We start from the raw sequence: 72,089 nt of genomic DNA on the forward strand, positions 1-72,089 counted from the left end.
CTAATGCTAAGAAATCCACTAACCTTGCCAATACAATTCCCACTGGGAAGCAGGAGGCAGAAGCTGGTGCCGAGTGAAATTAAAGCTTCACTACATTGCACAGGGTAAAAGGAAGAACATTAATTTTCTTGTAGGTACTGATTTTCTTTAGATTAGGGAAATGCTTACACATACTCATCAGTTAAAACTGAGCAGAAGAGAGAGTAGATAACCTTTATGAGGAAAATGATCACTCAGCCCCAAAAAGGAATTTAAACCAGGAAAAAAATGTCTGAGTAAAGACATTTAAAATTACTTTCTACTCCAAACTAGAATGGAAAGCTGGGCTGCTGAGGTCTCTCATGAACTGAAAAATGAGACATTAAGGAGCCCCAGATGAGAGAGGTTGGAATTGAAGGTTTCTTTTCAATAGAATCACAGTATTTTGCTAAATACTAACACCCTTTGGCTTCAGGTGAAGAAAAGTTTTAAAAAGCTCTTGTCTCCATAAGTATTTACCATGAAAAATATCAGTGGAACCACATTTTTTTATTTACAGAAGTTTCTTTACTTTAACATTACTAATTTCTTTTATTATGGGGCTTTGGAGAAGGTATATGAATTGATGATTAACTCAGCAGGAGGGCTCTGAGCTGTGAAATCTCAGAGCCAGAAAGCAGCACTTGAACAGGGCGGTTGTGTGATCTTTACATCATCTGTAGGTAGGAATTACAACAAGAAGACAAGCTGAGATGTGTGGACTGCTCTGCTTAAGGGATTTAGGTGTAACCACAGGAAGGATTTCAGGCTGAGGGAATATCAACAGCACAGTTGGTAGCAGAGAGTTGGTAAGTCAACACTAGTGGGACAAGTACTGATCTTTGTGAAGTCAAAGTCTTATTAAGTACACTTTTGGCTCATCAACGTTTTGGCTCTTTTTTAGCCAACTTTACTGGAAAGAGATGACAAAAAGAGAGATACCTCTGTGCAGGCGCTGCCAGGCAAACAGGAGAGAAGTTGAACAACATGCTGACAGCCAAGCACCCATTATGTTCCCCTCGTGGACAGTGTGTTACTCCCCATCTATAAATAATGCAACAGAACTGTCTGCAAAGAATTCGCCCGTGGTTATTCTGTTACTCGGCGCACACAGGACTGAGACCAGGGCTCGTTAACCCCAGCAATGTGGGAAGGGGAAGCACTGCCCAGCCACTGCCACGTCATGACTAAAGGAGAGGTGGCAGGAGGATTTGGGCAAATTATGCTTCCAGCAGCTGGGAGCTTGGGCTGATAAACAGCATCAGAGCAGAGCAATGCTGAGCTGCAGGTCAAAGGGGCAGGGCAGCTACTAATTTATGATGCATGAGCTGTTATTGCCAAAGTATCACATTGTTCAGCCTGTCTATTTTTTCCCCCATGGGAAGCCTGCCCATCGCAGCAGCACAGCTCCAGGTGCCGAGCAGCTCCGGGGCAGTGCTGGGACACATCCACCCTGTCCCAGTCTGCTGCTGTGTTGTTTCATCACTCCACACTGCATCAAATCCAACAGCTCCTCACCCCAAGGGACTGCTCCAAGGGGGTCTTTTCCTTTCAATCTCCCCTCTCCTGCAGTTCCCCTCTTGTTTCTTTACATAAAGCCCCCAGACCCCTCTTTGCTCAGTGCTCTGCAGCCCCATGGAACCACTGCAATGCCACACTGAGCACATGAGCCTGCTCAGAGACCAGAAGCAGCATAATCACATCAGTGCAGGCCTGCACCCAAATTAACTGGTTGCAAGGAGCTGCAGGGCTAATTGGCACCACACAGCACTGGTGTTCCTGTCCTGCTTCAGGGACTGGAGCCTGGCACAGTCAGTGCAAACACCAGTTTGCTCAGAGCTCCCTCCTGCTGCTCATCACTAAATGGAGCCATGCCAAGGGGCAGAGGTGCATCTGACAGACACCTCTGTAAGAAATAACACAAGATTCCCCTTCCACCCACCATCAGGAACAGCCCAGGACACACCCACAGGTCCAGCTGGTTCAGACATGGTTTTTTCTCCTTCCCTTGGTTCTCAGTCTAGAAGCACAAGGTGGGGCTATGCAAACATGTAACCCCAACACCAGCTCCAAGGTCCCACACTAAACCTGTGTCTGTACAGCTTATAGTCAGCCACAGGAGCAGCACCACTTCAAGGTTTCACCAGTGTCTAGGAGGGCTTTAGTAACCATTAAAGATGCCAATAAACATTTGAGCAACTTCAGTAACCTTCAGAGAAGCCAGTAGACATTTGAGCAACTTTCTGAACTGGAGCAATCCAAAGAACCCACCAGATTTTCTCCTTCCCCTGTCACTCCTCACTCTGTAACTTCATGGTTCTTATTCACTCTCATCTCTTACCATGCTCTTCTATAAGCCACTGGGTGCTATGTGCCATCTGCCAAGGCACCAGATTTTTGCTGCTACTGCAGATGTCACAGACATGGGGACCATTAGATTGGCAGAGGGACAGGAACAGCAGTTCCTGGCAAGGTTAAGTCTCAAAGCAGTCCACAAAAATTCAGAAAGCTCCCCAAAGATGCACACAAAGGAGAGGCCTTGGTGGCTCAGACAGTGTGCTGCCCAGTTACTACATACCCACCCATCCCAGAGCACTTAGAATTTGCTCACCAGGAGCACAGGGAATGTGGACACAGGCAGAAAAGGAGCAGTGACAGAGATGAAGAGGTCTGGCACAAAGCAAGGGTTGTGCAAGATGAGAGATAAACAGGTGAGGTGGGAATCTGACACATGAGAGAGGAAACAGTGATACAGATGAAAGCTTTTGAGAAATGCTGCCTGCCAGGTGCTAGCACACACCAGCAGAAACCACATCAAAACTCATCAAGTGTTGACAAGAGGCTTTGCCAAGGAGTGCTGACCAGGGACAGCAGAGATATTTTCGTACAACAGGCTGCCAGTTTGGAGAGTGAAGGCAGAAGCTCTTGTCAGAATGGGAGAAAACCTGTTACCTTACACTCCTCCCCCAATGTATTTTGAAGTCTTGAAAACTTATCCTGATGGAAAAGGTCTGTGTTTTTCAGCAGTGAGTTACAGCTCCAGAGAACATCCAGTGCAGCTCTTGGGAAAGGTTCCCAGAGTGGAATTTCTGAAAGTTTACTAGTTACTTTGGCAAATTATTCACATAGGATGCTCTTGAAGGAAAAAGACACAAGTCTATCCACAGTTCTTGTTCCAACCTCATCTGGCTGGAAGGAGGGGAGAGCATTAGCTCCAGTTTAGGAGGGGATGGGTTTTCACCAAGCTCTTTCACCCACTCTACTCAGGAGGAGTCACAGGAGCCTTCCCCATCTCACACCTTGCAGACTTGGAGGAAGCTGACCCAGCAGTGGCACAGCAGATTTGCTGTCAGACCAAGTGCATGAACAGTGTGCCAGCTTTAAATCCCAAAGCTCAGGCACTCCTGACACAACCAACATCACCTGCATTTTGATCTGCTTCATCACAGTCTGAGCCATGACATCAGGAGATGAAGTAGATCAGATTTTACACCATTACTGCCTGTACCCTCTAGTAGTTCAAACACCAATCCCAGTTTTAATTTATTATAGGAATAAGGCTCTTCTGTTACTTCTGCTCCCCCAAACCTGACTGCCACGGGTACAAATATGAAACACAGCAAGATCTCTCATCAGGAATAACAAAACTTACAGCTTTTTCATGATCATGCTCCTTTTTTATGCCTCCAGGACCTGCCAGGTTTCAGCAGCCCCTCAAGCCACAGCCACCCCCCACCTGGCTTGCCCAGCTAAAGCTGATGCCACTCCTCCATAGCCCAACCCTCTGATTACAGCTGCATCCTGCATCCCACCTCCCCTTGCAGCTGACAGGCATTAGCCCCTCAGGATCCCTGAGCTTAAACACACCAAACTGCATTAACAGACCCTAGGGGGATTTATTTTCTAGACTCGTGTGAAAAATTTACAGAAAAAGCTTCTAAGGATGTGAGAGACACAGAAACACTCAGATTGATGACAAGATCTACAATCACATGGAGCTGTGAAACAAGCAGCTTGGAACAGCAAGAGCCTGGCCACAACCAGCCCTTGCAGGGGAGAATATGTTCTGTACAATTGAAAGATTATTATTATTATTTTTCTTCCTATTCATTGTTCCTTTTCTTTCTAAAACCCTCCAGACAACACCAGGGCTGATGTATTAAGAAGTGCAGATGTCAAAGAATGCTCCCTGGTACATTTAACAGCTCCTTTATTCCTTCTGAAAAGGACCTGGGATCAGCAGTCCAGGCTTGATATCCTCAAATGGTTTTTAAAAGCAACATTTCCAGTCCAAGTACTCTTAACTCACTGCAATGCACCAAGTCTTAAAACATACATTTCTTTCTATAGTGACTTAAAGGCCAGAAAATCAGTGAAATAAAAGAAATACCCCAGACTCTGATCTCTCCTCCTGTATGAGCTTATTTCAAGGATGTCAGAACTGTATTCACACAAAAGCTATATAGAAGTCCAGGGATGAAATAGCTTCAGCATTAACTATGAAGTGGTGTCTCCTGCTTAAAGCTCTCTGTGTAGTGAATGACTAGAAAGTAGTGAATGTTCTGCCAGTTTTTCAAAGAAGGTTTCAGTGATGAGCTGAGGGACTACAGAGCAGTGAGGATGATGAATTAGGAGAAACTGGAGTAAGGAAGAGAATGAACAGACACTTGAACAACCATACTGGGGAAAAGGCAGCTCAGGATTTCAAAAGAGAAGCTCTGCCTCAGGAAGAGATTGGAGCTGTCTAAAGGAGCCCAAGGATGTGTGGAAAGGGTGCAGCTTGCTTGGATTATCAGAAAGCAGTCAAGCAAGGCCCTTCAACAAGAGCAGGGGTCATCATACAAATAAGTAATTGGTTAACAGATAAGAAACAAAGTGGGAATAAATGGTCAGTTTTCAGGGAAGATGATCACCTGTGGTGTCCAGCCATCCAGTGCCTTCATAAATGAGCAGGGGAAAAAAGGAGTGAAGGGGAAAATTACAAAGTTTGTTGATAACGTGAAGTGATTCTGGGGAGTAACTATGAAGTTGGACTGAAAAATTAGACTTGTTTGCTTCTTGATCCCGATATTATCTCAGCCTCCCCCTTAGGTCTGCACAGGCAACAGGGCGCCAGCAGTAAATGCTCCTCTGTGCTTACAGAGCCCATGATGGCCTTTTGAAATGTAACTAAAGTGAGGTGAAGTAATTAAAGCAGCCAAGTGGGTCCCTGCACTGTGTGCCCTGGGCTGGCTGTGGGGCTGCCGAGGCACAGACATGGCAAGGAGCAGCTCATGAGAAAGTCTAGCAGTGAGGCAAATGAGTTTGAAGGGGAAATGCTTGATACTGATGGCCAGAGGTGGCGCAGGTAGCAAAGATCTGCCCTTCCCTTCTGCCCAAGTGAAGTGCTGTCAGCTCCTATTGCTTTCAGTGCACAGCTGAGTGATTTCTATTTGCCACGCTGCAAGGAGAAGGCTCTGCCAGATGCTGCACTGGCACAGAGTCCTGGACCAACATTCCCATTAGGTAATGTCCCAAGGGGACAGGAGCTCAGACACAGCCACCAAGAGCCTCTTTGCTAAAAGCTGTGGGGTATCTAACTGCAGTCATTACCTAACTGAGTCACGCACTGCTAATTCAGGCTGGCAAAAGTAGCTTCAAGCCACTAAGATCCTTGAATGTTTTGCTTGCAGTTAACACTGGAGGTGTTTAAAGGCTCACAGCAATGATGGGCTGTGCAAACAAACATCATCTCATATAGTAGGTGCCCAGCCTCTCCCATTTGTGTTGGACACAGACGACTTGCAAAGTGGTAACTGTTTAAAGGCCCCCTGGCAGCCCCAGCCCCGAGAGCCCGTCTCTGTTCCTCACCTTCAGCACTCTAGCCTGGAGAACCATATTATTTCAAAACAGCCTGCTAAAGACAGTGCTGGCTTTTTAGCCCTGCTAAAAATAGTGCTGGCAACACGGGAATAGCTAGAGCGTGGGCTACCAAGGAATCGTGGGGATTTGGGTAGCAGGGGTGGGACAGGCTCCCCTCAGCCAGGTGCTCAGGCAGGGACCGTGACCAGTCTGAAGCTCTCAGAGCCCAGAAGGTGAGTGGGAAACCTGCCTGCAGCTCCAAGCATACACTTCAGAGGCAATGTTCCCACCCTGTTCACACGTGGAGCAGCCTTACAGTGAAGGCAGAGTGGCTTTAAGCACAGCTGTGGCGTGTAAGCATGTGAAATGAAGCACAAGCACGTGGCCAAAAACTGCATCCACATCCTCATGGGAATCCAGAGGTGACATGCTCAGGGTCTGGAGACACAGAAGAAGAGAACTTCAAACTACTGCTGATTTCTGCAGTGAGTGGGTGGTTTTTTTATCTTTTGGAGTGTGTTTTCATTGATACAGGTGTCTCTATATTTTGACACAGTCTGGAAAGCAGGGGGTGCTGCTCCCTTTGGCTCTCCAATAAAACAGCCTTACTTTTGACACCTCTTCCAAAAAGTGAACTCACCTCCTCTTCAGCAGTATGCAGCATCCAAAGGCCATGGCACACTGCAAAGGCAGTTCCCAGCCCACTGGGAACAGTCTGTTTCAAACATAAAGATTTTACAAGACCTCCAAGTGCGCAGCACTGGTACAATAAGAATGTGGTATTTTACACTGCAGCTTCACTGTGACTTTTTTATGCAGCATCTTTTTGTGGCTGCTGCCATAAGCTTTTCAGCTGCTGCTGGGAAATCAGCAGAGATAACAAAATATTTGTAGTCAGTTTGATCCAGGCAAGATGCTGTGTCCACATGCAGAGTTTAGGTGAGGTGAGGGTATTTTTGAAGAGTACTAAGTACTCCAGAAATAAGAGGGAGATGATCTCATCGTGCCTGAGGGCACTGTCACAGCAGTTCAGTGTGGTTGAGTGCAGGAAGGGAGAGGGGTGGGAGCAGCACAGCTGGGCCAGGACAGGCGTTTCCCTTGGTGCAACCAGCAGCCTCAGCCACCACAGTGATGCAAACACATGATAAACTGAGTTCCAGCAGACCAGTCAGTCTGACAGAGGCAGAAAGACATTGCTTGAGCTGCAAATGGGCAGCTTACCTCCCATCATGGGCTTCCCTGCACACCTCTCAGAGCACCCCCTTCTCTCACCAGCGATGGGGTGCAGCCCTCAGCAACCACAACCCCGTCTCGGTCCCCACCGTGTGCTGTGTGTGCAGCCCTTTCCCATGGAGTGGGACAGCACTCAGCTACAAAAAAGCTTCCATTAACCTAAGTGTTACTTAGGATCAAACCAAGCCAAAGCAAAGCATTTTGAGACAATCAAACATATTTTCCAACTGTGGAACCAGGCATCTGCTCAGTCTTCCTACTGCTTTCGGCCAGGGAATTAAGCCCCTTATTCTACATTTGAGCCATTTCCAGGAAAATTTCCCTCTGACACAAAATGCCAACGGCCACATCCTTTGGAAGCAGAGTTTATGATATGCAGGAGAGAGCAATGGTGAGAGGGGACCAGAGGACTGCTGAACCCAGGGACAAGAGAAATGAAAGAAGGGAAGAAACCACTGCCTGAGAGGAACAGGTGAAGTGCCACATCCACTGCTCATTTTACCCAACATCCTCCAGCCCATTCTTAGATAAAAAAAAGCCAATAGAGGAACAAACACCACACAACCATCTCCCCTGTGCCCTGCAGGGCCCATCACTGCTGCCCAGACCTTGTCCTGGTGACACAGGTTCCTGCAAAGAGGGACTGTCTCACCGGCACAGGTGACACATCTGCTCCCTTTTCCTCATCCAAGGAAACAACTCATGGAGTGCTTTATTTAAAAACTGGCACATGTTTTTGAGTCTTTTAACTACCACCTGTCATTTCTGGCAGTGCTTTTAGCTCCAAGTCTTTCTTTTGCAAGTACCCTGCACAGAGTTGTTCCCACCTGCCTCGGCAGGGACCTCACAGCAGTGTGGGCACAGGGTACAGAGCTGAGGAGGTACATGTACAAATCCCTGAGAGATACTCGGCTGCTGGACTTTGAGGAGAAGCTAGAGTTCATCTCACTCAGATCATCCAGCCAGTGGGTAACCCAGCCTGTCCTGCAGGCCTCTCAAACCACAGGTTTGTCCTCAGTGCCACCACTGCAACCATTACTGGATGGCAGGAACACCTCCATCTACTCGGCCTTGAGAAGAGAAGAATGAGAGGGGACCTCATCCATGTGTGTCAGCATCTGCAGGGAGGGGGCAGAGGTTGGACCAGGCTCTGCTTGGGGGGCCCAGCAATGGGACAAGAGGAATGGGCAGGAACTGATGCCCAGGAAGTTCCACCTGGACATGAGGAAGAACTTTCCTGTGCAGTGACCCAGCACTGAACAGATTGACCAGAGAGGGTGTAGAGACTCCCTCACTGGAGATATTCCTGAACTGTCTGGACACAATCCTGTGCCATGTGCTCTGGGATGCCCCTGCTTGAACAGGGAGGTGGGACCAGATGCCCCACTGAGGTCCCTTCCAGCCTCACTCATTCTGTGATTCTGTGTGACTGTGGTGGCCCTGCACACCACAGACTTGAACCACTGGGACAAATCCCTTGGGCCAGGGGACAGGCAGCAGGTTCAGCTGGGGCTGCCCTATAGCCCAGAGCACCCACACTGTACTCCCTATGCCAGACTGGGAATGGCTTACAGAGAGGAGCACAGCCTCTGCCCCTGCTTGGTGACCCCCAAAATTCTGCTCTGCTCCCACACTGCTGGGAGGGGCTGAGTGCTTCTGGTCAAGAGATACCCTGAAAGACTCAAGGGAAAACAGTGCAGAGGAAAAAGGGGCTGACACAGCATCATGAGGACCCTGGCTCAGAGTTTGGTGACACTGCCACAAGGGGGGAAAAAGCACTTTGCTATCTCCTTTACTGTGTTCTCAGCAAAGTGAAGACAGGCACTAGAAGTCAGCACTGAGCTATCACCAGTAAGAATGGAAGTTACTCATCAGAATAAGCAAGAAAATGTATTATGTGGGAGTATAATGTATTACAGAAAAGCAGCTTTTTAAAGGAGAATTTGAATTATCATTTGATGCTTCAGAGAGGTGACCCACACCAGCACCAGCTGTCACCATCCCCAGGTCCTTCCAGCTCTACTCCAACATGTACAGGATGGCAAATGCCACCACGGAGTCCACAGTGGCATAAACTCTGTGCAATGACATTTCCTGCTCTTTACATGCTGCCAGACAACCTTTCCCACTTCATCTTGTGTCTCTTGTGAGAGTGTTTTGAAAGCTCCAGTAGAAATCCTCACTGCCAGGCAGAGGCAGCAAGAGCTGGGGCTGTGTGCTGCCCTCTGTGCTGAGAGAACACACATCGGCAGCAGGAGCTTTAGCTGGAAATGCTGGGACACTGATTTGTTCCCTACAAGTCTTCTGGCCCCAGAACACTTCTGTAAATCTTCTAATTCCCAGCTATCAGGAATCAGGCTGAGAGATATGAAATAATCTCCCAGGAGGGAAGAGGGCAGCTGGAGAGGAGGAGAGGATGGCTGAGGACATTGAACCAAAGTGAAAAGCAGCAGCGTGGTCAACACCAGGCAGATTAGAGCATGGACATGCTGCACAGGGTATATGGGATAGAAAACGATGGCAAAGAAGCTTTTGCCTCTAGTCTAGCAACAGGTTTTGGTCTATGGAAGTTGTGAGTTTCAGTTTGGCTGTACTCCCAATGGCTTTTCTAATGATGATTTGCAGGATTTCCAGGAAAACACTGCTGTGACTTTATTTTGCTAATCTTTAATGCTTTTCAATAAAGAGAATTCAAATGATCATCTGTCTGTGACCCCTACCCCATTACTCACAAGATACTGACAAAAAGATGATCAGGTTTTAACTGACACAGAGGAAAATGTGACATAGTACCCAGGCCAAATCCTCCTCCATGCCAAAGAGGTTCTCCCAAAAGGGAGAGGGATCATTTGTGAGAAGGAAGCTCTTCTCACACTGGGAGGGAAGGGATGACCTATTCTGCCTCCCACAGCCTGCCTGCCTTCCCCTGAGTAATCACAGTCTCTGCAGCTCTTCCAGAAACTGAAAAGGAGGTCGGGAGGTCAGAGGATAAAGAAGCTCAAATAGCACATCTCAGACGTTGCTAATAAAAATGTAAATAGGGCTTTGCACACTGAGGGGGTAACTGTCTTCACAAAACTGTGGAGGATCTGGCAAGATGGTTTGATTTAAAAGTTTTAATGAGGCACCTGTGCAAATGACATCTTGGCTGCACTCTATTAGTGCAAAAGGCTGCCAGCAAAGTCACCAGCTTATGTGAATTAGCAGCACCCAGCTATAAGCACTGCCAAAAGAGCTTTAGCCCTGCCCAAACCTCTCCAAAAAGCACCTGAGGCTAAGACAGGGTTACAGCAGCACAGGCCATCACAGGCAGGATCCACTCTGCCACCACAGACAACAGCCCCTGGCTGGGGGAATGACTGTGACAAACCCACAAGCAGACATATTGCTCACTGATGGGAGATATAAAACCACTCACAGCTAATCGTGATTTTCTATACTTGTACAAAGCACAGGCTCATTAGCAAAGGTTTCCAGCATCCTTATTTCTGGCCTCTGCAGTTTTCTGTACCCCAAAAAACACAGGGTTTTACCTGTAAATCCCAGGGAGTCAGAGCATGAGTCCTCTGCCCTTTCCCACCCAAACTCCCGGGCAGCAGTGGGGAACAGCTGGGTTGCTTCCCCTGCCCTGGACAGTGACATTAGTAGGACCAGAAACATCACAGACATGGTAGCTGACAACCTGAGACAGACCATCTCCGTGCCCTTTCAGCATCACCCCTTGAATTGTCCATGCAATTCCTACTGGCAGGGGGAAAGCAGAGCAGCTCTAAATCCCAGACCTGTGTAAGGGATCCTGGATGAGGGAAAACAAACTGGAGATTTCAGCCCCCAGAGTCTCCCTTTCACACAAAGCAGCCAAGAGCAAAGCCATACAGACTCCAGAAGGACAACTGAAGTCTCATATTGCAAAGGAAAAAAACCCAAAAAACAGGAAGAAAGGAGACCAAAATGCCAAAAAACCCTCAGTGAAGTCTCCAAATGCGTTGGCCGTGTATGGTGGCTCTTTCACCACTGGGGACAGACAGCAGGAAGAGTGAAGAAAGCAACTGGGGACCAGCTGGGAATTCGGATATCACATCTGCATGTGTCCAAGACTGAGTGCTGAAACAGAGGGACTTAAATTCAACTTTCCTAGGAACAAGAGGCAACCAACAAGAGACAGCCATGTCCTGCACAGTGAGTCACAGGCACCTCACCAGTGCTCTTCCTCAGGAGCTGCTGCCATTTGAGTGTGTTCCTGGCTGCCTGTGCAGCTCTGGGAGAACCTGAGCTCACCGTGATGCTGCAAATGTTTGGTCCTCTCTGGGCTGATCCCAGATTCAGAGCAGCTTCTCATAATCTCATTTGAATTTCTGTGTGACCACGGTAACATGTGCATGGATGCTATACCGTGACTACTTGTGGGTATTAAAGGGGCCCTGCTATGGAGGTGAGTAAACCAAGACAGGCAAATGGGAATCACATCTTCTCCTGAGCCTGCACATGTTTCTAGACCTGATCCAGACCAGGAATGCAGACACATTCATGAGATTTTTTTCCTTTTATCAATTTTGGCTGCATTTGTACGTGCTTTTCCCTACATAGAGGGAGAAGCATTTATTAGTTTTTTTTTTAAATGTGATACCTAGACAAACATACATCCAGCTTGGAGTAGAAGGGAGCCCATGGCTGCTGGCAAACCTGGACTCAAAACTGCCCCAGCAAAGGTGGAACATGCCAAAGGGCCCTGAACAGACCTGGGAAGGCAGCAGGCTGGTGGGGTGCACAGCTGGCAGCACACACAGCTCCATTCAAGATACACAAGAAATTTTACAGTTTCCCTGAGGTTTGAATCAGTTACCAAACACAATCAAATTCACATAGCACTGGCATAAATCCTCACATCAAAAGGGAGAAGGGGTCTCTTTTGCCCTGTTTTTAATAGAATAATTATGGTTATTGCCTTTGCAGTAACCTCAGAAGGCCCCTATGCAGAACTCAAGCCCTGTAGCAGTGGATGTTGTTTGAATGATTAAACAGACCTGTTTCATATCTCAGAGGGCTCCTATCTTCATCCAATATTGACTGTGCTGTTCCTAGTCCTGTTACAAGCTGCCAGTCCTGTCTGTAGCTCTAATATCATCAGACAAACGTGGAAAACCCTGAAACTCAGAGCACTGGGAGACGAGTGAGCACAACTCTCTGTTTTACAGATGAGGAAAATAAGGGGAACAGAAGCAGCAAAACTACAACCACCAACAGCCCTCTGAGCCAGGGCTGTGAACCTGACACTGTCCACACTGCTCCAGACACCTCCTCTAATGATCCAGCAGGACACAGACCATATAGGAGTCCAGCTTCCCCCAACAGTAGCCTCATGGGCACCGAGATTTCCTGATAAATCAAATCACTAGTTTAATGTTTTTCAAAAGGTTTTAATGCCACAAAAGGAAGTATCAAGTTGGGATCAACTAGTCCAGAAAACTGATGGATTGAGCAGAAGCCTTCCCCCATCCCACTACTCCTTCCTTTCCCTGGGGTGAGTCAACACCAACCCAAATGGCACTTTAGTGACAGAGGAGTGACAGGAGTGTGGCAGTTCCAGCGTGAGTGCCTGGAGAGAGACCTGCACACACCTACCACATGCTGGAGATGCTGAGCAGAGGCACCCACATCCCCAGTCAGCATCACTGCACCCACCCATGGCCTGTGCCCGTGTGCCATTTGAGCCACATGCAGGCAGTAGCAAAGGGATTCAAGGACCAGCACCAGGTTGTCCCTGCTCTGCCTGGGAGGAGGACACTGCCACATCAGTGACCTTCCCACTGGGAACAAATAAAGCACTTTGCCAATGGCTTTGCTCTTGGTGCTTACCCAGGGACTGCTCCTGCTCTCTGGAGTCACTGACAATGGGAAGCTCAGATCTGCTCACAAAGCAGCCCAAGGAGCAGCTCCCATCTCATGCTTTTCTAAGGATTTCTAGGGGCCAAGCACAAAAGGAAGATTTAGAGCAAATCTTCAGAGCAAAACACATGTATGTGAGGGTGTTTGGGCTGGGGTTTCCTCAGCCAGCCCTTGTTAGAGCTGCTAACGTAAAATCCATTTTCATTGCAAAATCAAGCCTCTACATGAGGATTTGCTCCTAAGCCAAGCCCTCACCCCACTCAAAAGCCTGTTACTGAGCAGGGCCCTGCTTTACCCTCCAGCTGCCCCTCTGTGGAGACAGCCACAGCTTGAGCTCACCAAGCTGTCCAGGTGCTACCACAGCCACCCCAAGCAGCTTGAGCAAAACTGGGGGCCCACTCAGGAGGACAAGATGTACCTGAGAGCATACAGCCAGCAAAGTGTAAGAGTTTGAAAACATGGAAGAAATCAGACAAGTATCCAGGGAAAAAGTTAGAGGAGCAAACAGTTTTTAGGAAGAGCGATGCAGGATGGATGTGCCAGGGCCAGCTGGCATGCCAGGTGCTGTTGCCTCCCTGGAGCCCCATGCTGGGAAGCATCACTAATCCAGTGGGTGCCCAGTGCAAACCAGTGAAGCAAGTAAGAGGCCTGACAGGCATCTCCCACACACCTGTGTCCAGCAGGACATATCTGGGAGAGGTTGGTGCTCCTCACTTCCCACTGGCATAAATCAGGACAGTTCCCTGCAGTCCATAGAGGTAAAGCAGGGAACTAGAGAAAGAACAATCCCATCAAGTGCAAGCAACCAGCACAACGTTCAGCTGCTCACAAAATAATCCAGAGCTGAGCTTCAGCATTTCCAAGCACCAGCCCCTTCCTCACACGGTGTTGTTTTGAGGTGCTGGGTTGATCTCGCTCTGTCTTTACCCTCCTTGAGTATCCCTGGGGAAGGGCAACCAACCAAACCCCAAACAAGCCGGGCAACATCTCGTTACTGCCAGCCTGAAATATCTCAGATGCTGCCATGCGCGATCCCACCGCTCAGATTCGTCCCTTAATACGCCATCCAACCCAAATAAACTTTGGCTTCACTTCGGAATTGATCTCCAAATCAAGGAGCTCTGCCGTTTCCCTGGGCAGCCGACCCTCCCGCAGGAATTTAACCCTCCCCAGCCCACTCGCCTTCCTTCCCCAGACTCGATGGTTTTGCCCGGGCAGCGTTGGGAATTTGCCCTTTCCGGAGCGATGTAAGGAGGAGTGGGATGGCTTTTCGTATCCCCGGTCCCGGGATGAAACAACCTGCACGTCTCTCCCCCCCCAGCTGGCTCCCAGCCAGGCACGGGGGAACCGGCTGAACAAGCCCCGGCTGTCAAAATGCTGCTGCTTTAAACAAGCTCTCCACTGGCTGCAGCCAAAGCCACGCTATGCCGAACGTCACCGAGGAACAGAAATAGCCGGCACGAGTGGAGGGAGGGGAATGTGAGTATTAAGAGCGCACAGATTTCAAACATACTTGGCTGGGCAGCACACGCTCCCTTCCTGCCGCTGCCTCTCCAGCTGCGACGGAGCGCCGGGATCTCTCGCTGTCTGCCCAGGAAGAAGGATTCTCTTCTTTCCCTTTTTCTTTCCTGAAGTTTCAGCTTTGATACTACTAGATTGATTTTTTTTTTTTCCCCTCGTAGGAAACTTCATCTGCTGGATTTAAAAGCAAGGTTTGAGCAGGAGGAATTCATTTCTGTTTACAGCTGTAAATGTGCATGGTACTCCTGTGTGATGATATGGTAGAGGGAAAGGCAGGACTGGCTGGGAGAATTGCTTAGACCATAAGATGCTTGAATGGCTGCTTGGAATAACAAGCTCTCTATTGTGTGTACATGTGTGTGTGCGTGTTTATGTACGAGTGCAGCAACGGCAGCAACTATGAAACAATGCAAGGTTTCCCCATTTGGCTGAATGTTCCTCCTCTAAGAGTGAGGACTTGCCTAGCTGTGGGCTCTGCCTGGAGAGGGGTGAAGGTCTGAATTGCATTAACGCTGTAGGAATTTTATGAATGAAGCAAAAGGCAGGTTCAGCAGGAGAGGAGCAGAGCAGGGAGATGCACTGGGCTCAGCTCTCTCCAGCAGGAGCTGTCACAGCACCAGCATGGCACAAATGTGCTGCAAGTGCCCAGAACTCAGCAAGCAGACAGCACTGAGCCATGGAAACATGCTCCTGAAAACGAGCTATCACCAACACAGAGCCCACAGAGCCTGTGACCAGCTCCAGGCTCAGCTGGAGCATCCCATGCAGAGCCATTTGTTTCTGACCGAGTGTGCTGGTGATCTTGTGGCAGAGGAGCAGGCAGAGCTCCTGGAGCATCCACGTCTCCATGCATGAGGCTTTTGCTGCCAGCACAGCTCCTACATGAACACTGATAAAGTGAACGAGTTGCTGCATGGACAGACTGGCTACACATCCCCAACACCAAGCAGGAGGGGATTGCACAGCACAGCAGGGGAGGGACGAGGCAGATTTGGGTTTGCAAGATCCAAGAAAGCTGAGATGCTGGTGAAACTGCTGGGGACAGCCCAGAAGAGCCCTGTCCTGAAGGAGCACTAACCACTGCAGAGCCACTCTTCATCTCTCCCCCTTGGATGTGTGTACTCAAGGGACTGGGGTGGGAGATGGGCTCTGTGTATTTCTCTTTTTTTTTTGCAGCTCTATCCCAATTGCTAAGTGAGGAAAAACCTCCATCTGTACTGGGTTGTCCTTTTTTATACAGAGTTTTTGCATGACATCCCCGTAGCTCCCATCATCCTCAGCAGGTGGTAACAGGGAGAAGGTGAGGGCAAGTCAAAGAGGATGAAAATTGTCCATCCTCAAGTGCCACAGAGGTCACTGTCCGGGTGACACAAGGGCAGCAGAGGAGGGCCTGGAACTGTCATTCTCCTACCAAGGAGCTACTGAGGGGAAAAAGGCAAAGGAGTCAGAGCTGGTGTAGAGACAAAGGGACACAAAACTTACTGGGAAAAGCTGCAAATTCCCAGGATACAAGCAACCCAACCTGCCCAGTGGAATGAGGCAGAGGGAAGTCTTTGTATGTGGAGCCCTACAGGAACAAGGCAGTCCAGCACTCCTTCCTCAGCATTTTCTATAAAAAGAGATAGTCTGAGCACCATACAACACACAGTGCAAACACACCTGTGTGTCCAGTGATGCTTAGGATGGCACAAGCTTTTGGTATGCCTTAAAATCTGGGCATTGTAGCTACTTCAGCATTTCTTTCAGGTAGGTTTGATGTCCCTTTGCCTACCCCCAGAGCAGTATGAATCCAAAGCAACACCGTCATGATTTGCACAGTGTTGAGCTTGATCTCACCAAGAGCTCCACGTACAAAGAGTGACTGCCTGCCTAGCACACTGCAGAGCAATCTCACACCTCCCTGCTCAAGGCTGTTTAGGCAGGTTCACAGACAGGTCTCTCTGAAATAGGTGTGTGACAGCATGAAAAACCCTGTGTTTACAGCCATATAAAACCCACAGTGAAACCTGCACCTTGCTTTATAGATAGAAAATGCCTTTCTCTCCATCACTCAAATACCATTTGAAGCTGCAGGTCAGGACAGAGGAGGAGCTTCTCATTCAAGGGAAGTTGCTCTCTGGAAACACTGCAGGAATGCTGGACAGGGCTTTGAGTGCATCACTAACACAGAACAGACAACTGGACTGCAAATGGTAAATCCAAAGTTTGTTTTCCCTTTTTTGGGGATCTTTCACTCCTTCAGAGTTAAAAATGTAGCAAAGAGGTTTAAGCAATCATGCTCTCTACGTCATTGTTAGGAATTTAGGAAGGATGCTTTTTTTCCTCCAATCTCAAGCTGAATTTAAGGATTGCAGTAAGCAGTTCCAGTGATACACACAACCTCTGAGATGTCACACCTCACATCTGGGCTCCTATAATGACAGAATAAGCCTTACACAAGTGGCCTCAGTGCCAAAGACAGGTACAGGCAGGCAGTGCAGATATGTACTCAGGGGACAGGTAACTCTAAGGGATCATTTGTGTTGCTCTGGCAGATTTCTGATATGTTGGTTTTGATGTCTTTCCTCTAGAGCAGAATGCAGGTTGTCCTCAGATGGCACCCCACTAAGAAATGGTTTACCATCTCCCAGCAGCCACGTTTCTCAGAACAAGAAGAACCCCTTCAGATCCCTGTGGCATGAGAAAAGCCTCTGGCTTTTAAACCCCGGGAGGATGTCTCTAACTGACGAGCTGGAGAGCCACTTTTCTGCCACCCCCTACATGGTGACAGACACAGGTGAGGACAGCCTGTTCAGAATCCGGTCCAACACCTCTGGCAATGCCACCAGGGATGGGATGTCAGCCACCGGTTCCATGGAGGACATGATTGCCATCTGCACCATCGGGACAATCCTCTCCCTCATGTGTGTGATTGGGGTGACAGGCAACGTCTACACCTTGCTGGTGATGTGCCATTACCTGCGATCTTCCGCCTCCATGTACATTTACATCATCAACCTCGCGCTGGCGGACCTGCTCTACCTTCTCACCATCCCCTTCATCGTCGGGACCTACTTCATTCAGAAATGGTACTTTGGGGACATTGGCTGTCGCATCCTGTTCAGTCTGGACTTCCTCACCATGCATGCCAGCATCTTCACCCTCACAGTCATGAGCACAGAGCGCTACTTTGCTGTGCTGAAGCCCCTGGACACGGTGAAGAGGTCCAAGAGTTACCGCAAGGCCATCGCTGTTGTGATCTGGCTGGTGTCACTGCTGCTCACTCTCCCGATGCTCATCATGATCCAGCTGGTGCAAAGGGACAACAAAAGCATCTGCCTGCCCACCTGGAGCAAGCTGTCCTACAAAGTCTATCTCACCATCCTTTTTGGTACCAGCATCGTGGGCCCAGGGGTGATCATTGGCTACCTTTACATCAGACTGGCTAAAATATACTGGGTGTCACAAACAGCCTCCTTCAAACAGACCAAGAGGCTGCCCAACCAGAAGGTGCTCTATTTAATCTTCACCATAGTGCTGGTGTTCTGGGCTTGCTTCTTGCCCTTCTGGATATGGCAGCTCCTCTTCCAGTATTACGAATCCTTCCCTTTATCTCCCAAGGTGATGAAGAACATTAATTACTTGACAACCTGCCTGACCTACAGCAACAGCTGCATCAACCCCTTCCTCTACACCCTGCTCACCAAAAACTACCGGGAGTACCTGAAGAACAGGCAGCGGTCCCTCAGCAGCAACAGCGGGTACTTCCAGAGGAGGAATCGGTTCCAGAGGATTTCAGGGAGATCCCTGTCCACGAGCAGCCAGCACTGCACAGAGACATATGTCCTTGCTCACGCCCCTTTGGGAAACAGCAGTGCCTGAAGGTAAAAAATCTATCTCCAAGAACAACCAATATTGATTCCAATGTTGCTTTGATTTAAAGTGTACACCATAAAGGTGAAGCCTTGGCAGACCCGTGATGTGCACACATTTAGTCCAGAGGCTGTGCCGTATGTCTGTTCTCATTTTCTCCAGTGCCACTGATTTGATGCCAGCAGCATTCAGCTGAACATCTATCTAAATAGCCTTTCACTTTTTATCTTTATATTTTATAGTGTACGTCTCCTCAAGTAGCCATCAGTAATGAAAGCCTATAACAGGGCCATGATTTTTAATGGTATCAGCTGTCTCACAGCGATTGAAATTATGTTATCCTATGAATGGCTGTATTTTCCTCTTTTTTTTTTTTTCCTCTCTAGCAATGATGCTAAATTTGTAGTTGTATGAGGACTGAAAACAATGAAATAAAGAGAAAACAGCTGATGTTTGTGACACACAATCCGGTTTGCATTTGAGGTAGAATTTGGACAACGTAGATGGGGCATAACCAGGAGTGCTTGTCCTGGTTTTGGTCATACTCACATTTATTCTGCACTCCTGTGTGTGCACTGGTGATTCTCCATTCACCCAGGTGTCTGCAGTGGAGTTACACCACAGTTCATGTCAGCAAGACAGGCTTTCCATGACAGTGCCACAGTCAGGAAACACTCAGCATCCCATAACAGGCTGACCTCAAACACATGAGCACCAGTGTGAGGCAGCACCATCTGCCCCAGACAAGGACATCCACCCTCTGACCTCCTCCAAGGAGGAGCTGGGAACCTCTGATGCTGTTATTCTCAGAGCACTCATTGACAAGTCACAACATCCAGCCTGAGGCACCTGACCTACATCACCAAGTCCAGGAGGAAAGGACAGAGGGAGAGGAGGGAGGGTGAGCAGATGTGATTTCCAGTGGGCAAAGCTATGCCCACTGGAGTGCCTGATATTCTCAGTTGTAGAAGTGCTGGTTCCCTGTGAGTGAGACAACTTGTTTCCTTCACAGGAGATGATTTTGTTTTTCTGCTACAAAAAGCAAATGCAGTCCTGCCTACACCAAGAACACGTTGCCTGTCCTGGCCTTCACCGCTGATGAAGCGTCATTAGTATAAATATATCATCCGTGATGTCTGGCATGTCTCCAGTGAGTCTAAAAGTACCTTCCCTGGGATGCTGCCAGTGTCCATACAGCACTCCTGTGCTTGCATCAGCCCTGCTACCCCATTAGCAAGGATACAGTGCTGCAATGCCAACACAACTCTGACCAAGGCACAGAATTAGAAGCAAATTAATGCTCAGGAGTGAACTCAGAGCTGCGGCGTGGTGCCATTTGGCAGAGAGCTCTGCTGAGACCGAAACTGAAGTCAGGCTTTAACCATCTCTTCCCCTTCAAGGCATGTAATGGCCACTGCTCACGGGGCCAGGGAAAGCTCTGTGTCCAGCCTCCCTGGGGGATATGCTTGGAAAAGTGACTGTTCTGTCATGTGTGAGCTGAAAGTTTGTTATGAACGGGGAAGATGCCACGTCACGAGAGAGGATTCTTGTGCAGAGAGCTTTGACACTGAGCTGTTGCAGAAACTGGAAGACCCTTGCTATGTTCCCAACCTTCTCCACTCACACCATCCACAGTGGTCCTGTGGGTGGGGCACCTTACCCACACCCTGATTGTGTGCCAGCAAGTCCTACTTCAGGATTAGCCCCTTCCTGATTTCCTGACTGACTATTTCCCTTCCTGACTATTTCCTCTGCTGACAGTACTTGTTAGTTTTCAGACTAGTTTCAGACTTAGTTTTCTCAGGTTGGAGACACATTAGTCAAGTAAAGCATCTTTTACCCCACTGTAAGGAAGAGGGAGCCCATGGACTGAGGTGAAAACACTTGCTACAAAATCATAAAGGCTGGAAAAGACCTCTAAGATCAAGTCCAACTGTGCCACATCCACATGTGTTTTGAACACTTCCAGGGATGGTGATTCCACCACTTCCTTGGGTAGCCTGTTCCAAAGTCTGACCACCCTTTCAGTGAAAATTTTTTTCCTATTATCTGATCTAAATACCTGAACCCATTTTCTACTTATATAGCCAGGTGTTTATCATGAGTAAAGTTTAGCCTCCTTTTACTTTTTTTCTTTTTTTTAATTAGCAATTTAAACTTCTCCTTGCTCAGGAAGAACCAGACCAGCTCAAGACAAGCTCAGGATGAGCAGTTTCCATGGCTGTGAATGAAAGCTACTGTGGGCTCCACCTTTAGAAAGCACAGTCCATCTTTTCTAAGATCAGACAGTCAAAATGAAAGGGTGGTTTGCAAATCTCAGCTGACTGAGGTGTTACACACCAAAGCAGACAGTGCAGAAGCTACAAAAGGCACAGGAGAAGATCTCAGTCTGACCCCTTCACCCTCAGCAGCTCTGCTCTGATTCACTTCTCCAAACCCACCCCAACCAACCCATCTCACAGAAAATAGTTGCAGAACACCTGCCATGGCTCTGTCGGGGCAGGGGGCACCCTGAAGGCACCATGAGCAGCGTGCTGAGGGTGTGAGGCCAGGCCAGAGGTCCCACCATGCCAGGGAGGGGAGCTGGGGCTCCCTGCTTTGCTGGGAGGACACACAGCCTCAGCTCTGGGTTACACAGTCTTGTTTCTCATTTGAAGCTTGTGCTGTCTCTCAGCAAGGGCTTGCGGTGAGTTTGTCAGATCAGCACAACAAAGCCAAGAGAAAGGGTACCCATGAGTCAGGGCATGGTTGTGGGTGATGTTTCCATCAATACAGGGTCATCTTCAAACAGTGAGATGTTTCATTCAAGTCTTTCCATTTCCACCCCAGGCTGGAATTGTTTTTTGCTCCTTCAAACACTCTCATCCACCACCACTGAGCTCAGACAGCAATAAGGGAATACTATTCCAAGCCTGCAGGTAAAAGCAAGGCTCTGAGCACTTCCCAAGCAGTGTGAGTCCCAGCTCTCCATCCCAAACTAACCTTATGGGGCATCAGCCACACTCAGATACCAAACACCAGAGCTGCTCTCTGCCTGAAACCACACAGCAAATGAACCACGAGAGCCTGCTGAATATAAAGGGGGGAACCAGAGCAGCCAGTGAGAGATGAAGAAGGAACTGCCTCCTCCAAGACATAGATTGTGTGTTCAATGATAGCTATAGAAATATTATGCCCTATTTATTCCTCCTTGTAGAAACCTATCATCAGTCAAAGACCCAAGAGCAGACTTTTGCATAAATAAAATTTGAAATTGGTGTGAAAGGGAATTGCGTGAACATGTGGCCATGTGCTTGCACACCTCAGATCTGCACCCTATTTCCTAGTTCTTTCTTCTCTGTGGACTGAGACCAGGGGCTTTTTCATCATCCTGAAGTTTTAAGTCCCCTGTCTCCAGGGTATCTGGTGCCCCAGACTGGAATCACTAGCTGAACTGCAGGTAACAGAAGTTAAACCACCAATTTTGGGTCTAATTTAAGACAGAGAGCATTTACCAATGTCTCAATACTCAAAGAAAGTACAGCTGTAACTACACCAGGGTGTCCAAAAGAGGGCCAGGGCAAAGATTCTGTTCCCAGCAGTGCTCCTACCTGCTCAGAAAGGCCAGGTACCCACTCTGGTGGCTGAAACAGGCAGTAAACTACAGCTGGGGCCAGGCAATGTTTTCAGCTGGATACTGGCTTTGCCAGAAAAGGATGATGTCTATGTTTACCCAAACTATTTGCAAATCCACCCAGGAATTTAAGAATCCTTCTGGAAATTCTCTTATTTTTTCCTTTTTCCAAATACTGAATTGCCTCATTTCAGCCTTTAGGAGGCAAAACAGCACAATTTGTCAAGTTTTACTCATCAGTTTGCTGACACTTAATTTTAAAAAGCCTTTTTCCATTTTGTTCAAACCACAGGACTCTTACAGAAGTCCCATGGTCCAAGTAGCACAGCAGAGAGCAGCTGGTCACCACACTGTGCATTCTCTGTCCAGGACAGGGTGGGTACCCACCCTGGGGAGTGGTGCAGCACCCACCCCTGCCCAATTCCCATGTGCCAGGTCACAGCAGTCACAGACCTTCCTCCTCTCCTGCTGATGGAGTCTGATTTAAGCTGGTCAACAACCCCATGTCCAGTTTGAGCCCCCTCCTTGTTCCTGGTGGGTGCAGGGGCACAAGGGGAGGTGGCTTTGGGCCACCCCTTTCTCGTGTGGGGGTGTCCCACCTTGCTCCCTGTGAGACAATGAGTCCAGGAGCTCTTCAGCTGCCTCTAACCAGGCAGAAAAACCTTGGCACATGCTCCCAGAGAGGATCCAGGCAATGGATACATCCACATGCACAGCTTTGGTTCACTTACAGCTCCAGATGGGCAAGGCTGGCTGGGTGAGGAGATGGGATTTAAGGAGCACTTTAGCTGGGCAGAAAGAGCAAAACTGGTTTAAGCCAGCCCAGACACTTCTGCTCTAAAAATTGAGACATTTTCCTCAGTTTATCACCTCTCCTACTACTGAAGTACATCACAGACTGTCACATGCTATGACCAAAGCTCCTTCACTTCACTTAGTGTGTGCTCCAAGCAGCTATCAACCAAAACTGCTACAGGCTGGAAAATTACGGGGTAAAAAGCCCATAAACCCAACACGTGTGTGACTCCCACAAGGCTCCTCGAGCAGCTTTAATGTCAAACTGCAGCTGCTGGCTAAATGCTGTAAACATTTCAAGAGAAAGTTTAGCTCAATTTTACTCTGCTTTCTAGGAGCAAACACCCCATCAACGTCCTTAGAGATGAGGGAATCCACCAGTCAAAATGTCAGTGTTCTGTTTGCACACTGCAGTCTTGCAACTCATTCTAGTCTTCCCAAATGTTTATCACCTGTAAAGCCATCTGTCTGCCAGGAAAGCACATGTTTTTGCCAAAAGAGAAAGTGCAAATATCATAAATTTAGTTTCAAAGACCAAACCGCTCAAGCGTGCATAATTTAAACTGTTATTAGGTTTAATTACATGTCAAGTAGCTGCTGTTACTAGTTCAAAGCTGTCTACAAAGATGATGATATAGCACATTAAGAGCAAATATAAGACAAAAATCAGTGAAATAACCTGCCTCAATGATAGAGTGAAACATCCACTGGCACAGGACCAGACAGGACAGGATTTACCACAGCAGCTCTGACTGTTACTACTGTCCCTGGCCAATTCTGGCATCACCCATTTCACAAACATCCTGGAACTCCCATAACAGGGTTAATTCTTTGGCACCAACTGCAGTTCCAGCCACAAAACAACCAAGACCTGTTTGTTTGCCAAAGGCAGCACAAGGGGTGCTCCCACCAATGGACAGGTCCTCAAAATAAATTAATCCTTATGAAAAACAAAGGCAAATGCCAGGAGTGAAGTGTGCTAAAGTAATTCTTTGAGCCCTTATGGATGTGAGGATCAAGTATCATGACACAGATTTCTAATTCTTAATCACTATGCCTCAAAAAGAAAACAAAATTTTAAAAGAGGGGAGATTTTATCCACAGCCCAGTGGCAACAGGTACCCACATGCTTTGGGAACCAATCTAGCAACCCTCCTTCCAAGGTTTTCTTTTCCATATTGAATTTGGTGCACGAATCTGAGCACATTGGGCAGAAAAAGTGTACTTTGGCTTTTTCTGTTTGCGTTTATTTGAAACACTACAGGAAACACAGGCAGCCAGCCTCCTGCTGATTACTTGTTTAGTTTATGGCTTACTGCTCAAAGGAGAGTGTAACATAATTAATTCATTAACTGCAAGCATTCTACAAACAGAATTGCTGCATGCAAAATGTTCGTGCGGGTCGGTGAGTCGCCAGTTTTCTCTGATATCCTCAGAGGAAAATTTCCGTTCTATATCCAGAACAGGGACTGGAGAGACCTCAGCTCCGAGGTACAACCACGGCAGGAAAGCACAGGGTGCCATCAGCCCTGCAGGAGCTGACCCAGCTGCCCTCCCAGGACCCCTTCTGGGGGGGCAGAGCTTCACCACTCCAGCCAGTCCACCTGGGAGATGCTGGACCCGACTTCAAATGGGAGAAGCATCTCCACTGAAGTCAAGGGAGGCAAAAATACTCTTGGAAACACTTGGCAAAACCTGGAGAGCAGTGAGGCAGGAGGAAAGCAGCAGGTGGTCCCACTTGGCATTGGATGGAGCGTGCAGGTAGCACATGGAAAAGAAAGTCTGACTGTGAGGAATATGGGCCAAACCACACAGGGAGCCCAGGACTGGCACATTCAGGCTGAGATTTCTGGAAGAGATACACATCTAATTTTCCACAAAGTCTGCCTATCCTATGTTTTCAACTGAGGTTATGAATTTCTTATTTCATGCAAACTGAGCTTACCAAGGAAAACTGTAAGGTCAAGTCTCTAAACAATAAAAATAATTCATTTCCACTGGAGTCAATGTAGTCGTATCAATTCACACTAAAAAAAACCCCAAACTCAAAACCAGAACACCCCAAACATTTCTGACCTTTGACTCCAGAAAACATGCATTTCAGCACATTATAACAGTTAAGGTATCAAATAATCTCATGAATGATGAAGGATTCCATTTACTAGGACCTGCAGTATTCAAAGACAAGATCTACTCCATCATGCTAGAAACAGTGCAAAACAAGGGGACACGAGGTGGAACTTCCAAAGCTTTCCAAGTCCTTGGAGCATCAGAAAATGGTTCATTTCCTCTCTTTATGGGCAGCCTGTGCTGAACCTTCCTGTGCTGTTCTACCCTCTCCTCCAAGGCTGGGTTTCAGTTCAGCAGCTTTGGCCATCTGGCTTAATTAGAACATCATCATGTCCCCAGCTTCTTTTTGATGGACCAAAAATAGTAAAAGCAGCTTCCCTTTTGGCATCAATCAGTGCTAACTGGTGGGTTGATTACAATTTACTTTAGCTAATTAAAGAAGAAAACATCTTTGTAAGCTGCTGGGGCTTGACTTGCTTTCTGCTGTCTAAAACTTCTTCCTCAGTTTGAAATGTGTTTGAAACAGAATAAACCCAATGCTGCCCCACTTCTGCACTGCAGCAAGGAAGGAGCTTTAATTTATGCTATCCTTGATTAATGGATGGAGCTAAAACTTCTCTAAAAGAAAGCAACAGGCACCAAAGCACCCAGCAGCAGGACCAGCCACGGGATTTTGGACACTCAGTGTTCATACAGACAGCACTGAAGTTGTTCTTTACAGTTGCCTTTACCCAGGGAGGTTGGGCATGTCTCTGCCCAGCTGGGAGAGGGCTCCATCCCATCCATGCAGCTGCCACCCTCAGACTCCCTGTCCAGGTTATAGGAAAAATTGACTGTAATGCACAGAGCAGCTCTACACTCAACCTGAAAGCTCTTTCTCCCATTCTACAGGAACACCAGACTGGTAAAATCCCTGACTGAAAAGAGAAACCCACAGGCTTTCAAACTCAGGTTTGCAGTGCTTGAGTATTACCTGACAAGTTTTAAGAATCACAGATACCCAATTTAAACATTTGCTTGGAGGAAGAAACCTCCTCAGAGGTGGGGAAAAGCAAAAGCCCAGCCTCCATCCCCACACCTGAAGAACAAAACACCTTTCCCAGGAACAGGAGGTGGTCACTGTGCCCTCCCCACACCAGGAAATCCACATATCCCCATGGAATGGAGGGGAGCAGTGGGGGTGTGCTGAAGGCACTTGGCTGAAGTTGAAGAAAACTTAGTGGAACTGGCTCTAACACAGACTTCCATGTGAACCCAGGCCAGTCAGTTCATTTTGCTGTGTTTGAGATTCTCATCACTAACTCGCCTTTTCTTTCCTCCAACTTTGTCCCTCCTCCCTCTTTAGGACACAAACTCCCCAGGACACTGAGTACCTCTTGCAAAGCCCAAGCAGATGTTCAGCACAGTGACCAACGACTCCAAAAGCAGCTGTGATACAAACAACAAATTTCAGCTGCTAATGGTAAAAGCACAGGTATTTACTACAGAAAGGCTTTAACCTTGTTCAAAGCTGGTGCTGTGGAATCAGATGTCCACACCTGGATAGCACCCACCATCCATGTTCCTGAGCGAGGAAGGGACAGGACACATCTTAGCAGGAAAACCCTCACTCTGTGCATGTTTACCACCTCTGTGAGATGGCTCTGCCCTGCCTCAGCCAGGTTATGCAGCTGCCTCCAGGGTCAGTGCAGCAAATATCCTTTGGTTGTTTTTTTTTTTTACAGTAATAAAGCAGCCTTTCTGCCCTGCTGTGAAAAGAATGGATATCTCTGGAAATGTGCTTATGGAAGAGCTGCACTGGCATATCTAGAGCTTCCCTGAATGGTCAGGTAAATCCATCACTGACATGTAAAAATGCTGCCCACATGGATTAGCTATCAGTCTGCAGGAAAACAGCCTCATGTCAGATGACCCCAGGATTGGTTAAATGCAGTTGTTTCTCCTTAGATAAGCAAGCAAAATGTGCAGCTTGGGGAGCTTGAGGTATCCACAGCACTACCCAGAGCTGCACTGACACCCACTGCAGCTGCCCACAGCCCATCTGAGCCAACAAGCTACACCTGAAAATTGCCTTTGAAGGGTTTAGAAACTGTAGAAACAACCTTTCACGAGGCTTCTCTGTACAAGCCTGAGAGCTTCTCTGTGTGTTACCTCCTCCTGCTGCTCAGCAAATGGCAGAATATCTGGGAACATGAGGGCAGGCAAACCTCCTTCCATGCCTGGGAAACAGAGCAATGAGATGGTGTGCATGGAGGAAAGGAGCTTTGCAGCTTTGGGTAACAGTCAGGGATGGAGAAGGGCTGTGGATATGTGTCTCCTGGGGATTAGCAAACTCCTCCAGAACAGCTCATATCTCAAATTGCTTAGCTCTGAACAGGGGGACAGTGTGGCAGGGTGTCCCCTCTGGCTCTCCTGTGGGGAGGTGAGCTCCAGTGCCAGGTCTGGACCTTGAACAAGTCCTGCTGCATTCCTGTCAATAAAGGAAAGCTCACAACATTTGTTTTCCTCACTGAAGTCCTCTGAGATCAATGCATGAAACAGCACTACACTTTATACCCTCTTGAATCTTCTCTTTAGCATAAACTAACACACAGCTCTGTGTTCTCTTTATTTCTGAGCAAAGTAACTTCCCAGAAGAGAGAAGATCTGCCAGATTGATTGGAAAAGGGAGCAAGAAACCTTGGGGTACAAGCAGGGAGACCTGAGAGCTCTGCCCAAGGCCACGTGAGCCAAAATATATCCCTGGCAAGGTGCATGACAGCTTCATCCCCCGGAGATTTAGCATCTCCTTGCTGTGGGACCTGGGTGAGCCTAAGGAAAAGCCTGCTCTCCGGGGAGGTGAGCTGAAATGGGAACATTTCTCAGCATGCTGCCACTCCCAACAACACTGAGTTATCCTTGGCAAGTCTCCCCCAAGCTGAAGTGATGTTTATAAGGCTGCTCTTTTAAATGGAAGAGAAATATACCCAAGCTCAATTAAATGGCAGACATTTCTTTGGAGTGAAGTTTGGCAGGGGATGCAGAACAGGATTGTTCTGGCACCGTACAAGGCAGCTTCACTCTTGTGGAGGTTTCTCTGTCTACATTTTATTTATTTATGCACTTCTTGTGAACGTGTAGCTCTCATTCAGGGCTCTGCAGAGCTTGCATGGCATAGGGTGAAAGAGACTCATGATGCCTAGTGATGAGGGAACCCAAAATTGTGTATGGACAGCAGAGTAACCACGTAGGAGAGCAGATGCAAATCAGTATGTGGTCATGTCAGCGTGAAAGTGTTTGGAAGAACAACTGGGCAGTCCTTCTGTGCAGGACAGAGGTAGATGAGTGGGGTGTTCAAGGCTGTGCACATGAGCAAAAGCACCACGTTCTTCCTACCCTGCTTTGTTAACATTCCTAATGGATCAGCTGCAAAGATAACAGAGTTGTCTTTCAGTCCTGGAAAGAACGAGTGTATTCTTTGGATAAAGGGTCATGGGAGACAATCAAGAGCCACCAGCACTGACTTGCATCCAAGGAATTTTCCAAGACCTTCCCAGAGATCCGCATCACATCTGCTTAGCATCATCCCCACAGCCTCCAAGCACCTCCTGTGCCAAGCCAGCTCAGCCAAGCCAGGGGAACACAAGAGCCTGGTAATAACAGCACCTAAAAGCCCCACAGGGAGGAATAATTTGCCCTTCACCACTCCTGTAACAGAAAGCTGTATTGGGCTACAGTGAATTCCTATGTTCTCTGAGCCCACTTCATTGGAAAATCCTCAGCAGCAGCATGTCAGGAGCACTGGTACCACTGGCAAGCCCAGCTCAAGGCACAGCACAGAGCAAGCAGGGGACAAGGGCCTGGCTCTGCATTCATCAGGTGGGGAAAACAGCACTTGCAAGCACTTTACTACATCTGTAATGCACAAATGGATGCAAAGACTGCCCAGATCCAACGTGGCCCAGCAGCCCAGACTCTTAGCCAGAGACCCCATCCCAGCTTCAAGCAGGTGACCTCAGTGTCCACGCCCTCCTACACCTGTAGCTGCACCACATCCCTCTCCTCCATCCTGGGAGGGATTTGCCTCTCAGTAGGGTCTAGACCTAATAGGGACTCCACACATACAGCATCACACCAGAGTCACAGCATCAACATGTCTGATCCTTCCATTTGATCCATAATTTCATGGATAGCACAGAGGCTACAGAAAGTGTGGCAGGTCCTGCAGACCAGCATTGCAGAGCTCACACCCCCTCTGTAACTAGCAGGGCCTGAGTGCTATTAGTCAGTACCTGACAGCAACTGAAAATGAGTATAATTGGCACTGTAAGGTATGTGGTTACCCTACAGGAAATTGTACCTTGCTGGACTAAGCCACAATCAAAGAGCTTCATATAACTCTGCAGCTCAATGCACTGAGGCCCTACAGAACACCACTATTTGAAGCACTATAAATATGGGACCAGGTCAAAGGCCCCTGCAGCTGGGGAAGAGCACCCTGCTGACCTTCACTGCTCCGGTAGGACTGTGCACTCCTGCTGCCTCGAGCCCTTGCCCGCAGCCTGCAGCACAGGGATCCATCTCTCAGAGCCCCAGCTCACTGGGATGGAATGAATGCTGTCCATTCTGACAAGAGATACAGGCAAGGAAAACAGGGGACAGCACACAGAGGGAACAAATCTTTTTTTCCCCTTTGTTTTATCTCTTGACTACTGGCATTTTTTGTTACAATCCCCATGGCATTCGATACATTAGAAATTAGAGAAGATACCATAGAGAAACAGCAGGTGTGCATGGGTGGGAAAGCTTTCAAATAAGCACTTTAAAATCAATTATTAGAGAACAATATTTTATCTGATGCTACTTAGATAATGGCACATTAACAGCTGGCAGGACTGACAGTGCCTTCTCTGCTCACACAGGCACAACAGAAATATGTGCTTCATCTCATAGCCATGCTGGGTGCAAAATGCATTTCTCTGAGGATTTTCATTTACCCTCAAAGCACTTTGAAAATGCAGAGATCTCTTTGTCCCATTACACACCCAGCTCCTCCCTCACCGCTGCAGTTTGAGCAAAAATGCTGGGTACATCCTCAAAAGCTCCTTTTTTTGCAGTCTCACGCACATTCACTTATCTGCCTAATTCCCAGTCCCTTGCTCTTCTCATCAAACCAAAATATTTACCTGCACAGGGTTGCCTCAAAAGATAGCAGACCTACCACGTGTGTAAGACATGGAAGCACATTCCTAGTCTGAAAAATCTTACTGTGGCAGTTCAAAAAATGCTGTAAATCAACCTCTAATTTTACAACCTATTAAATAACTCCAAGCTTTTTCAGCAGGGCCCACAGAAAAAGGAAGGGGATTGGTTTCCACTTCCCTGGGCAGCTGCATTTACATGAAGAGTGGCCTTCAAAACTTTCACCAGCCAGTCAAGTCCCTGTTAGCACTTTGAGGACACGCTCAGCCTTCCCACGGAGCCAGGGCTGTTGCATCAGGCTCAGATACCCACCAGCAGCACTGGGCTAGACATATGGGGAATTGAGTCCTCTCTGCTGTCAGCAGAACCAGCTGGCTCCAGGACACGAGGGTGGGGAAAGCATCCAGGTCCTGCCTTTTTTGAGGACTGAGTAACAAATTACCATTTCAGGGCATGGTGTCAAGAGACGCTTTGGCTGTTGGTGCTACGACAGCATTGACAGCAGATTAAGTAGGCAGATGTTTAGAAATCAAGACCATATACATCAGGCAAGAAAGGAATCTGCATCCTTCCCCAGAGGAATGGATATTATCATCACTAATTGCTTAGCTAGGAGTCATCCTGGAACGTCACATTTCGTGGAAACGTTACCTTGGCATGCAACACAGGCCTTTTTAGAAGAGCTTGGTAGCATAAACTTTCTCACAAATGGACACTTTTCTGCCTTATGAAGTCACCAGGGTTTTTAATTTCTCTGCCCAAGACAGAGCACGGACTGAAATCCCTGTGGAGTGTGAGGAGGAGGGCTTGGCCCAGCAGTGAAACCCATTCTCGCACAGCGCCCACTCCAGAGAGGGCTCTTGGTTTCATCTCATCTTCCACAAGCAGTAAAATTTATTCCAGGTTTCTGTTTTCTTTCCTTTTTTTTTTTCCTTCTAAATGATCCTAAGTCTCCAAAGGGACTGTGCATTTCTGTTCCAATCAGCAGCAGCACTAGTGGCTTTTGGGCTGTGAAAAGCAGAGTGAAAAAGCAGACAGTGGTGGGAGAGACAACACACAGACATCCCAGTGCCAGCACTGATGTCACGCTGAATAGACATTTCAAAGAATTAAGTGTCTCAGTATCATTTGCTCCCAGAAGCAGCAGCTATCCAAAGAACTCCAGCATGATTTGCACTCAGGAATTCTGATCTCCATGTGCCCAAGTGGAACAAAGTCCAGTTTGTATCTCACGTTGCAGGGACGGGATGGTTAAAATCTCCTGGACATTTGGTGCCCAGCTGCTTTATGGCAATTGAAAAATCATCCTTACTGGCTCAAATATGAAAATCCCCTCCCCAGGAGGTGACCTGAATCGAGGGGCAGGACTTCATGGGGTGACCCTGAATGGGCCCCCCCTGCGCCTCTACAGAGGGTCAGGTCTGCTCAGGCTCTCTCCTTCCCCCCTCTGCAGGGACATGGTCTGCTGGCAGTGAGGTGCTGGCACATCTGAGCTCACCAGCAAAGGGCAGGGACGTGCCACAGGCTCAGCAGAAAGGAAAAAATATCAAAAGGCAGAAGCAAGTGGCACTAGGAGATGCCGAGCCTGCCTCACCTTCCATCTGTCAGACCCCACCCCAGCAGAAATAGGGATATGCTGCAGGGAGCAGGGATGGAGCAGGGATGGAGCAGGGCCATTCTGACATCTGTTTGAGCCCCCCAGCATCGTGCCCCAGCCCATGCAGTGACCAGTGCAGCTGGGCAGGAGCTGTCTCAGCAGAGAGAGCCCTGATGCCCCTGCTGTGGAAAGGGCTGGTTTCCAGCAGCAGGACCCTCAGCACACTGAGGAGCAGGGGGGCAAAGTGCTGCTCACACTGAGTGGGCACACAGGCACCACACTGCACTTGCACGAGCTGCTGCCAGCATTCCTGATGCCAGCAGGATGGCACACTGCAGAGCCTGGCATTGCTTTTCTCCACCACGAGAGCTGGTTTTAATTGATGAAGTGAGACCACTGACAGGGCTGGGAATGCTGGGAGAAAGCATCCTGCAGGATAAGAGCACTCCTACTCCTGCTATTCCACAGCTTTACTAGTGCATAATCCTTGTTATGCTCAGCAGGCAAAACTCAACCTGTGCTGACTGCAGGCAAGAGACATCTGAATCACATCCTGCAAATTAAACTTGGAACAAAGGGCTCTGTACCAATCTGCCTGTGACCTGGTCTGGGATATTCAGTAGGCACACACCTCATACCAAGTATACTAAAAGCATGTGCCACTGGTCTCCTGATCAAGTGCCACAGGTTGGGAATAGGTAAATAGCTAAAATCATAATCTGAAAGGGAAGCCAGGAAAACCTTGTGGCCAAAACCAAAATCGTGAATGAGTGTATCCTGGAGAAACCTTTGTCAGGAAGACCAGGATCCCTATTGTGTGGCTGCCCCAGCCAAACCCAGACATCTGGTCATCCTAAAGTAACTCCCTCTTTGCCTCACTTCATGGATGCAAAGGACTTAGAAAGCACACACTGCTTAACATGAACAAGAGCAGATAAAGAATGAGCTGAGACACCCACAGATCCAGCCTGAAGCATCAGATGGGAGGAAGAAAGGTGCCATTGTCCAACATGGCTGTGCCAGTGCTTCCAACAGCACAGCCATCAGAAACACCTCATACCAGCTTTAAATACAAGAGACAGACACCCCACCCCCACAAGCTACAGTACAAAAATACAACCAGTGGCATCCATATCCTTTTATCCAGTATTTATTAAAAATCAGCTTTTCCTTTGCTAGTCCCAGTTGAAACAGATCAAACAGTTGCACAGGAATGAATAACTCTGGAAAAGATCAAAACATAAAGAAAAATCATCACCAGTGTTTCTCACTATAACCTCAGCTGGCTGTAGGATTCACTTCCCTTGGACAGATGAAATTGTACCTTACGCTGAAGCACTAAAGCCACAGGCACACTTTTCCCTCTCATGATGCTCCTTAAATCAATTCATCTGCACTGTGAAACAGAAGTCAACAAACTCATTAAACTACCAGCATAATGTATTTGCCCCACAACACTTTTTGCCCCTCAGTTAATGAGTGTGGGGAAAGAAAAAAGGACAAATATGGAAACAGCTTGCAGGCACCACTGTGGAGACAGCAATCACCTTCATGCTCTGGGCAACTGATGTATTAACAGTGTATTAGAAGTGACAAGTTCCAAGAATTCGTGCAATGGAGACCGTCCTCATCTGCCACAATAAAACAGAGCAGGAAAGTATCTGTCATGATGCTATTAACTGGTTCCTGAACCCAATAAAATTGTTCATCCTGTGACATGGCTTTTTTTGCATCCAGAAGAGATGTGTGGGCATCAAAGCAGTGTTAAATAACCAATCAGAGAGTGCAAGGTGGCCATAGCCATGTGTCAGAGTGAAGCAAACACAATAATTTCTCTTGTCTATTTTCCTCCTTCTTTTCATGATTTACAAAAGGCCCAGCTATCATTTACTCATCTGGATGCATTTCAAGCAGGTATTTCTTCAGGGAACACTCTGATTTTTATCGCTCAGTTTGGACTGGACACCAGTGTCAGCTGGGATTTCTACAGGTCCCCAACCAGATGAAACGCCACCACAGACCTGGATTTGTGATGAAAATTTTCACACTCGCAAATTGGCACCTTTGCTCCCTGCAAATAATCACTCACAGCAACTTTTCCCAAAGGCATTCCTGTCCGTAAACACATTAGCTCAATTATTTAGGGATTTGACCACAAACAAGGTCACAAAAAACAGCAGAAGCAAATTCAACATTTAATTTGACAAATATTTACCAAAAAACAGCACCCAGGCTCTGTGGCAGCCACCCCACAGAAGTTATACTCCTTGCATCCGTGCCTAATTTAGAAAGCCTGAATGAAAGGAAATCATCAATATTCTTTTGGGGAAACTAAATTTACCTCGAGTAAGATGTAGCTTATTGCAACCATCCACCAAAAGCCCTGCCAAACTCCCAAGCAGTTTGTCTTAAAGACAAATGTTGCCAGCTGTAGGCTATGGAAGTGCATATTTAATAAATGTTGACCCATCAGTAAGTCCCTGGCAGCAGCTTGAAGGGAAAGTGTGGCAGGTTTTGAAAGGCACAGCTCTGAGGGAGCTCACAGATTTACTTGTGACAGATGAACAGTAAAAGCCTCTCAAAGGGTAGTCTGGGAAAATTGGTTTATATAATTATAGAGATTTATGTCTCTTACAGTTCCAGAAGGTTCACTGCTCTCCTGGAGCGCTCGGCACACAGGAGCCAACAGAGGAGAAATGTAACGTCGTCTTTGGATGGAGACTGCATGATCAATACCCACGAGGTAAATAAAGTGACCAGCTTCAGTGTTTGGTTAGGATGGAACAAAGCAATCCCTCCCTTGGAGGAGGCAGAGGTGCCAGAAGAGCCTCACTACAGCAAATCACCCTGGTGAGCAGAAAAAGCCATCGGAGCTGGGACGCTGTGACCACGTTTTGAGCAGACAGAAGCAACTCGTTATCAAGGGCACCAAGTCTGCCAAGACTTCTCATTAACAGTGCACATTTATGTGGTTAGTGTGCAATGATTTTCATGGTTGGAATGTATTAAAGACTGTGTGTTGAGGTCTCCTTCAGGGGGAGGGTGTCCAGAGTAAACGTCTACAGCTATAAACCACAGGAGTCCTTGCCACAGCCCTGAATTTCCCCAGTGTTGTATAACATTAAATTCATCACTTAAATAGCACCCTGACTGAGATTTCAACGAACCAAATACAGGAAAAATAAATGTCAAAGCCCATCTATGTTTTTTGGTGTGCACAGAGGGCAAAAATAATGACTCCATAGAGATGTAAATCAAGGACTTTTAAAACCAGATCTGTCATTGCCCTATCAGGTTTACAACAGGACATTGTGAGCCACCAGCTCCCACAGTTTTCTATCAAGTCTCAGATGTAAAGTGATTATTTTAAACACTCTGAAATCCCTGTACCATTGGAAATCTTCATCTTATTTTTAAAAAAATTGACACTGCTCAGTTTCTAGCCCTTCAGTTTGCACAGATTAGCTCACAGATGTGACAAAGACACCAAAGAGAACCCCAGGTCCATTCTCTTATGCCATTCTGTGATACCTAAGCCAGTCCCAAACAGAATTGTGGCTGAGCTCAAGGCTAATGCTCCTGCTCCCCAGCACCCACGGATTCAGTGCCAGCCCTCAGCTCCTGACTTGGCACACTCGTGCTGAGAAAGCCTTGCACCAAACACAAGGGCAGGATAAAAGAAGGTAGAAGATAAAGAACAAAGTAAAAAGGCCATTTGGGGTCTTCCTGATCCAGCATTTCCTCAGTCAGAGAGCAAATGCCTGGAGAAAGGACCACCATAAAGAACCCAAATCAGAACCGTGTGATGGGCGGCTCACAGGCTGCAAGGAATTTGAGAGGTTGGCTTTTGACTGCACTTACATGAGCAGTATAACATACAGGTACATAACTTTGATTGAATAACCCTTTGAATTTAATGCCTGAGCTCCAGGCCAGGGCAGCAGCCCCTTCCCAGGAAGGACAGGAAGGCTTGCTGTGCTGCAGCCCTTGCTCCACAAGGCAGGGGACTGGAAAGGCTTCACCTCAGCACACTGCTGAGGTTTTCTCTAACTGGAAACGTTCCTTCTGTTATTCTGAACAGTCTGTCCACACTTCACAGCATAAACTGCTTTAGGAATTATAGCCCTGGAATGTAAACCCAGGCCGGGCTGGCTGCTCACCCTGGCTGCTCCTCGCAGCCTCTCTGCCAAGGGATATCTGGTGTCAGCAATTGAAAGAGGGACAGAAGCGTAAAAAAGCAAACACCCTGCTCCAGCAGCCATCCAGGCTGCTAACCAGGACTGTTTGCTTTGTGCCACAAGAAAGGGGTGGACAGAACCCCCATTTTGGACTGTCGACAGCCAAAACCAGCACACGGACAAAGCACATCCTCCAGCATTTCTCTGTGATATACACTCCCTCCCCTCAGGTTTCCACTCCACTTCTGGATTTTGCCCCAACACCATAGAACTGAGCCTCTTGAAATGGCTTCTCAATCCGCCAGCACTGAGGTGGAAAGCAAGCAAGGCTGTTTTGGGTGAGAAACGCCCAGAACTGCCTCTCTGAGCGGGTTTGGGGAAGGCTCCCCAGGAGCCAAGAGCAGGGCAGTGCGTGGACCACATACCTGCCCCAGCTTCAGCAGCAGGAACAAGCAGGATACGTGTCAATCCATCCCAAACACAGCCAGTGCACGGGAGTGCAGCCAAGTGAAGCAGTCTGGTCCAAGGCCTGGCCTCCAGATGTTCCCAGATAAGATGAACAGCTTGGCGCTGCTGATTTTCCCTCCCCTCTGCTAACTCCTAACTTATCAAGATTCAAGAGGGCTAAAGTTCATGCACATTAATAAGGTTCAAAGACAGTGATCTACTCCATATTAAGGCAAAAAACCCCAAAGCATAACCCAACTAAATCATGCTAAAGGGTTGCATTCCTCAGCCCCTGTGATGGCCCCTGTTTTATCAACATACCAGCCAGAAAAGAGTTTTTGGCCTCAGATGACTTGCAATAATTATGTATTGACAGCAGTACTCAAGGACATATCTTTTCTATTGCTCCCTGTATTTTTAACATTAAACTCTCTACTACCATATTTTACACCAACAGGGTTTACAGGGCAAAAGCTAAACACGTTAAAAAGGTTTCATCACATAAAATTACATCTTAAGCACTAAAGAGAACAAATGAGAGACTGGGTGAAGGCAGATGCCAGAGTGATGAAGCCAATACTGGAACTCTTTATCTCCACAGAAAAATGACCGAGTAGCTGCTCATTTGATGTGTAGCAATTAAGGGCTAATTTACACAGTGCCACTTAGTGACAAGTATAATTATGTTCTACTCAGGGTACACATCAGATAATAATTGCCTCCAGCTGAGCTGGAGGTTATAACCCACTAAAAGGAACTTTAATGATAGAACCAAACATGGATTTCAGCTGGAAAGTTTATGACTGACCAGAAGATCCCAGGAGTTGCTCACAGCTTTTTTAGGCAAACTGCAAATAGGAGACTGCAATAATTGCAATGATCTGTGTACAGATCTATAACAAAGATAAGAAGGAACAAAAGAAATTGGGAGATTTCTAGGACAGATCATACAGGAATTTGTTCAGTTTGCAGAGTTCTGATGCCTAAAGCTTTAAAAAAAAAAAAAAAAAGACTCTGCAGTGTTTTATCTGGCTATTGCCACTCTAAAAGACATCAGCTACTACTCCCAGGATGCTGCTGGAATTAACTTTTAATATCATAGTAATATAGCCCCAGAGCACAGAAACCAGGCCCACAGCCTGGTTTTTACCACTTACATAAACACTAAAACCTCATGGTAAGCTGTGGACAGACTTGGGATCTTCCATAGAGCAGAAGTGCTCAGCTACACCCTACGACCCTCAGTGGCCATGGCTCTGAATGTACCTCCAAACCGTCTCAATAAGAAGGAAGAATTACAAATCATACTGGTAATAAAGCCATCACAATGGCTTTTGAGCATGTACTCAGTGTTTCTCTCCCCTGACTCCATGGGTCTTCCTAGCCCTCAGCTGAGAAGTGCAAAGGGAAGGGGCAAGGGGTGAGGGTGTGGGAGCAGGAGATGTGGTTGTAGCAGCATCATCAACAGAAGGTTGTTGTTCAGTTGGGTTTCAGGAGGTTTTGGGACACTAGCTGGTGTCCTAATAACACAACTTAAAGCTAAGTGGGACCTAGGCCACACACAGAGATCTGGGAGTTAAAAGAAAGGCCAACAATCTTTCCAAAGGGACTAAAGCCAAACCTACCCCTTCCCCCAGAACCTACAGCTGACCTCATTTACCATCAACACCTAACATCCAGAGACATGAATATTCACGGTGAACCCAAAGCAAGCTGATGTGCTGTGCAGAGCCTGAACTGCAATGCTGGGACACTTGAATTCACAGAGGTACCAGAACCCATCCAGTTGCAACCCAGGGTGAGCACAAGCTCCTCTCAGAGCAGTACACAGAATTTCAAACTCATGGCTCAGGCTCACCCTCAGCAGATCCTCCACCCCTCCACCCCAAGAATCCAGCCAACACACTCATCTGTAAGCACGCAGATATTAAATTCCTGTGATCTGGGGTGTACTGCTGTTGGCAGCTGGGTTGCACTGAGCAGCAAGGAGCACGAAAATAAAGCAGCACAGGTCATAAAAACTGAGCTCAGGAACATTTTGTGCAGTAAACTAACGAGCCTTGTGGCTTCTCGTAGATTTTATCGGCCTCTTCAGGGGAAGAGCAGTAGTACTACAGGTCTGATTTACTGCCATGACGTGCCTGAAATGAGCAGTGTAAAAATGCAGAGTGGGATGTCAACTCAATGGAACAATCAAAGTCACTTTAAATGAAAGCTCAAGGCATCTTCTCACATTTATTTATCTTCCTCCTCTGATGATGATGACAGATGGCACGACTCAGATTTTACCTCCCCTGTTAGTTCCCGTTTCTAACCAGAAAAGGAGTCTCAAACAAATTCATTAAGCAGGTGAGGTGGCTCAAGAGTTTACCCTGAATAGTTACACCCACTCCTGACTCACTGTGCCCCTATGTCACAAGCCACACCATGGAAGAGAATCAACTCAACATGACCTGGGGCTGTAATTCCTCGTTCACTGCCCACACACAGGGTCCCTGTCCAGGACTGGGACTCTCCCAGCTCTCACCTCGCTGGGTGATAGCTCCAGGCAGGTGGCCAGTCTCACTCTGCAGGCAAGATCTGGCTAAGCCAGAACAGTCAGAACTTGTGTCTCAGCCCCTGGTCCTCCAGAGCACCTGGATGTCATAGCAGTCCTTAGGGAAATTCCCTAAGGATACAGTGGGTCCTGTACCAGGAGGCTTCACCTGGCACTTGAGCTTCACTTGTCCTTGCAAGGCAAGTCTGCTAAGGTTACCCTGGGGTAAGAGATTCCTCTGTGATGATCAGCATGATTTTGGGAAGAGTCCAGTGTCTATCATTAGACCACAACTGGCTTAGCAAGGCTGGATATAATGTCCTGTGACCCTTTGTACGCTGTTCCCACTGTAAAAATAACTTCATGTGGGATCACGCTTCCAAGAAGGAGCACTGGTAACATACAAGCTCACACTGTCCTGTCCCCAGGCTCAGAGGGGATGAACATCCTATTCCTGCTGTTCACCACCCTGTCTGCCATCTCTGCTTCCCTCACCCACTGGATTCTCTCTCTCCTATTGGTTCAAAGCAGGATTCCCAGAAGGGGTAAGAGGGCTCCCCAGGCCACCTCTGGCTGGTCTCCCTTTCCACACCTCCCTGACACCACCACGGCAGCCTTCCCTCAGCCTCGTGTCCCCAGCCAAACTCTCCAGCACACACCATCTCAGCTTTTATGCCAACTCTTGCCTGATTTGGGAGTTAGCAGCACAGGAGTGTAGGCTCTGGGATGGGTATGTTTGCTCAGACAGACATATCCAGACAAAGCACCTTGTTAACTGTGTTGATAATGTACTAAAAGTCCTCCTGTCTCCACAGAGCTTTGGTAATCAACGCCTCGCACTTCCCAAGCTTCACAGAAAGCATTTCTAATTAACCTCTTCTTTTTTCCTGCTGCATGATGCAAAACCCAACTGTTATTCTAGCAAGAGCCCAGGAATACCTATTAAGCCATCTCAGTCAAATCAGGGCAGAAGCAATTTAAAAGACAATTACAGGCAGGAGATGTGAACTCAATTCTCCTTTACTTCAGACAGAGCACTGAAGAATAAAATGCCTCAAATCCCAGGCACTGTGCCAAGGGTAAGCAGCATATGAAAACTTCTCCCTGCACAACTCAGCCCACAGCACAACTCAGAAGGCCTTGAATTGGAGAGGATAGAGCAAAACTACTAAAAAAAATTCCAATAATCTAGGAATGATTGCTCTTATAATTGTTTTGTTTTTTTTTCCCCAAGGTTTACAGTGAAAGCCTCAAGTTCTTCACGCTTTAATCTCACTAACTAAAATATTTCCTTGTTCGCCCTTGAACATCCATCTGGCATTTAAGAACACCTAATGAGTTGAGGCAGAATGGCTGAGTGTGCTGAGCACCATCTCAGGTCAATGGGAAGCACAAGGAGGCTGCTGATGGAGGGCAGCACTCGGGATACAGCAGGGTCTGTTGGGGCTGGAGAAAGTGCCAGCCTACAAAAGATTTGTCTGCCTATAAATCTTATGCTATCCCACTACAAGCTCTGAGGAGGAACATGTGTGACCTGTAGGATGGACACAAATCCCTTCTCTTTGAGTGGATGTGGCAATGAAGCTATTCCCACACCCAGTGATCACAAGAGGATGTGCCACAGCAGAGATCTGCAGCAGGCAAGAAAAAACACAGTACCCTCAGATAAAGTACAAAATAAGAATATATACCAGCAGTGGTTAGCAGCAGTATCAATAGTGGCTCAAAGTCATGTAGAGAAACCCCCAGAGCAAACCAATACAGTCAGGCAGTAAAAGCACTAACATTTGAGATCAAAAAAGAGCCAGCATGCTCAGCGAACATCACACCACCAGCTGCAGGGCATTTTATCTCAACCCTTTTTCCAACTGTACTGAAAAAGATATATTTTTTAGTAATTCTGCTTCTTTTAATTTCTTCAAAATAGCATGTTTGTTTTCAAAGTAAACTGTCAGGCCAACAGCATTCCACAAACAAGGGTAAAGCTTGATATTGCTCCACAAAGAAAAAGGCCATGCTCATGGCTTGCTGTGCTCACTGCTGGTGTTTGCTGATGCTTCCACGGTCTTAACAGAGTATGAAAAGATCCAGCACATCCTCGAGTCATACATATTGTCTTCTTTTATGTCTTATAAAGGGGGAATGTTTTATTCAAGAGCAATTTGGGAGTTAAAGAAAATATGGCCCCGGTATCGAAAGTTGTTAATCACACAGTGCATAGTGAAAGGTGCAGTGAAGGAAACACAGAAAATAAGCAGAAAAAGTGAGGCTGCATTGGCTGGCACAGGATGGGGTTTGTCCTCCTGTGCCACAGGTTTTCTTGGTCATTCCTCAGAGCCTTCCTCCTGCTCTGAAAACAGTCCATGCTTTGCATATTCCAGTCTACCAGGGGAAGAGAACAAATCCAAACACCTGAAAACAAGAGCAGCGACACAAAGAACAATAAAGGCACCGGAAATATGTCCCCAAATGAGAGCCACAGTCCACTCCTGACACTGAGGACATCCCCACAGCCAGAGCACCTGAGAAAAACCACACTACTGAGGTCTCTGCACGTGCTTCCAGAGCAAACCTTTGTTGTTGTGTTTTCCAGCTGCCAAAGAAATCCACGGCAGGCAACGGCACAGACACAGGAAAGTGAAGCAGCTTCTCCTCATTCACTCAACAGGGCAGTGGCAAAGCTGAAATGTGTCCAAACATGTCCCAGTCCAACTCCCCAGGTACTGAGCCACATGTTCAGCCTAGTGCCAGATGACCACCAGGGACAGCCAGCACAGGATGCGCCCTCGCTGGGAAGGGAAGCAGCATCGAGCGGTAAAAGGGCTTAATATTTCATTATCACATCATTCCCCACCATTGCTGATGTTAAACTAATCCCTGTCTGTCCAGATCAGCTAAGCTCATCGTCTAGATAAATTAGGTCAGCAGTAGCCTGAATTTCAAAAGGAAAAAAAAAAATCTGATTGAATGTTGAAAGTTCCTGCCATGGCTGATTGCTCCGTGAATTATTCATCCCCAGCAGCAGCTCTGCATTGCTCAACACATTCCTATAGTCAGGAAAGCACTTCACCAGCAGGGCAAAATAAGCCAAATTCCCCGCAAAATACAGTGGCAGGGCACACCCTGACCCGCTGTAAATCACCCTGCACAGAGCTGCATCCCTGCCCACCCACCTGCCTTTGCCTTGTTCACAAAGCACAAAGGCATTTGCCTTTGAAGATTTGGCCTCGGTGTTGAAAACAGCTCAAAAATTCCACCGGGACATCACTTTTTTTTCATCCTGCCAAGAGCAGATTGCTGCAGCAGCCATTGATAAAGTGATTCAGAGCCTCTGTGAGCTACAGCAGAAAAATGAAGCAGCAAAACCTCAGCTATTCCAAAATCTTAAGAAGCCGCTGCAAAGACCAATGTCAATTCATTTACTACAAGATTTTAAATGCCTCCTAATAAACTGATAGCACAGACTATCTTTTTACCTTATATAAAGGAATTAAGTTTAATATAGGTGGGTAGGCAATCCCCTGCTCCAAAATGAATGTGCCTCTATCACAGAGAAATCTGAAAATGTGCCCTAAAATAGGGGAAAATTATCCCTTTTGAATAACACTGACCTGGTGGCTTTGGAGCTGTGCAGCTTTTGCTTTAAGTATTAAACTATCCTCTGGCTTCAACCCCACAAGTTTTAAGATAAAAGACGTTCTCAAAGATATGTTTAATTGTTATTAGATGGAAGACAGAGATACTGGATGAGAGATAAGCCTGTATAGAGACAGAAGCTGTTTTCTAGTTCTGGGACAATTAATTGTGCTATTGGTCTGCTTCTGGTAATAGATCACAAGTATTTTCATACACGAGTTCAAATAACACACAGAAAAACAGCCACAAAGTCATGTTGCCAAAACACATCTTAAATAACACACTAAAAAAGTGGCTACAAACCACTCAGGGTGCCAAAATGCATCAAACATTAAGCAGCCTGTGGTCTTCAGAATGTCAGGGTGAGACAGGCTGTTTATGATGGCTTTTCAAGAGAAGTTTTGGGGGGTTTGCATGGCATTCCTGACACAGCCACAGAAGGAAAACAGTGCTTGGTTATTGGTGATCGTGATTTGTGAAGCCATTTCATTAAACTCTCTGTGAGATGGCTGTCTTGATAAGGGTGTAAGTGATGTAAAACACTCAGAGTTGTTACTATCTCAAAGGCAGAGAGGGCAGACAAAAAGCTGCATACAGCAGAAGTTGGTTTCAGCAGCTGCAGCCCAGAACTCTCCTCGTGAGGTCAGGGAATAGCAGGAAGAGACACAGAAAAAAGAAAGAGGGAGAAAACGGTAAAAATTGCTGAAAATTAACATCCCTGGATTTAAAATTCATCATTTTTGAGCTGAGAGCCAGTTCCTAGAGTAAGGAAGGCAGAGAAGGGAGGTGGTGTCAGGGTCAGGACTCAGGGACATGTGGCAATGAGGAGCACAGTGGAGGCATCTCACACCTTGAGTTAAACATCAGAGTGGTGGCCCTTCAGCTGATCCTCAGGGCACCTCTCACACCAAAGCAAACCCTCCTGAGTGTAAAACTGCAGCATATCCAGGGTGGGACACAGCAGGAAAGCCAACACGTGTGTGATACATGGTACACACACGTCACCACCCGTGCCAGCATTACCCCACCAGTGCACAGCGTGCAACACACTTGGTCATTCTGTAACACAGAGGGGAAAGGAGGGTAAAGTCCTTGTCAGAAAGATAATTCATAGGAAAACAGCAGGATCCAGCTTCAAAGAAGGCTGGTGAGTCAGCCTCACCAGCAAGCTGGTGGCTCCGGGGAGCCTCTGCACTGCTTCAGCCCCGAGCCATCAGCAATGATTGCAGCTGGGAGGAGCAGAACTGGGTTGGCATCACGGTGCTGACCTTTGCAAAATTGTGATGCAGACAAAGAGCTGAGGGAACAGTTCGTGCCTTCGCCCGCTGTTTCCAGCCCTTACACAGCTCCACAGCAGGAACTTGGTACCCAGCCCACGAGCACATAAGAGGGCTCTGCTGTCACTCGGAAGGACTCATGTTACTCTAATTCTTCTGTGTTGAGAAGAGATGGAAAGTACAATTCCATTTTCCTGAAATGATCCTCCCTCTCCATTCTTGCATGGTATCTGTGGCATGTGGGCACCACACCAGCTGTAACAGCGTCAAGGATACAGACACTCTGACTCTGGGAGCCTTTCCCTCCTCCTGGTAAATCAATCCCAGCCCGACCTGCTGGTAACAGTCAGCAGGCACAGACACACCGAGCACTGAGGGGGGGTGGTTGGGACAGACAGGGAACACCAGACACAGACTGCTTCCAACAGCCCGGATGCAGCAGCAGACACCGGATGCTGTCCCATCACTTCACATTTTTACTTCTTTCATACCTGGAATTTCTCAACAAAGCCAGAAGAAGGGAAGCAGCAGTCCAGGGATCCCTCTGCTGCTTAGACCTACCATGGTGTGCTCCTCCTGCTTAAATGAGCATCCCCTTTGGAAATTCAGGCTTCATTAAGAGCAGCAGACAGTATGCAATCATTTCTCCTGTTTTGACATGGATGCTCAGTAACAAATGTACTGTCATGTGCTGTATGCCTTGGCTCTGTTTTCAGTCCTCATCTCCAAGTTTAATACTCTCTGGAATTCGTAAAGCCAGAAAAATATCACTCCACATAGGTCTGATTGAGGACAGGGGTAGCTGAGCTCTCTCAGAAGGTACCAAGCACCATGGGACCAGGCAGACCCAGTGGCAGGGCCAGCAGAGAGGCTGAGTCAGAGCTACAGCACAAACATGACTGAGTTGAGAGAGAAAAAGACCAAGACTAAAATGCAGAAAACATGAGACAGTCAGAGAAGGAGGCCAAGGAGGATACAAAGACCATGCCCTAAAAAGTTACCAGATATAAGGGTCCCTCACCCTGTGACCAACACTCTCAGGACATTTTTCAGAGGTGGCTGCAGCCCACAAAGGGGTTGTGGCTCTCCCTGACAAACAGAGCTACCATGGAGTGAGCCATCTGCCAGGAAGATAAAACCACAAGAAGTCACAATGAAAAGGTGTGAGAATTCCAGTCAGTTTGGCAACTCTGAAGCTCTGTTTCCTCAGCCCTGTTCTCCTGGCATGTCTCCATGAAGACCCCATGGATACAGCAGGAATAGAGTTGGTCCTGTACATTTACAGCTGCCTTTTACTTCATATTTACAGCTATCTTTCTAATTCCACTAATCCCGTGGAGACTCCAAAGATGACAGCTAAGCTGTACAATAAGTTTCTGCTGCAGAACTCGACACTGACAACTCTGAACTGCCAGTCTGCACTGAGATGAGTCTCTGGGACATATTAATATTTAGAGTAACAAAAAAACCAACCAAACTCCCCACAAAAAAATCCAAACAAACAAACACACACACCCACCAGTGTTAATCCATCCTTATTGGCTGCTTTGTGATTCATTAAGGTTACAGTTCAACACCTGCAAGCAAAAACGAGTTGACAAAATTAATCTCAGTTTCTCTTCATGACAAGGTTACCCAAGTAGCTGCACCTAACCCAGGTCAGAGATGCAGTTGGCTGCAAGGAGGACCAGCTGTTTGAGCTGCCTGGCTGGCATGTGGATGGAGACACTTGAAGTATTCACTCCTATGTTTAATTCTCTCCAATGTAAAGTTCAAGGAAAAAAATTAACAATTGCTCCTGTTGCCAGTGTGGGCTCTAGTTCCAAGGGAAGCTCCTCATCTGCCTCCCTCCATACTAAAAGAACATCATGCCTTTTTTCCCCTTCAGTGTCCAGAGGTGCTGCAAAAGCACACAGTCTCTTGAGTCACAGCCTGGTTTTATGAACTGCCAAATAGGTGAAAAACCTTCAGCTCAGACCTTTGTGCTCTCAACATGGAAGATAGCCTCTTAAAAGAGACCACACCAGTGACAATAAAACCTGTGGCACCTTGCTGAATCTCAGTCAGTACATGAAAAGTCCAAATCTTCTCATATCATCGGGAATCCTGCTCCAAGCACACTACACCCAAGGGCTCAGACCAAGCTCAGTTCTGAGACTCTTCTCCCCCAGACACTGCCCCTGTTACTGGCTGCACTGACACAGGGCTTGTGCTGGCCCCTCATGTGCTATTTCTTATCCAGCAGCCACTCCTTTTCCAGCCCAGGCTCTCTGAGGTAGCAAAGTTTCATATTTATTCATAAAGGCAAATCATTTCCCAGAGTGGAGCAGGTGTTCCCATGGAAACGATTCAGACACATTTATATGAATGGACAATTTTACAAACTACAGAAAAATCCTTGACATAGTCACAGCTGAGGGCAGACTCAGAGACTAAACAAAAGTTCTTAAACCTCTGTAACAGCTGTGGGGAGATGAATTGCCATGCAGCAACAGCAGGCAGATACAATGGAGTCGGAATTTCCACTAATGCTGACTTGGAGCAGTGGGATACAGCAGACAAGAGTAACATAAGCAGAGGGTGCCTGGAGAATTTCTTTACCAATAGTTTCCTCTACAGCTGATACCAGGTTTTGGACCAGTACAAATGGCAGTGAAATCTCCCCCAACACGAACCTACACTCCCCCAACAAGAGGTTCTCCATCACCATGAGCACTTGCACCAAGCAACAGGGGACTTCAGAGAGCTGGCTTTCATCATGGGCTTGCACAATTCTCATGAGGGACCAAACAGGTGAGTAAAGCACAGGCCAACAAGGTCTCACAGTGCTTAGGTCTGCTTCAACAGAAACAGACACTGAGGCTGAGGAGAGCCAGTGTGTGTTCATCAGTGCTCGTGGCTTGGTCACTGCACGAGTGTTTAAAGGGACTGCAGGAACGGGACAGTGGTCTCAGTGCTGATGTCTGGTGGCTTTCAGGAGTGTTAGTTGCCAACAAACCACACATCTCTGAGGTAATAACCACATTTCTAAGGTATCTATCATTTTTTATGCCACTTTAAAATGAGCATGCAGTCTTCAGGGGTCCCCCAGTGTGAGTCACCCAACCCTGATTTAGCTATCCAGAGGAAGGAGGCAGCCTGTCTTCACAGGCTCCAGAGTACCCCAGCTGTCCCATGAAAAGCCAATCTGGCTTTATAATGCTGGATTAGATTGGGTGAATCTCCCCCAGCTCTCAGTAGAGCAGATACTGCTGATCCCTATGGGTGTAAAGGGCAGGAGAGCCACAAGCAAGTCCACACAAACTGCTCAGAGACACACAGACCAGCTTTCCACAGTGTGACACAGCCCCATTCCCCTCTGCCACGGGCTCCACAAGGACTCAGTGCTGGAGAAGAGGCAGTAAAGGCCATTCTTGGCTGAGGCTGCTGAACAAGCAGACTCTGCTCTGCTCTCATCCTACAGCTCCAGCTGTAACTCCCTGGAGCTTGCCTGGTCACCACCATCACACACGTGGCCCTGCCAGCCAGGACACAGCTGCCATGAAAGGGTTCACCAGGCATATCCACAGATCATGTTCCCAGTTCCCAGCTAACCCCATTCAAAATCCCTCAGACTTTGAGAAGCTCCTGCAGCAGCCAAGAGGATGGGCTCCAGAGTCTGGCTGTAATCAGACTTCAACTCAGCCTGCCAGCTGTTTTCCTCCTTTCATTGATATGTTTTACTGGGCAGTGAACAATGAGACTGTTACTTCCTTCAGCTGGGATTTCAACAGCAACTCTGCAAATGCCATCTTACAAAACAGAGAGTTTCAAAGCAACACATTGCCAAGGTTATCAGATTTGGACAGAACTTGCCAAATAACACACACAGGGGTTGGAGGTGTGATTGCTCTAAGCAGCAAAACAAGTTTCAATCCTTCAGTAGGAAGGAAAAGTCTTTCCTATGAGAGATAATGTCTTTATTTGCATATCAACTAAGGATCTTTTGACATTCACTTTAAAGCTGCTCTAGAAAACTTTTTTTACTGTAAAAAGTTTGAGCTGGTCACAACTCCAAACTGCACAAAGAGCAGGCTGTGTCTGCAATGCCAGTCAGCACTAACCAGCAGGGATCCAAGCTCAGGTTTTCCATATGTGCTCCTGCACTGGTTGCTCCAATTTACAAACCAGAAGTTATTTCCTGAACTCCTTTAAATTGTCAGAACTACTACCAAGTGTCAGAACTACTTAAAGTTATACATATGCATCATCAAATTCTAAATTGCTCACTGCAACAAAGAAAAACTCATCATACAAATTTTTGGCCAAAGTAACTGCTCCCATGGGTTTGCAAACATACCATAAATCACAAAATCTACCAAACATGGGGCAAATTTGCACTCTGGATTAGTTCCAGCCTCACCCATAGCAATGAATTGGTTGTGGCTGCATCAGTGGAAACCACTTACATAAACATGAAGAGCAAAGAATTCCCAAATACTTTTGATCTGAGAGCTCATCAGAACTTGCCACAGGCCACCGTGTGCTGCAAGCACCAGGCAGGTTTGCAGCCCCCTTACCACAATGCCCGAAATCACTCAGGGTCAGCAGTTTGGAAACCATTTGCTTGTACCAGAAAACCTTTTTCTCCTTGAAATCAGGGTGAGATGAGCTGTTGGTAGCTTGCAGTGGCCGATGGTTAAGTTTGGTGCTCGCCCCCACTGCAGGGCACCAAGGGCTGCTGGATCTCCTCTCCCTGGGGCTCCTGGCCTGTGTAAATGCTTTGCCTGACACCATTTTCCACCCACGTTCTGTACATCTGTTATTTGCCACTAGATCAGCCCTTCGTGCAAGTGTTCCTAATTTGCAAGGAGGAAAATTGGAATTAACCAAAGGCTTTAATACACGATGATAATCATTATCAGAATGCATCAGCTAATAAGCAACCCTCCAGTGATGGGTTTGATCTGCGACTCCCAAAGAGTTTGCCAACTTAGATTTCTGAATTTGCATTGATTGCTCTTTGCATATACCCAGAGACTCCTTCGACTCCAGAGCTGCTGACACACAACAACCTCCCATCTCCAACACTGCTGAGAGTTTCAGGGAAGCGGGGCTTGAAGGGTTCTTTACAGGTGAGATACTGTCACCTGCTGAGGAGGGGCAATGGAAGGAACCCCTGCAGCCACACCAGAGCCCAGCTTGCTGCCTGAGGACCAGGAATCATGAGTCACATTTATTTAAAGGAAAAGGGACAAAGACTCAGTACAACTGGAGCTAAAGTAGATGAATTTATGTCTATGGTAAATCCAGTCTACACATACAATCTGCTAAATTGCTCATCAAACTGCAGGATAGATTTCTTTAGCTCATGCCCACCAGATGCAGGGAGTGGAAACTCAAGGTCCACTCCTAGAAGAGAGGTCTGGGACTCCTCTCTCTGCTCCTTTGGGACACCACCTCAGAGGCTGTTTGCAATGGCTGTTCCCTGAGAACTTGAGCACTAAATGGTCTTTAAAGTTTTTGCCAGGTTCCATTTCACAGACTTGGGCCGCTCTGCTGCCACCTGTACAGCACACAGATGTTTCTACAGCTGCAAGGAGTGTCAAAAGATCCTTTTACTAAATAGCACCAAGCCCAAGGACTTTAAAGGATTCATCAAGCAGATTTAACCATTCTCTTCCTCCAACTATTTTATTCCTGCAGTGGGAGATACACAGTAGTTACTGCACAGGGCTACACAGGCAACCCGGTCTATGCTAATCATGGATTTACTTCATGCTCAATATATGATCTCAGCTACACCAATCTGCAGTTTATCTCTCCCCAGCAGAAGACAGGAATCCATAATGTGCATAAAAGTATTTATTATGGGCATTTGTGTAACAATAGAGTCAGGAGGCATTGTTGTGTTCAGGCACTGCTCAGTGAGACTGAGCTGGGGCCAGTGGCTGCCCTAAGGGAATTCCTAATCAGGGAGGAGGAGAAAAGAAGGCACAGTGTGCCCAAGAGGGGAAGGGCAGCACTGCCACTTGCAATGGCAGAGGACATTGTGACAGGGTGGGAGGTGAATCTCTCCCATTCTCCCTTGTCATGGCTGACCAAGATCCCATCCCTGGCAGTGCTCAAGGCCAGGCTGGGTGGGGCTCTGAGCAGCCTGGTCTGGTGAAAGGTGTCCCTGCCCATGGCTGGGAGGCTGGAACGAGAGAATCTTTGAGGTCCCTTCAAACCCAAATCATTCTGTGATTCCATGAAGGTATTCCCCAAGCTTAGAGATCCTTCACTGTTGAACACAACACATTCACACACACAAATGAAAAGGCAAATGCAGTGTGGAATTATCTTCTGATATACTACGTTGGAAGGTTTTTTCACTATTTGTTAAAAAGCATGCAAATTGCCTCTTGCTGTGATCAAACTCCCTTAATTCTGCCCCCCAACCCAGAGCTCCCTTACTCAGCTTTTGTCTAAAACACCCAGAGTGAGGCAGTGATAACTGGAGCAGGTCGCAGCAGTTGGAAACAGTGACACTACTCCACTGATCCCTCAGGCTGCTCCTCACCAACACCACAGCAAACAGGAGCTAAATAGCATCCCTGATCCCAAACAAACCAGACCTACAGGGTGCACAAAAAATTCATGTGCTTGCTTTTGTTTATCCCGATTTTCTTGCACTGGCTCTGCGGGGTTTCTGAGAGCCCTCTGACCTGCCTGTGCAGCCACTTAGCTCCCAGGTGGGGGCAGATCCTGGGAAACCACCTTTATGTAATCCAGTCTCATGAACAACTTGGTAGAAGAAAAATATCTCGGGGGGGGGGGGATAAAAAAGAAACAAACAACAATACAAATGATGAAACGACTGACGTGACTCCAATCCCAAAACCAGCAAGATCTCAGAGGGGTGAAATGCAGAGATTAAAAGCTTTGCCCTGCAGACAGTATTTGAAACAGGGGTGGTTTTCTTCCAAATTGGTTCCCTTGTCCAGAACTTTCGGACTATTCCACTTGATAGGCCAATTCTTCCACTCAGTCACATCCCTGGGGGAAGTCATAACCCTCTGTCTGCACTTTCCCCATTTGCTTCCCTGGGAACAGTATCAGCTACAAATCCAGATTTACAGCTTGGCAAAGAGAAGAGAGCTAAGGAAAGCAGAGAAGGAACAACTCAGTCAAACCAGATAGGGCTGTGACCAGCAGCAGAAGTGCCAAGGGAAACACTGGAGGAGGGGAGAGAGGTTTGAACGGGCTCTGCTCAAGGACATGTGCTGATGTGCAAGGCTTTGGTAGCACCAGAAAAAACAAACACACAGCCAGTGAATTTCTACCCAAGTGTCACCACTGCAATATCCCCTTCCAGGAAGAAACATGACATTTTAGGGCGTGTGACCCACATACAGTCCTGCAGCACAAAGCAGTGGTTTAGTCTTGGGAAGTTCCATTGGTTTTGGTGCTTTCCCCAGGCCATTCTGGCTGGTCATCCCTCACTGGAGCTTCCAGCATTACAATCTCCTCTTTCCTTGCTACCCCACAAAAGCAGCAGTGATGGGAAAACCAGTCTCCCCCTGCTCTGAAGGAACACAAAGTGTCTGCAGCCATTGCTCAGTAGAGCTTGTAAAAAAAAAAAAAAAAAAAAGATATATATATATATATTTCAGAGAACAATGTTCTCCCATGAGTTCTGTAGCTGAGTCAGGAAATTGTACTTACATTTATTTCCCACTGGCATCTTTTTCCCTGCAAAAACCAACAGCATTTCCTACCAGCTCTATTCCTTTGACACTCCCCTTAACATCACCAAGGAAAGCACTTCATGTTTTACAGCCAGTCCCACACTCTCACACACAGCACAGCTCCACAGCACTGTTGGTATTTTGCCACCAAGGCACCACCTAAGGCAGACAGAACTGCCCACTTTCAAAATCCAAAGAGCCTACAGAGTGTCTTCCTGCAACTGGGCAGACATGTACAACAAAAACACATTTTTGACTGCACAAGGCAGTTATATCTAACATTTTTAAAATACATCTATTCTTTTTCATTTCTTTCAATATTTTTCCTCCTGAATTTCTGCTGTAAGGGACATGATATCTCAGCCTGATACTCCAGTTCTAGATCAGTTAAAACATCTGAAGCTACTCTTTTGGGTAATGCACCTCAGTTCTGGTTTCTGCCTGAGTAATGAGCAGTACAGGTATTCATCCTGCTCAGAGATCCAAGCTACAGCACTTAGCTTTGGACCACAGTCACTGGGATTCACCTCAGGAAAACCAGGGTTGACCAGGGATAAATTAAATCTTGGGGTGATTGAAGTGTCCTCTGGAAGTGCTTGTCTCTCCCTTCCTTGACAAGATACCAAGCAAGAGTTTCAAATGCTGAGATTACCTGGAATAAGTCCAGGCTGCCATGGACGTTTGGACCCCAGGTGAGATGGATCCAGCACCTTCTGGTCAATGACTTTGGCTGCCACACTTCACAAAGTTAAGGTGAAAACAAAAATTGACATTTTCACGTAGGAATTGTGGAGGAGGCCACGGGCATATTTCATCTTGTTTAGCAGCACAATTCAGACCTCATCCCTGGCTTATGCAAAATGGTTGGAAAGGCTTCCTGACCCCAGTTGACTTCTCTTGATTAACAGCCTCTGTCACTTTTATTTTGGTTACTCTGAACACAGTTGCTATTCTGTGCTCTGATGTAACATCACCAAGATCCAAGGAATCAAACCAGCCCGGGAAGTGGTGTGCACTATAAAAAAAATTACCAGTTTAAGACTTGCCAGATGAAGAAGAGAAATGGCTGAAAAAAACACTTTGGTGGCACTTTGAAAAATGGGGATGAACAGTGTCATAACTCATGACATAACCAAAACTCCAGACAGGACAGAATTAGCTCACCACGAGTCCAAATTAAACCTCCTCTGTAACAACCCCTGATGTGCCACAGGCTGGAGGTGCCAGGGAGGCAGCAGCCCGTGCTCACCAGCCCCTCAGCACTGGCAGCCACAGCCTCTTCTCTCTCAAAATAGCTCCCAGAGTGAGCATTCCCACACAACATGGAGATAGAACATGAAGATAAGATGTGACACTGGACCAGATCCCAGGTATCTCCTCAGCTCTGTGATTACAGTATAAATCCCATAGGATATTTATCATGTTGGAAAACAAATCACATCTGAAATTAGGTAATGGGTTTTCCCCAGGGAATAAAAGCCTCCTCCCTTTCCTGTACCACACAAGCATTCAAAAACTGGGCAGAGCCAGAGCTCTGCAAAACGACGGGCTGAAATGGAGACACCCTGTGTGGACGCAGAGTTCCATGGTTATCCCTACAGAAGTACTCCAGCCACTAGCCCAGAGTAGTGGAGGGCAATGGTTCTGGAGCAGCCTGTGCAGACCCAGAGCTTCCCCCCAGTGTGGGACACTCCACTGCCCCAGCCAGGACGTGGGCACAGCAGGCTCAGCTGGCATGTGCCATTCCAGGCTGATGGACACGGCAGCACAGGCGTCAACCGGGCGTCAGGGCTGCGAAGTAACACGGGAAATTAAAAGGAAAACAGAGTGGGTTGAGTTAATCCAGAACATTTCAGGTGGAGAGGGGAGCTCGAGCCAAGCTAAACCATATTTGCATTCCTGCAGAACAAGTTAGGTACAGGGCATTGAGACCAAAGACAACTAATAAAAGATAATTATTCCGGAGACTGGCTAAAACATAACCACCTGTGCCCCAGCTCTGATGGAGCACAGCCTTCCAAACTAATCTTCAATGGAGTGCTAGCGGTTTGGGCTCAGACCCAGCCTCTCCTGTCCAAGTTCTGATGAATCAGAGACAACTCACAGCCAAGCCAGCCAACTCCCAAAACCCTTCTGACATGCTACCATTCCAGGAGGCGAGCAGGCCGAGTGCAACGATGTGTTTTGGGGATTTCAGGTGGATTCTTTCCAACTGTTTAATTACAAGAGGAACTGACGGCGAGGGAATCTCATTTTCACTAAAGCAGGAAGGTCTCAGTGAGCATGCTAAGCAAGGACACCTTACAGGGACAGCCTGACAAGCAATTTTGCTTCAATCCCCATCTTCTACCTACCTGTTGCTTTCTACCCTTCCTGCTTTCTACTCCTTGCCTTGCTCTTCCTTTAAGTGACTCTTCAGGTGTCTCCTTCAATCCACTTTGTAGCTCGGATTTAATGAGGTTGTTTCTGCTGTGCAGTAACTTCCTGCAGCACTGCTCTAAGTCAATCCCACAGCAGACAGAAGAGCCCTGACCACAGAGATGCTGTTATTAAATCCTTCTCAACAAGAAAGCTGAGAGCTTGTGCCCTTCCTCACCTACCTTGGGGACACCTTTCATCTTTGTATGTCTTTGACCCTTAAAACCACGTCTCAGAGGGGTGGTCTTAGAGCAGCACAACCTTACAATGTTCATCCACCTCAGAGCTGCATTTGGCCTGCACAGATTATGGACAAGAGCCTGTCCCCACCAGCTACTCTACACCCACAGCCCCTCTCCTTCTTCCCTTTCCTACGCAGGATTCAGCCCCTCCTTTGCAACAACACGGTCAGCACTCCCATCCCTCCCAAAAAAACCAGGGAGGGCTTTGGCACGAGCCCTCCACCTTTCCTGATGCCTTCTCCCCACAAGCAGCTGGCAGGCAGGTCCCAGCCATTCCTTTAAGCTAAGCACCACACAGTCATTTTCTTTGGAGCCCAGGCTTATTTTTGCAAAGGCCTTGGCCCTTGAGTGCATTTCTATGCCAGGCTATTTAAGAGCCTGGCATTTTCCCTGCCCAAGTGACCTGCTGTCTCTTGGTTCATCTCCCAAAGCCCAGCTTGGGACCCCCCCTTCACACATTCTGTTCAATTTAGCAGTTTGCTTAGTAAGTTTTATGGTCATCACCTTGACCTGATTCGTCACAGCTCACAGCACTTTATCATTCATTGCTGCACAAGTGACATGAGCCAGCTATGCAGGAGAGTATTTAACCAAGCAACTGGAGCCATGTCCTCAGCATGGCCAGCCTGGCATAGAAAAGAGTGTTTTCCTTGGTAGCAAATACCTGGCAGGCAAATCAGTTGCCATCTTACAGCTCTATGTGGTCTCACTTACTATCAGAAGCATCTGCTTTGTGCAAAACTGTCAGAACACGACCCTGTGCACTCCCCATTCCTGCCCTTTTTGTCTCATTTACATCACAGACTCACATGGTATACAGATTTATACTTTTTGCATTACTTTATGTCTGACAGCACATCCTTTGCATCACCAGCAGGCTCCACCATCTGAAGTACATAAAACCACTTTCATGGACCATTTCTTGGTAAACACTATGAACAAAGTACAGAGCAGGTTCTTCAGTCTATTCCTGTCTAGTTTTTCTTGCCCACACATGCCAAGCACTTTAGAAGCCAGCAATACAAAGCAGTCAGCAGGCTTTTATGGCTGGGGCCAGTAAAACAAACCAAAAAGAAGAGATGCAAAGTGGCCTGCAGATTTTCAGAGCCTGAGAAGTCCTGTGTTCTGCATGAGGCACCAAGAGGTTTGCTATTAAATGCTACAGTAACTAGACTGTGAGGCAGGAACACGGCTGGAGTCACCTTCTGCCCTCACTTCTGTGCTGTGTGGCTTCCCCTGGTGACTCCCCAGCATCCTTGATTCAGAGCTCCCCAGTAAATCCATAGATTGTAGGGCTCAGATCCAATGCAATTCCTGAACTCCAGGTGACTAATAAGCACTGTGTTTAAAAGGCAATTCTGACCCTCTCCTTCATGTATTGTGTCTTCCCCATGTTCCCAACTCCTCTTGATCTGCTAGACCCAACCTCAGTTGCTTTAGAGGAAGTTTCAGCCTCCTGCAACTCGTGAACCAGCTGCTTGTTATATCCACTCCATTATTAATGTCTTTGCTTTTTCTGGCCTGGCAAATTTTTCTATTCCTCATTATTTTTATTTTATTTTTTTCCATTTCATTTCCCTGGAGGTTGATGTATTCCTCCCCCTCCCCTGTGAGGATCCTATCCCAATACACAGGGCTACCAGTTGAAGAAGTCAAAACACACCCTTTTTCTTACAGTACTGAGGGTGTTTCCCAGTATTTATGGGTATTTTTTCCTCCAAGGAGGTGCACAAATACAGAAAAGATAAACATGCTGTGCTCCTCAAGGGAGAAAATCCATCACAGTTCAGAAAACATGGAAGCATATCTCTCCACAGAATTGTTACCCAATTGTTAATTAGACTTAATGTTTATAATCACTCAGTGCTTGTTGAAGGGCCCTATTAACTCACCAGAGAATAATTACACCGAGTCACCTTCATATTTCTCATTTAACATATTCCAAGAGATAACCAAAGAAATTAGGAAAAAGCCAATTACAAAGGACAATAAGTGAGCTGGAGACAGACAACTGAGTTGGTGACAGGCAGGGACTGCAGAAACACATCCAGAGATATCAGATGTCTTCCTGCTCAGGGAGGGCTGAGAAAGGTCTGGGAGCAGGGCTGAAGTGTCAGCTCCCACTGCCAAGGACACAGAACAGTTATGTCCATTCAGCCTGGGGACACAGGCACTGTTCTCCCTGCACACGTGGAATGTGCATATGGGCACCTCCAGGAAGTGCTGAGGCAGGTGTGAGATGATGTCAGCCTGGTCAAACTGGCCCAGGTCTCTGCACACAGGAGTTTATGCCAATTCCTCTTAGAACAGTTATGAACAGGCACAAAGCCACAGCAGCAGTAAAGATAAATGACAGAAGTGAGTTATTAAACTTGTCCCTGACCAGCAACTTCGAGTTCTCAAATGAAATGGCTGATGCCAAAAGGTCTTTTCTGGAAATAGACCCAATCCAAAAGTCAAAGATCTCTTGTTCTTCCATTGTTTCTGTCTGGGCTGGTTCATGGCTTTAACACACAGGAGGCTGTGCAGAAGGCAGGGCTCTGCTGGTGGGGGATGTCTAGCTCAGGCCTGGAATTCTGTCTTATTGCTTATAGTGCCCAACTTAAAATTATCGAAAAAAAAGAAAAAAAAAAACAAACAAAAACCCCCAACAAAAAGCAGAAGCCCCAAGCAGAAGCCCCAAGCAGAAGCCCCAAGCAGAAGCCCCAAGCAGAAGCCCCAAGCAGAAGCCCCAAGCAGAAGCCCCAAGCAGAAGCCCCAAAACCCCAAACAAAATAAACACAACAAACCAAACAAAAACCTCACACAAAAAACCCACAACACCTTGACATAACAATATAACATCTTTGGGTGCTGCAGGCTCTCAGCACCACGTAAGACACTTCCTTGCTGTTTTCTGCAGGCAGATCTTCAGCTGCTGCTCAAGCCCAAGGTCTTTTTTTAAGCAATTTTTTCCCCAACTCTGTGTTAACAGCATCACACAAGAATTGAGATGGTGACACACATCCTGACAGGGATGCACTGAATTTCTGAAGCACATGTAAAAAGTGGGTGATAACTGAAAGCAGGTCAAAGAAGGGAAGGCTCAAAGTCAAGCACCAGGAGAGGGACACTCACATTTTGTGTGTCTATATAAATATAGTCAATTTGACCGTAACAAGCAGGTCCCAAGTGGAGCATTTCACAGGCTCCAACTTGTGCAACACATCCCACTGCCATAGAAACCAGACTGCTGCAGGGCTTTTTGGTTTTTTTCCCCCCTCATTATCTGAATTCCCTGACAGCACAGAGAGGCAGGAGGAGTGGGCATCATCCCAAACACACAGAGATCAGAGGATGTTACACCTGGCAAGCTCAGGCTTCCCCTAACAGTTGTCAGTGATTTATTTAAATGCCATCGAGGTGCAATAATGTTGTCTTGCCTGCCCAGCTAATGCTTCTCTGGTATCTGGCATCGTGGAGGCCTTTTCCAACCTTAATGATTCTATGATCCCAAATCTGGACAGTAGTGCTTGCTTGGATAGCTGAGGATACACTGCCCAAAAAAGGTAGTGATCCCTCACAATATAGGAAAATAATCATCCAGGAAAACAACAGAGAGGGAAAAGAAAAAAAAAAATCCCTTATCTTACAATTTCAGATTCCATATTTTGATCAGTTTGACACAGGGTCAACATTTCTGCCTGTCCAATGATACTTTTTCTAGAAGCTCCTATGGCTGTCTCTTCTTCCAATTATCTGTATTCATTCTTTAACAAGCAATTCCTTCCATGAGAAATAAATATCCAGCAGCATCATGGACAATAGCTGCAGTTTTTCTACACATGGAAAGACTTGTGTTACACAACTGTCTCTTCCTATACCAGATTCAATTTCAACAACAACTTTATCCAAAGCATTTTAAACTTCTTAAAAGGAACAGGAAGGATGTGAATGACTAAAAAGAAACAACATTTACCTTTATTCCTGCCTATTATGTACTAACAAAGTGTAGTCCACGAATTCTTCTACTTCTTTTGTATCCTGACCTCACATGCCCCTTCAAACCAAGAAGCCAAGTTTTCTCTCTGAGCAGTGAGTTTCTCATGTAAACCAAAGAGCCACTAAATGCCACTGATTTTCCTCACTACCTGTAGATGAATCCCAAGCTCTTCTCCACCAAGGCAAACCCCTTCACAAAGTGCCACCCTGGGACAAAGCAGGTCCCCCCCAGCCCTCCCTGCAGGCTCACAGCCTGTGGAGCTCACGTTGTCTTTCTTAGATTTCTGATTTGTACAATCAAAAGTGTTGATGCCTGGCCTGCGATTTCTTTCCTCTCCTGCTCCTGCCCCTACATCTCATTATTAATATTAAACCGTGTTTTGTCTGCATTATAAAAGCATCCATTAGGAAGGAGTCGTTAATGCACTCCCTGTCTCTTTTTGAATTAAATCACTGATAAACTCTACTCTTTAATTTCACCTTAGTAGAGTTGGTGGATGAGCACCATAAATGCCTAAGAAGGAGATAAGCTACTGCAGTTCAGTGTTAACAGCAGTTATCAGACACAATTGGCCTCCTCTGGTTGGATAGAAAGGGCAGTGAATGGCTTTAATGCCTCTGCTAAAGAACCAGCATAACAGGAGCTTACATAATTCATTTAAAGAGGGAAGAATACATAAAACTCCAGCCTCAACACCAGCTCACCTCAGTCTCTCAGTCTGATGTGATAATTATCATGGTATTCTGGGGTTAGAGCCATTCAAGACACATTCACCAAATACAATCAAGAAATTGAATTATTTTCTCTGTCATATTCCTTCTCATAACCAAGCTTACTTGCACACCTGCAACATGGGGTTCCTTCCTCTGCACACATCTTTGGGTAATTTTGAGCAGCAAAGCATCAGCAATGGCAGAATGTTTCCCATAAGCTCCAGTATTTCAAAGGTTTATAGCTCAGCTGGTTCTGGGCAGTGTATGAACCATCTCCACCTCTCAAGGTTGTGCTCTTTGTGTAAAAGAACCTTCCCTTCAGCATTTGCTAACCCAGGTCTGGCTGAAGCACCTTAGAATCTCTGACTCTGTTACAGCAGATGACAAATGAGATGCTACTTTTTCTGAAACAACTGCTCACCCCAAGTGTGGGCTGTTCCCCAGTGAGGGACCATCATCATCTGGGAACACAGAACAGCTGCAGTTTTGTACATTTTGCCTCTGCAATCCCCAATTATTTCTAAGCAAAAGATTAGGAGGGACTCGAAAGAAAACAAAATCTACTTGTCCCTTACCCCAGACGGTACAACAAACTCCTGTCTGAACAATTTGCAGTTCAGAAAACCACCCTGCAAAAGCCATTTAACAAGTCAAATGTCTGTATGTCCAGCTGGTGGGAGGAAAGCTTTACAAACCTCTGATTTTCCCTCCAGTGGCACCTGCTGTTTGTCAGCACATTATCAGGGCCAGTGCATTAGGGAACCATATGGCACAGGGAAGGCACTGCTGGAATGATTCATACTGCATTAATAAAGTAGCTGCCCATCCATGGGGGCTTGGTCACACAGAAGCTGTTGAACTCGAGAAAATGGGATGTTTTTTATAAAGCTGTGCAACATTTGCTGGGACTTCTTGGCAATAATCATCAATTTTTACATTAAGGAATAAATCTTCAGCATTTAACTAAATGAAGATATCACAGAGTTGTCTCCAGGGGTTCCATTCTCAAGCAGAAGATAGACTTGCAAAGAAACATAATGAAGAGTGAAGCCAGATGGTATTGCTGAATTTCAGAAAGATCAGTCAAGAAACATGACTTGGCCCTAGTCCTGGTATCTTCCAGAGTCTGGGACTATCCACAATTGGACTTTCACTTTCCATTGCAAAATGAGGTCAGATGTGAGGTCCAGAGTCAAACCTCTCAGAGGCTCAAGGCAGGGAGAGCACAACCATTCCTGGTCCTGCTCTCTCCCTCTGGAGGAACACTTCGGGACTGGAAGGGGACACAGTGTTCCTGTTACATTTTATCACATGTACTTTAAACAGGAAATGGGGAGAAACCCCTTCTCCAACCCTGGATTTGACTGTAAGTGGTGGGATACAGGCAGAGAAAGGACAGTGTCACACCTGGACCTCTTGCAAGGGTCACCTGAGCACTGGGCAGACAGAACAAACCTCCTCCCACATGTCAAGCACGACCACATCAGATGTGGCTCAGGTCACCACCCAGGACACTCCTCACAACCTCCCTCAGCAAGCTGGGTCACCAGCCAGTGCTGCCTTCCAAGGAGGGCAAGGAGATGCCTAAAGTCCCCACGTGGTTTGTCCCCACCTTACACCCCCCGGGTGCCAGCGAGGTGAGAATGAGATGAGGCTGAAAAAAGCTGACCAAGGATTAGAGACCTTGGTGGGAGCAGATACACCCAGAGCAAAAGGCAACACAAGGCATTTATAGCTGGGATCCTCAGACAAGCAGGGCATGGGGTTGGTCTCTGCTCAGACACTTGCCAACTGATTTTAACTGGGATATCTGCTCAGCTTCTGTGTGCCTTGGAGCATCTTGTGCTTGGCTGGTGATTTCACATACAGAGACCTGGTACAGAAGCACTTGGGCTTGGGAAGCAGATGAAGTGTTTACACTGCTGAGCCGAGAAAGGAGAGGGATTAAAAAACAACACTTAAAAGTGGCTAATCTGAGCAAAGCCCATTTATATGCAGAATCCACAATTCCCTCCAGGGATTCATTAGAGAAGGAAAGGAAATTTGCTTCTGTTTGTTTGTAAAGGCAGACTTATTAATGGCTGTGAAAAAATTAGCACTTGTCAGCATTTCCCTAGATAATGAATATAGTTGTTACAGACCAAGTCTGGTTTAAAGGGCACAGAGCAGTTCACAGGGAGAAAAGGACAAGCCAAGATTCTGGCTGGCCCTAATTTTGTTTCGAAAGGGACCACAGGCCACTGCAAGACATTACCACCACTATTAAAGGGAGCTTGCATCATCTGCATTTTGTTTGTTTTCCAACCGAAATAGGCTTAAACTGTGACTCCTGGAGTTCACAGAAAGAAAGGGCCAAATAACATCACCCAGCACTTAACCCATAGTTATTTTCCTCAAAGGAGGCCCGGGGGAGGACTTACTCGTTAATGTTTTTTGACCATTTGGAAAACATAAATGAGCCATTTAATAAGAAATGCTTCCTGTCCACCGTCTCATCATTACCAAATGCCTCACTGTCATTAGATCAGCTTGACTAATGGGATCTTAAATTCTAATTAGGGCCTCTAAATGTGACTTTCACACAACATAATCATAAAATAAATGCTAGTCAAAAAGACATAAAAATGCTTTCCACTGGGAAGTGCAATTCTTTCCAAAGTTACGTCAGACAAAACTTTCAGAAGGAAATGGTGTCTTTCTGGTTCCTCCAGCCCTCAAAAAAATTCTGCATTTCTTCTCTGAAGCAGAAACTCTCCACTGTTGCTATTTCTGTGTCAGTGTAGCCCAGGTAGCTCGATTGCATCCTATTTAAAATTCCAGAGAACTTGGCTGGGACCTGAGGCAGTGCAATGGTGTGACTGCACTTTCCTGTGACAATCCAGGCTGCTCAGTTGTTCCAATCAACTCATCAAGATATTGAGGACTCTAAGTTCCAATGCAGAAACCTTTCAGTGGTCAAAGGTCCAGGCAGAGAACCAGCAAAGAGGGATGAACTTTGCATCCCTGAAACACCTGCAGATAGACTCTAAACGGGGATGGGTCTCTCTTCACAACAGGGCCAGGAAGCTTCTCCCAAAAAGGACATTATTTCCTATTTCCAGGTGTGCATCTGATCTGTTACTCTCTGGGCCCATAGAGGGCCATACTGCAGTTACAGGACACTGTGCCAATAGATCAGGACTTTAGGAACTTGCATGAATTATCCCACTTACCAACGTGTGCAGAGTTTTTGCTCGGCTGGTTCTGACTGGGTGCTAATAAACCTTATAAATAATTGTGTTCCTGAACAGAGGAGTTTCCAGCAGTACAATTACCTGGGAGAAGCCAATAAAGGCCATAGCTACAATGCAGTAATGAATTTGTAAATTAAAGTTTCCTTTGCCCTTGAGTCAGAGCAATTAGCATTGCACAGGCCTCTTTCAGAGCAGCGATGGGAGACTTCTCAAAAGCCACTTACTGTGGACACAGTCAACAGCTGACACTTAGGAGTCCATTGTGAGCCACAAACAGCGGGTCAGACAAACTCAAGCAACTGCCAGGCTGAGTAAATGATGCCTTGGTTAACCTGGTTGCCAGGCTCTGACAGAAGCATCAATTTAACACCCTCAAAGACCTGTGAGTAAGGACAAGCTGGGAAATGCTGCACAGCAGAGCTGTGAGCGAGGAGGGCTCAGCAGGGGCAGTGCAGAACAGCCCAAATCCCAGCACTTTCCTGCTGTTACTGCACACTTCAGGGTCCTCTTTTCACATATATCTTAGTGAAACTGTATTGGTGTCACCTCTAGCTTTGAATGTGCCCATATTTCACCATTAGCACAAGAACTGACAAGACAAGTTCTATCCTGGCAGCCTAATTCATGAGTTTATATAAAGATCTGACAACATCCTCCTCTGTGCTCAGCAACAGTTGCCAATAAAGGCATCCTGATCAACTCCCATCCTGTCTACTTCCCTTTATTTCTTTCACAGCCTACATAATTTTTTTTTACACAAACACAGGACCTTGTCCTGGGGCATTTATTGCGCTGCTACCCATCCAATTTTCCTACAGTGAGGGCAAAGGGGCAAACTGAGTATGAAACACCACAGACACTGAGATTCTCGTAAACCAGAGAGGAACTACTGTACCAACAAAAAGCACTGAACAACAGGAAGTGTTATATATATGTATGTACACATATATGTATATACATACACACATATATATATTCCACCTCGATCCCCTTCCAGAGTAGGATCACTACTGTCACTGGAGACAGCCAAGTCAACATCAGGATCATCTGAGAGCAGGGGTTGCATGAGCCCAGCCAGAAAACAAGACTGGCTGAAAAAGCCCTCCTGTCACCACCATTATGCATCCAAATGAAATGCCTTCCAACCCCACATGGCAAAGAATTTGTCTCCATGTGAGGCTCCTGCACAGCAGTAGATACCACAGACACTCGAGCACATGCCTGAGGCTGTAGAGACACAGATCTGGGGAGGGAGATGAAGCTGGAGAAGTCAAATAAGAACTGCAAATACTCCTATGCTCAGAGAGGAGAAAACCAGAGGAAAAACTCAGACATAGACTGGAATAGCAACACTGAAACTCTGCAAGAGGCAGAGGGTCTGAACTTCAGAGATGCAAAATAAACAAATAAAGAAATTGCAATGGCAGAATCAACTAGACATGAAGAATGTTATTAAAACAAACACCTGCAGACCTGGATAGAAAGTAAGAAAGAGAAATTAGCTTAATTCCTGACAGGATCCAATCTCTCCTGGACAGTAAGAGGAGAACAGATGATCAGGGAGCACACTGAGGTTTTCCATTCTGATAGTATTCAGCATCATACAAGGGCTACAGGAAAGAAGTGCTCATATACATTCAAGATGAGGATCTGCAGTTACACTTCAGGCTGTCCAGAGCACTGGTGATCAGGGCAGCCCCAGGACTAGACAGGGTTACCCAGTCCCAGCAGTGACCAGCCCTGAACCTGTTCATTGGCAATAGCAGATAGGACTGAACAGATAAAACAGAGAGTGCCTGCAGAGCTCTGACAGAAACTGCATCCTCTGCCTGTGCTAAATCACAAAATTTCACCTGATAACCACCACAGATACCGAGATTACTGCACAGAAAGGTGCAGTGAAATCAATTGCTTTAAGACTAGAAATACAACAGTTACTCCTTAGTTTGCTGATAAACTTCATTATGCCTTTTTGACACGTTTTTTGGGAAGACCAGCGCCTTGAAAAAAACAAAACCAGGAAAAACATAGATCCATTGTTTCTGTTTTGATGTGCAAAAAGCCTCAAAAGTCAAGTCCTTCCCACTGCGACACCATCCAAAACACACCTCCAACATCCAGCATCATTTCCCAAGTTCTGCATAACAAAAGCAGTTAATGTAAGGGCTCCACTGATGCAACAAGCTTCACCCAGTCATTTTACAGTGCAAAAGGACCGTAGTGAAAACATTTTACCTCTAAGGGTCAGCAGGATGTGTGAACAGGGATTTTTCCTGAAAGACCTTGCCGTGGTGACACAAAAGCTTCACACTCATGCTGTAGAGTCTGAACTACTGCAAGGTGAAAAACATACAGTCTTGAAAATGAGTCAACTCTGGGATATGAACAAAGAAGGAAAGAAGGAGAAAACACAACTTCTGAGACTGGAGTGACTGGCCATTGGAGCATTGAAGCTTTAATTAATGGTCTTTTCCTGGCAGAACTAAAGAGAGAAAAAAAATAGCTGTAGCACAGCAGGGGCACAGTCCTTTGCAAGTCTGCACTTCTGATTACCATACAATAGCCAGGAATAATTGCAAAGTTCCCACATTTATTATAACCTTGGGAAACACTCACCTTGCTGTGCTACTTTACAGCACACTGCTCAGAGCACTGTTCTCTGCCAGCATTACCAGCAGAACTTGAAAGCCAATCTTGTCAGTTTGATCTCCTTCATGATTGGAGATGGTTTTCTGTCATGGTAAGAGCCAAGAGTTGTTCCCCAAAATCCTAGGGAAGTCAGCACTGTTGGAGAATTCATAATTGGTGAGGACAAGCCACAGCTTCAAACATGGGGGGCTTTTCCCTCAAATGGACAATGAACACAACGCAGCAAGGATCTACCATGGGGGGATCATGCTTTCAGAATCATTTCCAGGCCTTTTATTGTACAAGTGGTGCCTGATTGAAGTTGATGCAGATTAGGACTCACCAACCTTTTTATGCCTCAGCACGAAATAGTTGCCAAGAAATAGATTTATAGTGACACCCAGCAACTGCAATCTGTGTCCAAAAGGGTCCTTATCTCCCTTTGAACTCAAAAATGACAAAAATGAGTACTGCAGTGGCATAGTAATTGATTCAGAGTCTTATCTATTGCTTGTCCCCCATCTCACACCCAAATTATTAGTAATGACTCATTGGGATGTCCCAAAAGGGTATCAGATCAAGTGCTGGATACTGATAGTTGAAATAAAAGTCACCTCTGCAAGAGCCCTAAGGTTGAAGGAATAAGGCTAAACTAATAAGAGAGATATTAATAAAATAAGCAATTCTCCCCTCAGTTGGCATCAACCTTATTCCACCTAAGACCAGGACACAGCACAGATATGAAAAGATTTATTAAATCCCCTCACAGTCTCTGCAGGTTAAGGAAATATTTCTACCAAATACAGAACCTTTCACATGTTCTTTAAAGGTTATCTTCTCTTTCATCCTTTCCAAGCAACGAGTACAATGTAGGGTTTATAAATAGTTAATACAACCATCCCAATTTGATCCTTTGCAGCAAAGCATTTCCTAAAATTTTTCCCCTCTAAAAAGTATCGCCCATCTGATATGTTTTCTAACATCAGGGAGCAGAAAAAGAGGAACATTTTGGCTGCGTTGCTTTGGCTTTTGAAATAAGGACATTTAGCTCAGTTTTCAACATGTCCACGTGTTCAGCTTCACAACAGCCTTTGTAGGAAGGTTCTTTTGTGCCTTCATGGCATTAACTAGTTCTTTTTCAACCTTTTCTAGTCAAAGGTAAAAAAAAAAAAATCCAGCTTTTCATCCACTTTTTTATGCTTCAGAGTGCTGATAAATGTGGGATGCAACATTTAAAGATCAGTTCACAGTCTGTGTTACAAAAACAGAACGTTCTGGAAGAAAAGTCCATCAAACATGTTCAGTGAAAGAAAAAAAAAAAAGCCACAAAGATGAACATTGAGCAAGTTTTCCCACTGAGTTACTTTCCAACTTCTTGAAATAAAAACGAAATGCTCACTTTTTAAGAAGTGATGCTTCCAAGCAGGTGACTTGTGAGTTATCTTCCCTACAGCAGCAGACAACAGGAACCCCCAGGAGCTGGAACTCCATTTTTAGAGCCAGATCAACACACCACAAGCCTTCAATACTTCTAATTCAGACTGAGTCAGAGGAGGAGGAAGAAAGGTACATTTAAAGAAAGTTGCTAAGGTCACTTGAGGTTGGTTGTTGGTGGAATTGTTTGTTCACTAAGCACACGTCCCACTCATATCCAAGAAAACTTCCAACACTAATAAACACGGGTCTATGTAAGAGCATTCACAGAATGAGGCTGTTTGTGCTCTCAAAACCAGCTATATTTCAGCTGGGCTTTTCAAGACAGCTGAAGAAAGCTCAGAGCCTAAATCCCATGGGGGCAACCCTCATGAACACAGGCTCTTTGAACCAGCCTCCATTTCTCACAACAACATAAAACCATTCCAGGCTCAGGTGCTTTCAAGAAAAACTCCATCTTTTTGTCCCCATTCAGAAAGATTCCTGAAATGCTGCAAAGTGAACAGGGGGGGTCAGTTCTGCTTCCTCAGAGTGAAACCAAACACCAAGCCAGGCTCCCTTTGTGCCTGGCAGGAGGAGGGGGTGCAGTGAGGGCCACGGGTTGTTCAGTGCTCTCAGGGTCCAAAGCCTAATCCCCTGTCTAATAAAGTTCAGGATTTAGCAACCAGGATATATATTGAGATACAAGGGCTTTTCCCCCCACCACTTTTCACCCACACAAGATTCCCCACATAAGCCGTGTAAGTGCTGCCCAAAATGGCAACACATGCTCTGCAATTATCATTAGAGTTAATTAAAGCCTCTATGCAGTAGGCAGCTTGAATTGCTGTTTACACTCAAGTCTCTGAACATGCTGCAGGTAATTGAAAGAAAAGCATCAACCCAATAGTCTCGATTTTCTTATTGGCAAGGGCTTGATAATTTGATTTTGGTCATCGAACGTTTCTAAAAATAAAGAATTTATTTCCTCTGAAGGCCTGAATCCTCCCTTTGGCATTCTCCACTGAGATATTTTCATGCTTCTGGTGCCCTTACTGGACTGAATCTTAGAAGTCCTAAGAGAATTGGGTCAAAAAGGAGATGATCTACCAAAAAAATCACTGAATTAACCCTTCTGAATTAACCCTTCTCTCAGTCATATTGATAAGCTTTATGCAGATGCCATGCTACCCAAATTATTTGGTTTTGTGCCTCCCTTTCCCAAAGAAATACTGTTGTATTTCTTGCCTCCTGGCAAAGTGGCACAACAGTTAAAATTGCACCCACGTTTTGCTACCAGCACTGGAAACCTGAGCCAGTCCTGCAAAAACGCCCAAGGTCAGTGGGCTGGCAGTGAACCTCTGCTGGCTCCTCTACATTTCAACACACACTCTTTGAAGGCTGATGATGCCAGTGTGATACTGAGCACGGAGCTATTTTTGTGCTGGATGTGGTCCTGTCAAAAGGGAACAACGGTCACTCAGCAAACTCCTCTGACTCCATCAGAACTGATCTCTCCTGGACATCCTTCCTGCCATAACCTCCTCGAAATTCAAGCATACAAGTACACAAGGAAGCCACACCCCTCACCTGGAAGGGAGAATTGCCTTGCTGGTGTCACCCAACCCAAGGGGTTCAGAGGCAGCTGTAACTAAAACCAGAGAAGATCTGGGTTTAGGTCTGTAATGCTGATCCACCTTCTGAAGAGATTAAGAGCAGTAACAAAGAAGGCTCTTGGCATGCACTTATAACACCCTCTCACCTTCTCCTGAAGGTTTCTGTGCCAGAGCACCCACAAAACCAGAGCTCTGCAGTGCTCATGGAGAGGTTAAGCACTGCTCTGGAGGCAGAGAGGCAGACTGGGGGCTTGGCAGAAGGGCTGGAGCTCGAGGGTGTGGGAAACCATCAGGAAAAGCATCAGGAAGTGTGAAAACAGGTCACAACATAGAGCAACCTGGCTAGAAGGGTCTGGACAAGTCATCCTGGGCCATCCCAAGCACACAAGTTCCTCTGAGAGCCTCACAGCTCTCCCCTCACCAAACACCCCAGCAGTGACCTACCCCTTCAGAAGTGTACAGCTGAGGAGTCAACACACAAAACTCACCCAGCTTTTTCAACTTGAAAAAGGAGGAGGAAAAAAACCTCTGCATTAACTCTGCCTCAGCCATTAAGAAAGATGTTCTCCATGTCCCCGTTAATTTCCTCCTCAGCCACAAAGCTGATTTTTCCAAGAAGCTACAGGGAGTGACATAAAAACAAATTAATCTGTAAAAAGCGCAGATGAAACATTACCTGGAAACGGGAAAGCACTCCTCCAGGAAGATCAAACCCCCAAATGCTGCTGAAAACCAAATGGGTTTTAATGAATCACAGATCTTAGGTCAGCAATAGATAATCAGAGAGATTAGTGTAAACCTGATTAGATCAAAGTCTCTGAACATGGTTTAGAGACCACCACACCTGGGCACGGTCACTGAAACCTGAAGGCTGAGTTCTGTGTTAAGAGCAATCTTTTTTTGTGTGTGCCTTTAATCAGAGGAGGAAGAAAAGCCGTTTGAAAAGTGCTTTGACAGGTGCAAGGAAGATAAGTTGGAGGCAGATCACAAAGACAACAGTGTTTGATAAAGAGGAGACTGGGGATTATCACCACAAATATGCATAAGCTCCATCTGTATAGTAGAGCGTGTCATTATTAATACTACTACTCATCCCTCTTAAAGCATTTTAAGCTTTCAAGTGCTACACAAACACTAATCACTAAGCAAAGGTGCCAAAGAATCCTTTCCATATCCTGCTGATTGCACAGACTGAAAGGACAATAAGTACAATGTGTACAATGGCAAACACGGGCCTGAACAATCACCATAGTTAATAATATTACAAAAAAGATTGTGGTCTAAAAGGAAAGATATTAGTGTGCATCCATTAGGAAACTGCTCTTACCTAGTGCTAGGAGGGTGAATAGCACCCTTGGAAGGAAAACTGATGCTGCTGGGAGGGAGCTGGAGCACAGAGGGGAAATGGGAACATTCCATCTACAACAACATCTACAGGAGACAAGGGCAAAAATCTCAAAGGAGGAGACCTGGGAAAAGTTTTTAGATGTACTGGGGAGCAAAAGGTGAAGCTAGGACAAGGATTCAGGAACAAAAGTAATGTCATTAAATCAGCCAAGAAGGAAGGTGATGGATCTGAACAGTTTCACTTTATCAGAAACAGGGGGAAATCAAATCAGCAACTGGCAATCGGAAGGGCTGAGCAGGACATGGGCTCATTCCTTGGCAATAGGAATGAGGAACTAATTACATTAATTTTAGGTAATGATGGGAAACTGTTGCCAAATTTGGTGAATACTGGTTAGAAAGCTCACATGAATTAATCCTTTCTAGTCCTTGAATACTTGGGCTGCCCAGCAGCGCTTTCTGCAGAAGTGCTCAAACAGAATTCATAAAAAGGCAAAGCCTGTAATTGTACAGTCATCCTTCTCATGGCAACACAGAATAACAGGAATTCCCACTGCAGTTAATCACTGCAGCTGCTGATCCCCTCCCAGGAAGGGCTGCAGGATCCCACCAGCCTCTTCAGGGGCACCCTGTGGTTTTAGGTGTGAGTGCTCTGCATCGAGGTGAGTTCTGCCCTAAGCACCCACCTGCAACTACTGCAAGTAAAAATGCTTCTTCATCATAAACCATCTCTCCTACTATGAGGGTACCATAAACCTGAGCTTCCTGGCCTCAGCTTTTAGTCAACTATAAACAGAAAACCTAATTATTGACAAACATGTCCCTATTTGTGATGCAGGAAGAACAGAGAGAGACTGCTCCATTCCTAAAACAGAAGCTGTACGAGCTGCTGGGAAGGTGCAGAACAAACTCAAGTGCACTTTTCAGGCAAATCCTGTACATCCCATTCACATCCCTCCAGTAAGGGCTGTGTTGTCTCCAAGGCAACAGGGAGGCAGAGCCTGAGCACTGGGTTAAACAAAATTATCTCATTAACATTTGTTTCCTTGTTTCATCCGTTAATGCAGAAGATGCTGCAGATACCACAAAGATCCTCTGATATGTTCTAATGGGGAAACACATCAAACAGTGAAGAGGTCCCAAACTTTTCTTCTTTGAAGCTCTGGCAAAGCATCTTGGCCTGCAGAGAAGGGAGATAAATGCTTTCTGCATTAAAAATGCAGAAAACGCAATTCACCTTAGGGCATCAAGATTTTTATACCTATTTGGTGATTCTCAGTACTTCTTACTTTTAAATACTCACACGGTCTATTTAATTAGTTTGACTTGTACAAATTATCTGAGGTTAAGGGCCTTCAACGTGTCCTGTCTCAGGGACACCCAAATGAGTAAAGCTTAATGAGAGTTGTATCTGTGGCTCCTTCTGAAAATTTTGACCATTTCTCCCCCCCCCCCTTTCAGCTGAACAAACTAAGCAGGATCCTAGCAAGAGGAGGGCGAAGAAAAGAACTGATGGATGACAGAGAAATAACTCTTTGGAGATGCTGAAGTCTCACCCTGCCAGGTTTCCATCCCCATCCCATGAATGGACAAACACTGATATCTCCAAACACCACATTTGAGTTTCGACTGCCAAAAATCAGGTTTTATTTACTGATGGAGAATCTCCAACTGACATTTTCCTCATTCACGTTGCTGGGGGGAGGTTTTTTGTGAAATTTTTGCTCCAGAGTCCAACACACATCAGTGTCACTGGGAACACTCACAAGATCACCCACAAGGCCTGATTGTGCTTCAGCTCCTTTTCCCACATCTCACTTGAAATAAACACAGGGCAGAACTGCTTGTGCTGTGAAAGAAAGTCAAAATACCACAGGCAGCTGCCTCTCTATTCACTCTGTAGAAAACTTGGTAAAAAGGCCACCACATTTTACCAAATGAGTATTTCTTATTTTTCTGTTTTATCTCCTTCACTCAAGTGTTTGATCCTAATTGCTGTTTCTGGTAATTCACTGCTTGTAGTTTTCATTCTTAAATCTGATAATATTTCCCAAATCCCTTCTCATCAGATAGCTGCCATCTACACATTTTGGTGTCTCTTCTCTGGGATTGCAGAAATACTTTCTCCTTCCACAAAAGCTCAACATTTCTTAGCAACAGACAGCAATACCACCAAATTCCTCCAGTGCCCTTGGATGTGTTTTGGATGTTTAAAATTCAAGAGAACAGCTGTCAAGTGAGATGATAATTGTGCTGTCAGCGCACCCAAGGAGAATTAGTGAAATTACCCTCCAAAGAATGTATGCTACATAATCTTGTAAGTAAAAAAAAAAAAAAAAAATAGGTTTGCTTATCACACAGAACTGGTGAGGTCTGAAATAAGAAACATTCATCTGAAATCAATGCTTTCTGAAAGATGTAGTGAACCAAGTGCATTGCTGGAAGCTAAGATAAAAGAGACACAGAAGAGGCCAGCTGAGGCCATGGCAGCACAGTGGCATCATTTCCAGACTCCAGAGCATTTGAGAAAGATTTCAGGGAGCAACTGCACTGTTGTGACCCTCCAAAGAGCTCGTGGCATTGAAAATCCCTACATGTTACATTATTGTCCCTTCCTTCAGTATGGCATTGCAGAGACATCTCAAGAACCTCCACATTTACTAAGCTGAGAACTGGGTACTGTCAGATTCTCATTCCATTTTTTTTTGATCCAAGTTAACTCGGTACAAAGTCATCCTGGCCCAAAAAAGGTGATACCATGCTCAGGTGACACCATAACACAAAAGGAATCCAAACCCCTCTGTTGCCTCTGAAAGCTTCAGGACTGATCTCTCCAGCAAAATATCAAAGGAAATTTGCACTTTTAGGAAAATCCCAAAAAGCTGGAGCAGAGATGAGCAGGGAATTCCTAAACTCCTACAAGGTAGACACAGAAATGAGCCAGAGTTACAGAAATAAGAAATAAGACAAGGGTCACAGCACCTCATTAAAAGATAAACTGCTCAAATAGGCAAACATTTTACAACACAGTCCAGCTTCAAGTTATTTACCAGCTCCAACCAGAAAAAAATCAACAGCAATTTTCACATTTCGCAGAAAACCTCAAT

The 72,089-nt window shown here is 46.4% G+C and overlaps 1 protein-coding gene across 4 annotated transcripts; it reads left to right on the forward strand.

Moving 5' to 3' along the window:
* The first annotated feature begins 14,157 nt into the window (after positions 1–14,157).
* On the forward strand, positions 14,158–18,817 carry LOC113985104 (urotensin-2 receptor-like). Of its 4 annotated transcripts, none has more exons than XM_027715668.2 (2): positions 14,158–14,690; positions 17,070–18,817. In XM_027715668.2, exon 2 carries the CDS (start codon positions 17,212–17,214, stop codon positions 18,358–18,360), a length of 1,149 nt encoding a protein of 382 aa, XP_027571469.1. In that variant the 5' UTR covers positions 14,158–14,690; positions 17,070–17,211; the 3' UTR covers positions 18,361–18,817. The 4 variants fall into 4 exon arrangements, with proteins under 4 accessions (XP_027571469.1, XP_039246230.1, XP_039246232.1 ...); XM_039390296.1 differs by having other exon boundaries at positions 14,158–14,457; XM_039390298.1 differs by having other exon boundaries at positions 14,158–14,457; positions 17,075–18,817.
* Positions 18,818–72,089: the final 53,272 nt, after the last annotated feature.

The sequence above is a fragment of the Pipra filicauda genome, unplaced genomic scaffold (genome assembly GCF_003945595.2).
Source record: "Pipra filicauda isolate LSUMZ 115617 unplaced genomic scaffold, ASM394559v2 scaffold80_size11013439_pilon, whole genome shotgun sequence".
In the NCBI taxonomy this organism is placed as follows: domain Eukaryota; kingdom Metazoa; phylum Chordata; class Aves; order Passeriformes; family Pipridae; genus Pipra; species Pipra filicauda.

What these genes read in the sequence shown, in the direction of transcription:
- LOC113985104 (XM_027715668.2), top strand. Translation starts at nt 17,212, where the DNA reads ATGTCTCTAACTGACGAGCTGGAGAGCCACTTTTCTGCCACCCCCTAC.